Source organism: Leucopleurus acutus, assembly GCF_964270905.1.
Source record: "Leucopleurus acutus genome assembly, chromosome: 16".
Lineage (NCBI taxonomy): Eukaryota > Metazoa > Chordata > Mammalia > Artiodactyla > Delphinidae > Leucopleurus > Leucopleurus acutus.
Genome location: NC_139158.1, coordinates 60,601,201 through 60,673,289, shown reverse-complemented (window position 1 = coordinate 60,673,289; position 72,089 = coordinate 60,601,201). Strand labels below are relative to the sequence as shown.

Here is a 72,089-nt window from a genome sequence, read left to right as displayed (position 1 = left end):
CAGCAGTTTTATTCACTATTGCTTTTGCACCATGAGTGCAAATGTCAGCAAGGCAAAACAAGGCAAATAATGTCTTTGTGTCATTATGAACATAGTTTTGTCCCTCTGAGGACCACCTTAAGGGGTTTGGGGAGCCCTCAGAAGTCTACTGATCACACTTTGAGGACAGCTAGGCTAGGGTATGCTGTAGTAACAACAATCTTGAAATCTCAATGGTCTTAAAGAAAAAGGTTCTTTCTTGCTCATGTGATATGTCCAACACATGTCAGTGGGGTGCTCTGCTCCTCATTGGACCCAGGCTGGTTGTTAATATTGCCAACTACCGTTCCAGAAGGAAAAGGAGCTCTGCAGAGCCTCACACTGGCACTTAAATGCGCCAGTGCTCAAGTGGCTGCAGGCACTTCTCACAATTCATTGTGAACTAGTCACTTGGTTCCACCAACCACAAGAGACAAAGAAGTAAAAACCTACCTAATTACTACCACAAGGCTCATACACCAAAATGTTTGTCATTATAGAAAATATGAATATTAAAATGATGTTTTAAACCTTAGATTTTAAAAAGTATGAACTTTATTACAGATTTTTGTTTGAAAAAAATTGAGGTTATAAAAAAGATATAGATAGGATGTGGGAAAGCTCCTTTTATTGTTAGGATTAAATCCAACTTCATATAATGGAGAAATCAAAAAGATTTAAGCAATTAGAAGTTTATTTCTCTCTTATGCAAAATAATTCTGTAGAAATCCATCAAGGGAATGATTTGACAGGCCAACCATGTCATCAACAACCCAGGTTGCTACTTTGCTCTCTCACCATCCCTGATGAATAGCCCCCATACTCAAAATCACCTCATGACACAAAATGGGTGCTGGGTCTCCAGCCATCACACTTTTGTTATAAAGAATAGAAGGAATGGAAGAGAATGGGTCCTTATCACCACCCCTTTAAGAGACCTTCCCAAAATTCCCACACAACACTTCTGATTACATACCACTCTCTAGAACTTAGTTACGTGGTCACACCAGCTTCAAGGGAAGCTAGAAAGTGTTGTCTTTATTCCTAGAGGCAATGTGTCGAGCTAAAATTTGGGGTTCTGCTACTAAGGAAAGAGAGAATCTGTCTTTGCCATGGTCCTTCTAGATAGAATGATGAATGGATTAAGGAAATAGAAAACATATTTTAATACACTTTAAATATATACAATTATATTTGTCAATTATTCTTCAATGAAGTTCAAAAAAAAAAGAATTGAAAGCAGGATCTTGAAGAGATATTTGCACACCAATATTCATAGCAGCACCATTCACAAACAACCCACGAGTCCATCAACCAACGAACTGATAGACAAAAGGTGGTATGTACATACCATATGGAATATTATTAATTCTTGAAAAGGAAGGAAATTCTGACACATGCTACAACATGGTTGAACTTTGAGGACATTATGCTAAGTGAAAAAAGTCAGTTGCAGAAAAGACAAATACTGTATGATTCCACTTAACTGAGATATATATCTAGGGTAGTCAAATTCATAGAAACAATAGTAGAATAGTGTTTGCCAAGGGCTGGGGGAAGGGGAATTTGGAAAATTGTGATTTAATGGGTATATAGTTTCAGCTTGCAAGTTGAAAAGTTCCTGAGATTAGTTGCACAACAATGTGTATATACTTAAAACAACTCAACTGTGCACTTAGAAATGGTTAAGATGGTAAATTTTATGTTATGTGTTCTTAACTGTTCTTTTAATTCATAATTAATTTGAAATAAAAGAAATTCATCATGAAAAGTAAATGAATGGATGGGTGGATGGACAGATGGATGACGGACAGTATGGTAGCAAGTAGCGTAAACTGTCAAGAGTAGAATCTAGGTGGTGGAGAAAGGGTGTTCACCATAAAATTCTTTCAAATTTACTCTATGTTTGAAATTTTTCATAAGAAAATGTTGGAGGAACTGAATCTCATATTAAATGAAGGCTTTGAATAAGCTAACCACTTGTGAGGTTATTTCTCAGTCACAAGTATATTTTCCCTTCACGTCAAAAGGAGTTTGAATGTCTCCTAAGGCACTTCCGGTTCTTTACTTGTGCCTCCCCGGCAGCTGCCTTTGATCACTGCCCCTTACAAAAGATGTCATGGCTTCCAAAAACAACTCTGTGAAGGAGGGGAGGGTGCTTGGGGAGTCCCTCTCATGTATCTAACAGTTAGAAAGAACCATTCTCTCACCTGGCATTCAAACTCTCCCAGGTCCCATTATTGGTGCCATTTTTACTTAGACAAAGGATCTCTCTAAGAAGCATCCAACTTGTGAACTATGAACAAAATGTGCCCATCTTGATATTTTTAGCAAAAGCTTTGGGCCTTATTTTAGCACCCATAACTCTTTGGGCATGCCGGTAAATAATTACTAAATTTAGCATGAATGTGAAAAGCTGAGTTCCCTAGAGCAATGCAAACCAGAAGAGAATGTTCCAGCCGTTATTCAAGCTCTTCTTCCACAGCATCATTTATCAGTCAAGCAACATGATGAAAGAAGTGAGAGATGTGACATTGCTCTATGCCCGTGCCCTTAATCATCATCCAGTATGTCCTGAGGCTATGAAACACAACACAGAAATTCACTCATTTTCATAGAACCAGGTGGTAGAATTGCAGGCTGATGGCATAAATCTGATGAAGAATGCATTGAGCTGCTTCTGCAAATCAACAAATGGGGGGACTTAAAGAATATGAGATTCAACTTGTTGGATTCCAATCAGTACGAGATACATAACTCATAGGGCCCAATACGAAATACAATGTAGCTCCCTTGTTCTAAAATTATTAAGTATTTCAAGACAGCTATTGTAGAATATTAAACCAAGCAGAGAGTTCTTTTGAGTATGGGGACCTGTGTGACTTCACAAGACACCCATGAAGCCAGCCCTGACTCCCATGGTTAACGAGGTAATTATTTTTACTGATGTGACAAATCAGAAGATCTGAACTTGAAGCCATTGTAGTGGTGAAAATTGCTCATTTCTTCATGGGGGTGCTGACATTCGGACTGAGTTGGCATGCCAATTAAGTAAATGGAAACATTTAGAGGGACTTCCCTGGTTGTCCAGTGGCTAAGACTCTGCACTCCCAAAGCAGTGGGCCTGAGTTCGATCCCTGGTCAGGGAACTAGATCCCACATGCTGCAACTAAGAGTTTGCATGCCACAACTAAAAGATCCCATGTGCCACAACTAAGACCCGGTGCAGCCAAATAAATAAATCAATATTTATTTTAGAAAAAAAAGAAACGTTTAGGGACTGCTTTTATTTCCTATGGCTGAGGAGCCCTGACCTTGCTGAAATGGGAACCTAGCACTGTCATAGAGGAGGCTCATAATGTTGGTTGGATTAATCACAGAATGTAATAGCCATGAAGCTGCACTTCCAGAATTTATTCAAGTATTTTGATAAGTAAGAATGCTTCTTTAAACTTTTGCATCTTCCTTTCCTAAGAATGCAAACTGTAGAAAGTGCTTGCTATCAACTTGCAGGCATAATTACACAAGGGAGTGATTAAGCTACAGATCAGTCAAGGCTCTTCAGGTAATCTATTGGTTCACACAACTAAAAGGCCAGGGACAGTCTTCAAGGGCAGCTGGTCAGGGCTCACATGATGTCATTAAAACCCATCTTCGGGCTTCCCTGGTGGCGCAGTGGTTGAGAGTCCGCCTGCCGATGCAGGGGACACAGGTTCGTGCCCCAGTCCGGGAGGATCCCACATGCCGTGGAGCGGCTGGGCCCGTGAGCCATGGCCGCTAAGCCTGCGCGTCTGGAGCCTGTGCTCCGCAATGGGAGAGGCCACAACAGTGAGAGGCCCGCGTACTGCAAAAAAAAAAATTAAAAAAATAAAAATAAATAAACCCATCTTCCTTTCACCTCCAAAGGTAATATGCTACCTCCTGCTGTATTGGATTCACTGTCAGGCTATACATGATGCTTCAAGCTACAAGAACACATCAACTTTAATATCAAACCCAGTGGGAAAGAGAGCTCCCTTCCCCAGTGGAAGTCCAAGACCTGAACCTCATTAGCCCTATCTGGCCTGACTTGGGTCATGTGCTCATCGTTGAACCAGTCAGTGACTGGGAAATGGAATGCTCTGATGGCCTCAGTCTTGGTCATAAACCCCACCCCCAAACCCAGAAATAGAATCAGCTTCTTCATGGACTGAGAATGGGGTCGGGGTGGATTCCCCAAATGGAAATTTAGGAATTGTTATCAAGGGTGTAGAGTGGATGCTGGACAGCAAAAGCAGCACATGTCCGGCACAAGCAGAGAGCAAGCTACCCCCACCGAGCACATACTGTGTCCCCAGAAACCTGGAAATGAGATATGAAGTGAAGAACCATCCTGAAATCTCTGGTTGTGTTTGTGTTCAACTGACTCTCTAAAGCACCTTTTTTATCTCTCATGAAAAAACTGAAATCAAGGCTGATAGCCAGTATTAGGGACACGAGTCTGGAGTCACACTGAGATGCATCATGATGGAATACACCCCACTGCCCTCAGAAGTGACTCAGGACTGTGAGAGCTAAGTGTTCTGATTTGTTTTTCATTTAGAATTGTTTTTACAGTAAACATTTCGAAAGAGAAAATTGTCTAGTCAATGTTATACCTGTGTTCTCATTCAGTTGTTCAAAACGACTCTGCCCATAACTATGCACATCTACATAAAACTTTAGTTATTTAAACACTTATTTTTAATCTATAATTTTAATGTTCCCCTTCTAAAAAAAAAAAAAACAAATCCACCCAGCCCTAAGATATTGACTAGTAATAACCAAATCACCATCTTAAGCAACAAGAGCTTGTATCTGCTGATCTTCCCTCTTGCATTATCTCCTCTATTTATCCTCCTACACAAATCCTAATTTGCGTAAAGCAGAATAAATTCCATGTGTGCAAGGGCCAATTCATAGCTAATAACAATGATGAACATTCACAGGAGGTGGAGGTAACTGAACCCTGCCCGGGTTGGGGGTGGGAGGGAGGAGGTGGGGCACTAGTTGCAGCTTCATTCTCAGGAGACGATTCGTAGGTTCAATCCAAGCAGGGAAAAAAGCTGCACAAAAAAGATTCTGCAATGTGTAACACAGGGACAAGCCACTGAGAAGATGAGGGACAATTCAGGGTCACAAGTGTTCTGTTCATTGCCTCAGCACAATGGGAGGCATGACCAAAAACCAGCCTGCCATCACAAGCTCACAGACTGGGGACAATCTTCTAAGACAGTATCTTAGCCATATACTCCATTTTGCCTCTTCATTGGATCGTTTTCCTTGGGTGGGGGCTTCATTTCCATGGCGATGTGAGTGTCTCTGCAGAAACCTAGCTTTACAATAGAGAGTCATTCACCCATTTGATAATGTAATATATATTTACTGATCACCAACTATGTGCCAGGAAGTGCTCCCCACACCACAGGTAGCAGTAAACAAGCATGACAAATTGTTTACCTTCATGCAACTCACCTTATGGTTGGGGAAATCAGACAACAAACATAAAAAGAAGTAAATGAATGTGTAATACCAGATAGTAACTGCTGCTATAAAGAAAATAAAACAGAGTGATGCGACGTGAAGAGCTACCTTAGACATGGTGGTCAGGTAAGACCGACCCTGAGAACAACCGTCAGAGCAGCGGACCAGCCAGTGCAAAGGCTGAGCAGGAAATGAGCTTGTTTGGCGGGAGGAAGGAAGGCTTGTGGGACTACAAATAGGGACGCGAGAAAAATGGAGACAAAGGAGGATGCAGGCCAGCTCAAGTAGGCAGGGAGCAGGCCATAGCAATGGGCGCATAACGAAAGCCTCCCATCACCACACTAACAGCCCAAATGTCCAATTGTAAAAACTCACCAAGGACGATTTACAACCTGGGGTTTCATTCCCGGAGAGCCCGCCCTTACAAGTCGTTAACAGGTTCCTTTTATTGGGCCTTTACCGCCATCTGCTGGCAGTATTCGGCATGCCCGGGCCGTGGTCAACACAGCGGCTTAAGGCGGGCATATACCTGACACTCCGGGTGGGACGCCACTGTTCAGGGCCCGCCTAATTCCTACTGGTGCCCTAAACTGGATTCAGATCAAGGGTCACAATGCACTTTACAAGATACACAGAGTTGGGCCTGAGAACAGGAAACTTCCATTTATCCGATTAACTGACCTCACTGAGCACCAGAATAGGCTTTTCAAACAGCTCCTATTAAAATTAAAAAATAGTGCCCTGGGCTTCCCTGGTGGCGCAGTGGTTGCGAGTCCGCCTGCCAATGCAGGGGACGCGGGTTCGTGCCCCGGTCCTGGAGGATCCCCACACGCCGCGGAGCGGCTGGGCCCGTGAGCCATGGCCGCTGAGCCTGCGCGTCCGGAGCCTGTGCTCTGCAACGGGAGAGGCCACAACAGTGAGAGGTCCGCGTACCGCAAAAAAAAAAATAGTGCCTGGTCATATAATAGCACCTGGTTCGTGGCTGCCCGCAATACCTACTATGCTAAATTCTCCCCCTTCCGGGCGTTCTGCACCTTAGCAAAACGCTCTGGAGACACCCCAACTGCCTGTTCTTGCCCTCAAAGGTGAAACCTAGTCCTCATTTTCCCCTCCTCCTCCGGATCCCCATACACCTATTCTCTCACTCCTGTCGCCTTCCAATACTCCAGTAAAGGATGGTGGACCACCTCCTCCCACCAGTACCACCACCCCAAGTGTGCTGATTTGGAATCCTAGTCTGCCTAAGGCAGAAGCTTTGCCTAAATTCCAGGATACAAGGGCCACTCATCGCTTATAATAACGATGAACTTTCACAGGAGGGGGAGGGAATTGTACCCAGTGATTAGGGCTAGTGATTAGGAAGCAGAATAACTTAAAACTGACACATGTGAGAAATATCCTCAAATGATATCATCTGGACCCTCCCTGCAAAGTGGTGTCACCCGGGATCCACACTCCTGCTGGAGCCCTGGGTGACTCCCCTGGCCCCTTCCCATGCTCCTGACAAGAGTGAAAGAAGGAGGGAGTCCCCTACAATGTCCAAGGCCACGAAAATGCCTTTTTTGCTATGCTTAGCTGTGTTGGGTCTCATTTGGCTCCTGGCATGGGTATGGGACAGTCCCAAACCAAACTGCTGTCAGTGGGTCATCTCTCATCCTCATTTGACAGCAGGTTGAATTGGGCCAGCCACTCTCTGGAACCAGTTCTACCAGGTAGATGGGCTCCTCCCACCCACACTAGGAACTCCACAAGCCTGCATGCAAGAGTGACCTCCCAGACAAATGGGAAGGTTATTAACATGCGGATTAAGTGTGCCTGGGTCTGTGACTCCCTGTCTAACAAAGACTCTATGTCTCAAGGTCGTTCAGAGGCCAATTCCCATTATTACTACACCTGGGCTCAACCAGGCCCTAATGGCCTCCATTCAGGACCTGTCCAACCTTGCACATGAGATGACATCCCCTCTCCATAGGATTTCACCTAAGGTGACATCACCCCTCCAGAAGACTCCACAGGACACAGCATTGCCTAGGACCCCACCCTGAGCTGGGACCCTAATTTGGACTTTGGCACAAAAACGACCCTGCCTCTCGAGCGCCCCGTGCAAGCCCTCTCTTTCCTCACAGGATCTTCTACCTGTTGGGCTTTCCCACCAGATGACACCCTGGGACCACTGCAGCAGTTAGATTGGCCGGGCTCTTTTCACAACCCGTCGAGCATGTCCCACGTCTCTAGCAATGGGGAATGGCCCATGCCACACGCCAGCACAAATACACTCAGTTAAGACAGGTAGAGTCCCGGCACAACTGTCCGGCAGCCCTGCTGCCCCAGATAAATAGTGACACTTTGGTGCATTGGACCATTGTGTATTTAATCTTTGGCTTCTGCGCTTAGTCTCTGAAGATGTGTCTGCCTGCCCACCCAGGGTAGCTCGCTGTCCTGCCTTTCTGTTCAGTGCCTCTTTGGTGCAAAATTCTGAAAGACAGAATTCCCTAATGGGATCCCCCATGGACGCAACAGCCCCTAGGCAGAGAGAGGAAAATGGAAAAAGCAGACCCACTCAGACTAATGACCCCCCGCTAGAGTGCTTTACACAAACCTGTTTTACAGATCTACCCCACAAGACCTAAAGGCTTTAAAATGTTTGGAGGCAGATCTAGATCCTCTAAATTATCTAGATAGGTGTGACCACCACCTCCCTTCCTTTTAAAGAGCAAACCAACTGCTGCTCCCTTCTGTCCCTGGTGGATGATTTCCAAAAATTAAGAATTTCCACTACTTTTGTTCCTCTACCTCCCATTCTTCGCAGGATACCAAGGACCACTTGACTGCCGATCGCACACCCCTGCCACTGCCTCCCTGAAAACTCTGGCCTCTTCTTCCATTTTTTTTTTTTTTTTTTTTTTTTTTTGCAGTACACGGGCCTCTCACTATTGTGGCCTCTCCCGCTGCGGAGCACAGGCTCCAGACGCACAGGCTCAGCGGCCATGGCTCACGGGCCCAGCCGCTCCGCGGCATGTGGGATCTTCCCGGACCAGGGCACGAACCCGTGTCCCCTGCATCAGCAGGCGGACTCTCAACCACTGCGCCACCAGGGAAGCCCCCTCTTCTTCCATTTTTAAGGTCTCTGTGATGACACAAGCCCAGAGGACTATTCCCAGGCCTAGAAAGCAGCTGAATTTTGAAATCCCTTGGGACCAGTGACCCCTTTTTGCCTTTCATTTTCTCCCTTTTGAAGGGAGACTCTATAACTTTTATGCCCACCCCACCATTGCATTTTGGTGGCAGATAACTTGTTTCTTGAGTTTCACATGTTCACAGGTGGGAAGGAATTGTGCCTAAGGATGAAGTCTTCTCATAGTCTCCCTCTACCTGGTTTAGATGATATTTGGGACTTTTGAGCTGATAAGATTTAGATGAGTTGTTTTTACTTTGAGTTGATGCTATAATGGATGAGATTTTGGGATGAAGTGAATGTATTTTGCCTGTGGGGTGGACATGAATCTTTGGGGCAGACTATATATAGGCAGACTAATAGCCCCTAAAGATGTCCACATCCTATCCCCAGAATCTGGGAGTGTGTTATGTTACATGGCAAAGAGGAATTATGATTGCAGATAAAACTAAGGTTGGCAATCAGCAGACCGTAAAAAAGAGAGGGTACCCTGAATTATCCTGGTCGGGCCAGTGTCATCACAGAGTCCTTAAAAGTAGAAGAAGAGGCCAGAGTGATGTGATGGGAGAAAGACTCAACCTGCAGTTACTGGTTTTGAAGGTGGAGGAGGGCCCCACAAGCCAAGGAACACAAGTGGACTCTAGAAGCTGGAAGAGGCAAGAAAATAGATTCTCCTCTAGTGCCTCCAGAAAAGAAGACAGCCCTGCTGACACCTTGATTTTAGCCTTCTGAGATCTGTCAGACTTCTGACCTACAGGTGGTTCAGGTAATACATTTGTGTTGTTTTATTTCAGTTTGTGATAATTTGTCATGGCAGCAATAGAAAACTAATACCAGGAGCTCAGTCCCTGCCTCTATAAGCAGAAAAGCACCATCATTCGGGTTACTGTGCAGCAAACATCCACTTCCCTTACCCTCCCATGGGCAGGTAAGGGGAGGTGCACGGGACGGGGGAGCTCCTTCTCCGCCTAATTGATTTGGGACCTGGACATTTAACTTCCTTTGCCCAGTGAAATGCTAGCACGTATGCAAGCAGAGGTCTTAAGTGTGGGCCTGACTCGTTTGCTCCTGTGATCCTCCTTGAGAAAAGCACACCCGAGAGAGCCCCAGAGCCCAAGGGCACCCCTGAACCTAACCCAGAGTCTGAAGCCAAGCCCAGCTGACCCGCAACCTACAGCAGAGCCACCCAACCAGGCTAGCTGAGTTCAGCCAAAGTGCGGTCGACCTGAGGACCCCGAGTGAGGAATAAACTCTTACCGCTGCAATCCACTGAGTTCTGCAGTTGCTTCTCACGCAGCAGTGTTATTGGGGCTAAAGCTGACTAATACAGAGAATTCCTGGCAAGACACGCAATCAGTCCTTCTTTTATCGACGAAGGCAGTCCTGGTGTGTACCCACGTGCATACGCATCGATACCTGCGCATGTGAGGATAAACCCACGTGCAACTCTGAAAAGTGGGAGCACATCCATGTACAGCTGTGCACGTGTGGGGTTACTCTCCATCACATCTGGAGGCGCGATGGCTGTGTGTGATGTGAGGGAATCTGTGTGCTCGTAGGTCATTTCTTGGTTTTCCTCCTCAGAACTCAGTCATCCCTTCACTATAAGGAATCCAGCTTCCGGCCAAAAACCTATGTCTGATTTTTTAAGTATTTTTGATTGAAGGATAGTTGATTTACAGTGTTGTGTTCATTTCAGGTGTAAAGTGATTCATATATACACGTATACACTTGTTCAGATCCTTTTCCATTATAGGTTGTTAGAAGATATTGAATATAGCTCCCTGTGCTACAGGGTAGGCCTTTGTTGTTTACCTATTTTATATATAGTAGTGTGCATCTGTTCATTTCTTAGGCACAACCGTAGGCCATTACAAAGGCTCTCCCCGGCAGGCCTGGCAGGGTTAGCCTCCCCGCACCAGCGTGGTACACCGCCAGTGCACGCGGTCTCTCAGTGGGTCACAGCCAAAGACTCAAGCCCCTGCCCCAACCTGCATTCCTATCCCAGCTTTCTTCAGAGACCTTTAGTGGGAAGGGGATTGCCTTCGGCCGACGCCCTCCTCGGGTGCCTCACCCTTATGGGGGAGGGGGAAACCTGGAAGACACGTCTCCACTCTGCCTCAGGAGTCAGGACCCTCTTGCTCCTAGCCCTTCCCCCACTCCCTTCCCCACCCCAATCCCCCCCTCCCCGTGGCCCCCAGATCCATAAAAGTGAAGGAGCCTTTAGTTCGGGGCTCCCCCAGCAGTGAGAGCATCCCCAGCTTCGATCCACCTGATGGGATGGTGCCATTCGTTCCAAGGGGAAAATCCAAGGAAGGGATGTCAGTGCTTCTCCAGTTTGGCCTCTTCCTTACATGTGGAAGTGAACGATTGAAGCCTGACTGTTCCTTTAATTTGGACTTGTCTTAATTGGCTCCTATGACACCTGGCGGCTCAGCTCTGTCCACCACTTACAGACATTAGCCTGGTGACTTTCAAAAAAGTCACTTTACCTCTTCATGCTTTGGGTTCTTCATCTGTAAAACTGAAATGCTAACATACCTACCTCCTAGGGTTGTTCCTGTGAGGATGTGATGAGTTGACAGACGTAAAGCATAAGTAAGTTCTAGCTAATAAGCATTTGCTATTATGATGTTCAACACTGTCCATTTCTGCTTGGAGATCCATATGGTTCTGGGGGTGCCTATTGGCTTAGCCTGGGTCATGTGCTCTGCCCCCCCAACCCCTTCCCCTGCTCTAGGGGTCCAGCATATGATCTAGACTAAATTAGTAGGCACTCTCCACCTCCTAGGCTGGTTCCCGGCGGGCATGTGAGATGAGCCTGTCCAGTCATAGCAATCTTAAGACTTGGGCTGAAAGTTTTGGGACAGAGACACTGCCTGTTTCCAGCAGGACAAGAACAAGGAATCCTACACCCCAGGAGGTGCTGGCAGCCATACTGGGACCACAGGGAGTGCCGACCTCAGCAAGAGGAAACACCCTGGAGAACAAAGGAGAGAAAGAGAAACTAGGCCCTCGGTGCCGTCGCTTGACTTCCGGGTAAAGCCTCGCCTCACCTAGAGTATTTATGTACCTGAGCCCTTTATCGTTTTGGCCAATTTGACTTGGATGTTCTGTTACCTGTAACCGAAAGTCTCCCAACACAGAGTGGATCTGTGAGCGGCCAGAGGCTCCTGGGAGTGGGAACAGTCTGGGTCCCCAGGGAGGCCAATTCTGAGACAGAGCACAGGGTACAGGACATTGACTACTGAGTGTCCTTGGGACCGGCTGAAGGAGGGAGGAGAGAGAGGTGCACAGGGCTGGGCAGAGGGAGGAGTCAAGCTGCAGTGCAGGTGCAGGGGCAGTTTCAGCCAACCCTCCAAGCAGCCCTGGAGCCAGAACAGCCTTTGGTGTTGGCACATTAAGCATCATGGAAGGTGGGAAGAGGCCCGGCTCTCTGCAGCCAAGGCAAAGCCCAAAGGCACTGGCAGCTTGAGGCCACCTGCCAGTGGCCCTCCCGGTAACCGGAGCAAAAGCCCTTGCTTGAGAGGGGTCCAGGCAGCGCCCCTCTTAAGTCCATCGTGAAAGAGTATGTGGCAGGGAACAGCGCCTGACTAGGCACCTGAGGATGAGTTGGTGTTCACGTCCATACACCGTTGGGGTAGAAGCGGTGGACAGACAGACGGCTGGACTGGAAAAGAGATGGCCAGCAGCAGTGAAGGTCCAGCCAGTTCCCAGGTGTATCAAACTCAAGGAATCCCCCCTCCACCCCGGAACTGGCCTCAACAGGTCTGGGCACAAATCAGGTGAGAAACTGGAGTCGCACTGCACCAGGGAGGGGGTGGCCCGGAGCCACAGAACCATGGAGACTCAGGCAGGGGGCGGCGCTCCAGCACTTCTCAAGAAGTTTGGAGCCCCAGATGCAGGCAGCACAGTTGCCCACCCCGAATCTTAAGACAAAGTCCACTTCTGCCTAGGCTTCTCAGGAAGCCCCAGGCACTGGCAAAAGGCAAACCCAGCTTTATTGGTAAAAAGGACTTGACTAGGAATTCCTACCTGGCTCAAGTAGAAGCACCAACCAAAAGCATGGAGGGAGGGGGACGCAGGAAGCGGACAGGAAACAGGAAGCACGCAAGGGAGGAAAGGACGGAGGGAGGGAGCAGGAGGAAGGAAGGAACTGCAGACCAGGTCTGGATGGGGACGTGGGCTTGGAAGGAGAGAACTCAAGGCTCTGGGTGTGGGGAAGAGACCAGGGAGGGAGGGGTGGCCCATCGCCCCGCCATCTAGAAGGGCAGCAGCTCTTCCACAGGGATGTTGAGGATGATGTCCATGTTAGGGGTGCACCTGATAGGAAACAGCAAAGAGGGGTGTGAGACACCAAGCAGGGGCACCAGAGCTGCAGGTAGGGGAGCACGGCCTCAGAGGAACACAACCTGTGACCTTACAGCAAACACACACACACACACACACACACACACACAGACACACACACGTCAAAATGGAAAAGGAACTGGTTTGGCAGGACTCATGTTGCCCCACAGAGCTCTGAGGCCAAGAGGAAACAAGAGCTCAGCTCTGAAGTGCTGGGGCCCCTCAGGACGAGCGCTCTCTCTGGAGTCAGGATGACTGGTTTGGAAGCCTAACTCTGTGTCACCTTGAGCACACTGCTTCTCCCCTCTGAGCCTCTGGACATCACTGGGCACCTATGTAACAAGCACTCACTATGTGACAGACCCCAGGCGAGCCTCGTTTCCTCATCTGTCAAGGGGGGAGGGTCCACCTTCAGTCACTGATGGGAAGATTAAATGAGACCAGGCCAGCATGTAATAAGTGCTCAGTAAATGACAGGCATTATTCTTTCCGTAACAGTAGCAAGAGCAGTGGGTTCCCATCTGCACTATCTTCCCATCTCAGTGACCAGCACGAACATTTCCAAGGCTCCAGGATTACATTCTCCCTCCCAGTTCTCTCACCCACTCTCATGGTACATACTGACGCACGCTGAAGGATTTAGACATGAAATGTCAGGATGTCTGCAATTTACAACATTTCAGAAGAAAGAACAAGGAAGAAATGAAGATGAAGCCAATATGGCAAAAATATAACTATTTCTAAATCTAGATGGGTAACTGGGTATTCATCATAATACTCTCTGGACTTTTCTGTATATTTGAAATTGTTCAAAATAATAGTTAAAAAAAAATGCATCTCTGTACTGGCAATGCCCAAATTTCCATCTCCAGTCAGTATCTGTCTTCTGATATCTACACTCGTACCCCCAACTGCCTACCTGACAGCTCCACACTGAGGTCTCTGTAAATTAAACTCAGTGTCCCAGTCAACTGCAGACTGACCTGCGTAAGTCTCCTTCACCCCCCGGCCCCAGCCTTCCCTCTCTCTGGATCTGGTACCACTACCCACCCTGTGACAAAAGCCAGAAACCCAGGGGTCATTCTTGACACCTCCCTGTCCTTGACTTCCCACATCCAAATATCACCAAGGCCTACGGGTTTACCTTCTTCAATTCTTCTCCACTCCATCCATCTCTCCTCTCTCTTCTGCCACCCACCCTGGCCAAGCCACTCCCGACCCCCCCCCCCACACACACACACGATTGCCAACCAGACTCCCAGCACCTCCTCTGGCCCCTCTCCAATATCTTCTCCACCCTCTTTTCAAAGTAACTCTTCTTGGAATGCAAATCTGATGTCACCACTCAGCTTACAATTTCTCTGCTTTCAGGGTCAAGTACCAAACTCTTCCCTCGGTCTACCGGGCCCTGCGTGGCGGTTCCTAGGGGCTGAGCTGTCCTGCTTCCTCCCCGTTACTCTCCCCACCACTCTGCATTCCAGCCTCATTCAGCCCTTGGTACACATCAAGTTCCCTCCTACCACACATGCTCCACAGCCTCACTGCTCGGCTTGTGACCCAGGGACTGGCAGCGTCAGCCTCACCCAGGAGCTTCTTAGAAATGCTGACTCCTCAGCCCCACTCCAGACCTACCGGTTCAGCATCTGCTTTGTAACGAGGTCTCTAGGGGATTCCTGTGCACATTCTGGTTGGAGAAGCTCTGCCTAGGGATGCGCCCCTCCCACGTTTTAGGAGGAGAAAGCTTCTTCCCATTCCCGGTGTCTCCCTGCCCGTGGAGGGGCAGCAGCAGGCATACTGCTCCTGGCCTCGCTTTACTCACTCTGCCCCTGGAAAGGGGTACAACGACCTGACCAGTGAGTCTGGAGAATAGGATGGGGCATGGGTGCCCTGTTCCCTCTCAGCCACGAGCAGCCTGCAAGGACGACACTCTCCTCTGCTCCAACACAGCTGACCAAGGAGCTCGACTTGCCTAATTCTGGGTTCACTATTCAGAAGCCAAGCTATCTGGAGATAGAAGCTGTTGCTACATTCTCTAAAATCAGCTTCATCAGAATAAAAGTGAGCGTCTGGCCCGTGTCCGCCTTGCTCCTTTCAGTCTTATTTCAATGGGTTCAGAGCTCAGATAAGGACGACGGTGCCGACTCACCACACCCCCAAGACGCCAGCACCACCACCTGGAAATGTTCTTCCTTCAGTTTCCCCCTTCAGCCCCTTTTGCCCAGTGAACTTCTATGCATCATCCTTCAGACCCTGGTTTAAACTGTCACATTCTCAGGGAAACCTCTCTTGACCCTCCAGACTCCTCTCTGTCCGGGCTACGCTCTGCCAGCGCCACGTCTATGCCTCTGCTTCAGCAGCTCTGGGGTCAGTTGCTGCGGGACCTTTGTCGGTGGCTCGTTATCGATGAATGTCTGGTCCCCTCCTTGGCTCCATGGTGGTAGAGCCCAGGGTTACTTGCACTCACAGTGCCTGGCACTCCACAGGCACATCATAAATTTGACAGTACTTTTTAAGGAAAATAAGAGGAGAATGAAGAATAGGAGGTAGAGGAGGAGGAGAGAAAGGGAGAGGAAGAGAAGGAGATAGACATAGAAGCTAAGAAGAAGAAAAATAATTTGCAGATGGTAAGATCTGCCCCACATAGAGAGGCGTGGCCTGGTGGGATCCTCACCCTCAGACCCAGAGGGCCTGACCCAAGGGAGGGCAGGCAGAGAACTGGTTTTGGAAGGAGGGAAGTCCCTCCTTTGGGGCCCAGAATTCTGCCCCACGGAGAGAACACCTTTCTTTCCCCGCAGTGTGCCTTCCAGGCCATTCGTCTCTGGAGCCGCCCACCCCACTCAACACTGTCTTCCTGAACACCCCAGGAGCTTAGGGGCGGACCCACTTGGTTGAAACGTGGAATGTGGAATTGGAAGGGTCCAGAGAGATTACCTAACTCAGCCTGCTGTGCAGAGATGGGACACTAAGGCCCAAAGATGGGAAAGGTCACATCTGCTACACAGTCAGGGGCAAAGCCAAGGCAAAAACCCAGCCTCCTGCCTCCTCCACCAGGCTGCCTTCCCCGAGAACAGAGAGCTTCTTCGAGTCCAGAGCGTGGCTAGTTTAAGAGGTAGCTACACAAGGGTCACATACTTGGATCTCCGAAGCAGAACGTCCGCAAACACAGTCTCTCGGGGTTCCCAGATCTGAAACTGGAGCTGCTCCACCTCAGCCCTTAATACGGGTATTTCCTCCTCAAAATGGTCTATGAGCTGAGGAGAGCAGGGGGAAGTGAGAAAGGAAACATTCCCCAACCAAAGGGAGGAAAGGGCAAAGTGAACAGGATTATTGCTCATTCATCTACAGCAATGGCCTGGGCTTTGTCACTTTTGTCACTGGGACTTCTGGACTCCAGACGGGGGTCCTCGCTGTGCAGGGCAGGGCTGGCTCACAAGTTACCGACGATGTTTGATGGTTCCGGTTAAGGGTGAGGGGATCGTGGAGAAGGGAGACAGGTTGCAAATGGGTGGCAGCGCTTGACAGTGAGAATTAACGGGGGCTGGTGGAGGTGATGAAGGCCATTCACTCGGATAACTGATGAAGGTGCAAGATCACGAAAATTACCGCGAGAGGGTGGTGATGGTGGATTTCATTAACACTGGTCATGAGTGATGGTCAATGACAAGAATTAAAGAGGTGGAGACCGGGGCTGGGTAGTGAAATTAAAGTGATGGTCATGTGGTGATGCTTGGCGATGGTGCTGCTGGGTCATGGCTGGCGGTGTTGGTTAATGAGGCAAACCCTAGGCCAGCACGAATCCCCTTCTCAGATGAATGACAAGTGGCATTAATGGCACTGCCAAGCAGGAAGGCTAACACCAGAGTCAGAGACCTCATGAGCGCCACATCAGGACAAGCCTGACTCCCACAGGTCCTGGGGACCACCCACCCTCCTGCTCTAGCACAGGGGTGACGACCACATTTGCTGCCCACTCACTTCTCGGAACTTGTCCATGTATTTCAGTATGAGCTGGCTATTCCAAGTCTTCTGCAGGAGCGTTTCCTGATGAGCACGCTGGATTTTCTGCAGAGGAAGGAGAGGTCTGGCCCCCAAGTCTGGCCCCAGGGGCGACCATGCACTGGGTAGCATGGTGGGTGTGTGGGGGGCCTGGAGGCAGAGGACAGGGAAAAAAGCAGGGCTGGGGGCAGGACCTGGATACCTGCCACAGTGGCTGGCTACTCACCACCACCAGAGACCTCAGTAGGTTTTTTTTCTTATTCTGAATCTGGTTGGACATAGATGCCAGGACCATTCTGCACATCTCACTGAGGTCATCCAGCTCATCCTGGGGGTCAGCAGGAGGGTGTTGGCCACCAGCCCTGCCTCCCACATGGTCTGGCGAGGCAAGGCCATGGGCTCACCTACCTGCTGGCTGTCCTTCACCTGCTGCAGCTGGCGCACAAGGTTGGCAACCTGGACCGACTTGATGGGATACTCACGGTCCATGTAAGTGCTCATGAAGCTCACTTTCTTGTGGACCTTCTCGATCTTGGCATCCAGCTGTTCCACCTGCTGCTCCAGGTCTGAAGAGATCAGGAGGGACAGAAGGCAGGATCCTCCCTCAAGAACCCCCCTGGGGAGACCCAAGAGGCAAAGCTCTCCTTGACCAATGAATTGGGGTCTGGGCTGAAGCAAGTTCACACAAGGCTGGGAGGTGGTGGACAGTTAAGCCCCTAGAGAGCTCTTTACCTTCACAGGAGAAGAGGCAGTACCGGGTAGGAAAGAAACTATCCCAGTGCAAGATCCCTCGGCAAGCCCCGGCTCTGCCAATGCCACTGCATGACCCTCACCAAGACCCTCCCTCTCTGGACCTCAGTCCCCTCATACACACGCTCCCAAGGCAATGAGCCCAGTGAAATGTGGCAACACTGGCTCCCAAGACATGACCAGGGCAGGATTAAGACAGTCTATCCTGCCACCCTCCATGGAGGGGATCCCCAGCGTCTGAGGCTGCCTGACACACTGCCCCTCCCCTCAGAAGGCTTCTAGTCTGCTCAGGGGAAAGAAACCACAGGCTCAGCAGGTCTGTGGCCAGTGACCTATTCCAGCCACTGACTCCCAGAGGGACGCTGGCAAGAGAGAGGGAGGCTGGGATTGGATGCTGGCTCCTAGCTGTATAACCTTCATTTCCCTTACCCTCAGTTGCCTCATCTGTAAAATGGGAGAAAAGAAAAACTTCCCTGCCTTACAGGTAGTCGGAACGACGGAGAGTGAGCCCGTAAAAACAAAGCACGTAGGGCCTGCAGGCGCTAAGTGCTTGATGAGTAAGCTGTCAGCTGTGCATCTCAGCAGAAGGGAGGTGATGGGCCTGATGGTTTCCGAAAGGGAGGTGCAAGGGGAATGCCCAGCAGCTGACCTCCACAGAGGGCCAGGCGAGGGTCAGGGAGTCAGCCCCAGGGATTCTTACTGTGTATCCTGGATTCCTCCTTCTCCTCCCATTCCTGAAGCTCACACTTCATCTGGTGCAGTTTCTTCTTGTTTGCGTACTCCAAGATGTCAGCGATGGTCTGTGGGAGTGGGGGGCGGGGAGGGGGGTCAGCTCACCCCAAGCCTCCACTGGTGCGGCCAAAGCACGGACTGTCAGAGGACTCAGCACTTCCTCAGAGGAGTCTCCAAACCCAGCCCCACATATACTGTGTGCCAGGCACAACTCCTCTTCGGGGTGGGTGCAGTTGTGCCCCAGTTTTACAGGGCTCAGAGGTTAACCCAAACTCTTCCAGCTAATAAGTGCTGATGGGGATGAGTCCCCAGCCCCCGCCACCCCCAGTCTGATTCCAAAGCCCAGGTAGGTGGGCGGGGGGTGGGGGGTGGGGCCGGAGTGTGTAAGAGATGTATCCTCCACATGGAGGAAGCAGCTTGCGCAATGGGCCGGGAGAGGCCGGGAGAAAGCAGGAGAGGGCGCCCAAGCGCTCAGGAGGGCGGCGTCGCGGGCTGGACCGCAACGCAGGGCAGAGGCAGGGCTGCGGGGCCACGGTGGGGGCTCACCGTGAAGACGTCCTCCTGCTGCAGCATCACCCGCACTTTCAGGGCCGAGCTGTCGTCCGTGTCCTGGATGGTCTTGATCAGTTCCCCACAGAGCTTGGTGAGGAAGTCCTCGTGGTTGCAGAGCTCCTGGTGCGCGGTTCGCCGGTTCCTGAGCATCGTCTGCAAGCGGAGGAACAGGGAAAGGGGGCAGTGTTTCGTGATGCGCGGAGCTGGCCGGAACCTCCGGGAGCCTAGGGACCACTTCCCTCCCGCCGCAATCCGCCCCCTTGTGGCCTCGACTGGTAAATGCCACCCGAGCTGGGCGGCGGTTCCCCATTGTCTGCGGGTCAGAGCACCTTGAATTATTTCATCCTTTCTGAAACACCCATTTTCCCATAATTTTACACTCTGAAGTGGGGATATATCTTACAGTTGGTGGCGTGTTACAGTCTAATTGACAAATATTTTATTAGTGGGTAATTAAGATAAAGGTACGCCTTATTATCAATGGCTTCTTAGAATCGATGAACTATATAGTACTAGCAATAATAGAAAATGCCCAAGTAGGAAAGAAGATGGCCGAGGATATGGGCCTTGTCTGGAGAAGAAGCAGGAGAGGCAGAGTGGATGATAATCGCTACCATTTCTCGTCAGGCAGCTGAGCTGAGTGAGGACTGTTTCATACAACAGCCCCTGGGAAAAGAATGAGCCTCTAAGGGATTAAGGGACTTGCCTAAGGGCCCCCAAGCAGGTACACATAACCTACAATAATAATAACAACAAGAACAATCGCTGAGGGTGCCTCACTCAGCAGGCGGCTCAGGGTATCAGCTTACCCTCCAACAACCCTATGTTCCCCAGCTCTATTTTACTGATAGGTGGATGGATGTTCAGGCAGGTTACATGACTGCCCCAAAGTTGCACAGACAGGAAGTAGTGGCACCGGAACTCGAAAGGCAGACTTCCGACTCCCAATGTCTATCTTTCCACTACATTAAGATGAGGAGCTGAGTGGGCCTAAGGCCGCAAGGTGGGCTGAACCTCACAGTGATCAAGACTTGGATGTTAGGCCTCGACACACCTTGGTTCAAATGCCAGCTCTGCCACTTCCCACCTAAGGGAACCTGGGCACGTTAGTTAGCCTCCCAGAACCCTGCTCTACTCATTCCGCATGTTAGGAAACTAATGCCGGCTTCAGAGAGCTGCTGCTATAAAAAACAGATGAGGTAATATTCACAGTCAAGCCGCTTAGTGGCGCGTCTCGCACACTCAGTGACGAGTCACCATTCTCACCGGTTCTCACCCTCCGCCTCTGCGAGGCTATGTGCTCTCTTCTTTATTCCTTCTGTTCTTCATTTCTCTGTCCTTTGTTAGAAACTACCTCTTCCTAGCCCTCAGCTGCCATATTCCTCACACAATGATGAGTAATAGTGCAAATGCACAGAGTACTTATTATGAACCCTAAAGTATGCTAAGCACTTCCCATGCCCTACCTCACTTGGGACTATTATTTTTGTTTTTGTTTTTGTTTTTTTTTTGCGGTACGCGGGCCTCTCACTGTTGTGGCCTCTCCCATTGTGGAGCACAGGCTCCGGACGCGCAGGCCCAGCGGCCATGGCTCACGGACCCAGCCGCTCCGCGGCATGTGGGATCTTCCCGGACCGGGGCACGAACCCGTGTCCCTTGCATCGGCAGGCGGACTCTCAACCACTGCGCCACCAGGGAAGCCCACTTGGGACTATTATTATCCCCACTTTAGAGAAGCAGAACTTGAGGGTCAGAGAGATGCAGTACCTTACCCAAGGTCACCCATCGCAGAGCTGTTGTCCTTGAAGTCTGGGCTCCTAGCCACTCCACCATCTTGCCTTCACATCTCCAGACCAAAACATCTCCAAATATGGCCCACAGGGACCAGAAGCATCTTGTGAAAAATGCCAGTCTCTTGAGTCTCGGGCCCACTGAGCCCCACTCCCAGGTGATTCTGATAAAGTGTAGAATTAATGACCTCTGCTCTAGAAATGGATCTTCCCTGACCACCAGCTCTAGGGTAGAAACCCTACTTGTGCCGTCCTGACCCTTACCCAATTTGTAATTACATAATTACAGTTTGTAATTATGTCTCCCTTTTTCCCAATTTATTTTTCTCCTAGGACTCATCACTACCAAACATAACATGTTTTTCTTATTATCTTGTTTCATGTCTGTCTACTCAACTAGAATTTTACAGCCAGGAGGGCAGGGGCTTTGGCTGTTTCGTCACAGCTGTATGTATCTCCAGCACACAGGACAGTGCCTGGAGCTCCATAAGTATGGGTTGAATAAACTGATGAGTACTATTCTTTGGGGGTTTAAATTCATTTATTATGTGTCTCCCCACTAAAGTATAAGCTCCATCATAGCACAGATTCTAAGGGCCGTGTTCACGGCTGTGTCCCCAACACCCGGCTTGGTGCCTGGCATATCGTAGGCATTCTCTCAGGAGTTGTTGATCGAGTAAGTGACTGTCCTAAGGCTGAGGGGCAGAGTCAGGATCCTACTTCATATCCAAGAACAAACCAACTGAGTCATTTCTACTCCCTTGCTCTGTTTCCCCCTTGTCCCCACAGCCCGTTCTGCACACAGCAGCAGCAGCCCAAGGACTCCCGTGAAAATCTAAGTCAGATCATTTCCCCACTCTACTCAGAATCCTCCAGGATCTTCCTGCCTTACTCTATGCAAACACAAAGCCTAATCATGGACTACAGGGCTGTATACAAGCTATCTCCTTCCCCCCAACAGCCCACCATCTTTCTTCCTCATCACCTGGCCCATCACTGACCTCACACCAACCTCAGGGCCTTTGCACTTCCAGTTTCTCGGCCTGGAACATTCCCCCTCAGATGTCACCACCTTAGCAGCCTTCCCTGACCACCCTCCTAAAACAGTCATGGCCGCTCCATCCTCTGTGCCTCTTTAGCCCCTAACCTTATTTTACACTTCTTCATAGCTCTTAACCCTCACTACACATATTACATTTTTATCTGTCTTACTTATTATCTGTCTCCCCGAGTAGAATGTGAGCTCCCTAAGGTCAGAGTCCACATCACTGGTGAATCCCCACACCTAGAACAGGGTCTGGCACATAGTAGGTGCTCAAATATTTGTTGACTAAACAAATGAATGATTACAAGAGACAGTATTAGGAACTGGTTAGGAGCACAACTTTTAGAGCCAATTGTCCAAGTTCATGTTTCAAACAAAAACACATAAACCCTTCTAAAGTCAGGATAAAAATAACATCAGAGGGCTTCCCTGGTGGCACAGTGGTTGAGAGTCCGCCTGCCAATGCAGGGGACACGGGTTTGTGACCCGGTCCGGGAAGATCCCACATGCCATGGAGCAGCTGGGCCCGTGAGCCATGGCCGCTGAGTCTGCACGCCTGTGCTCCACAATGGGAGAGGCCACAACAGTGAGAGGCCCACATACCGCAAAAAAATAAAAATAAAAAAAATAACATCAGAAATATGAGTTCCTACTTTACGAATGCAGGGCTGCCTCTAAACCATTTTTGCAAAATTGAAGGTTAAAGGAAAAAAAAGGTTTCAAGGCAAATACATTTTTCCCTATTTCTTTATATAACAGTCATTGTTTATTGACTCATATTAAAAACTTTCCTGAAGAAGTTAAGAATTCTTCTATAGTATTTTGTAGTACTTATAGTATTTGGTATTTTACTTTCTCCTATGCACACAAAAGCCCCCTCTTCTTCTAGTCATTTCAAATACTTTGAAACAATGTTCAGAAGCCATAAAAAAACAATGGATGGTAAGAAAATCAATTATCAAAAGTTCTATTAGTTGATGTGAAAATTTTTAATAGTAAGCTCCTAAGCCTTGCTTTAAGATGCACTGTATTCCGTAAAAGGCTAATTTACTGGAAATTTTAAAATGAACAAGCCACTAAATTGTGTTCCTGATGCAGTAAAATAAAAAGTGATTCTGCTCAGAGGGAGCACAGTCCTGCCAACACGTCGATCTTGGACTTCTGGCCTCCAGAACTGTGAGACAATAAATTTCTATTGTTTTAAGTCAAAAAAAAAACAAATTAGTGATTTGTTTCCCTGGGATCCTCCAAAGGTGAACAGCGAGTTGGTTTTATTTGTTCTTTCATAGATGTTCATATATTTCATGTTTTAATGCATTGCAGTCATTAATGTTAAAAAAAAAAGTGATTCTGATCATTTTCCTGAGTCTTAAACACAAAGGCAAGGGACTTCCCTAGTGGTCCAGTGGTTAAGACTCTGTGCTCCCAAAAAAAAAAAAAGACTCTGTGCTCCCAATGCAGGGGGCGCAGGTTCGATCCCTGGTCAGGGAACTAAGATCCCACATGCCTTGCAGCGCGGCCAAAAAATACAAAAACAAAGGCAAACTACTGTTTGCCTAACTGGCTTTGACCCCTGGTACTGCATTTTCTAGCTGCGTGGTCTGTGTCATCTCCCTGCACCTCGGTTTCCCCATCTGTAGAAGAGGGATGATGATAAGCGTGCCCACGGGGTTGCTGTGGGGATGAGGGGTCAAGTCAGGCACCCATGAAGTGCTCAGTGCGTGTTTGCTATCACCATCCCCCGCCCCCTGCCCTGGGCCCTGGTGCCTGCAGAAAGATGCTCGTCATACTCTCACTAGTCGGATTTTGGTCTGTGTCTTCCCCGAGTCCAACTTTCCTCTGCGCAGTTCTAGTGGATTCCTCGGCTGACTTGTCATCCACAAGGTGGGCTTGGATTGCAACCCTAGGGTATAGGAAAGGACAGAGAGAGTGTGAGGGTAGAGGCAGGTCTGGGGTCAGGTCCCAGGGAATGCACCAGCCATGAGAAACCCCAATGCCATCCACTCATGTCCTTATAATGTACGAAAGTGAGACTGAGGAATGAAGCTCACATCCATCAGTTAGCTCCCAGGCCCCACTCTGAGCCTTGTTATAACGGACAGAGAAGCCCAGGAGACTTCCACATACCACAGTGACGGTGGGGTTGAACAGAGGGGAGGAGAGGGGTAGCAGCAGGAGATGGCCAGACATCCCCAATCTCTCCCACCAAGCTGGCCGGTGGCAAGCTCAGAAGGGGTAGGGGTTAATAGCAACAACGAATGAAGCAGACAGCCTGGGTTTGAATCTGGATTCTGCCTTCTACTAGCTATATGACCTTGGGCAGGTCACATGACCTCTCTGTCCCTCAGCTTTCCCATCTGTAAAACAGAAATAATCATCATGCCTACCTCACAGAGTTGTAGTGAAATTAAAAAAGAAGTTACTATAAAGTATTTGGAATAGTGCCTAACCCATATTCAGTGCTAAATATAAATTACTAGCTGTCACTGTTATTACCAATGACCTGAGAATTGGGATCAGGACCACAGCATCAGATAAAGGCACAGGAGCCGTGCAAAATGCTAACCAGCTGTCTGCGGAATACCTGTAAAAGCTGTGGTCCTGCCAGATGAGAAGTACACGAAAATAATTCAGATCGGAAGAAGGCATTAGGAGGGCATGTTCTGAGAATCCCTGCTTCCTCTCCACGCGTCCTGCGCAGTTATGAGGCAAATCACACAGATGATCCCAAACGCTACTGCTGCCTTGTCAGCCCCCGCCAACATCTCTGTTGGAGGTGCAACCCAGTTCATTTTTGAAAAATATTATTTCTTTTATGGATCAATATCCTTAATTTAGTATTAAGTGTTGAAGTGACAAAGTAAAATTAGAGTAATTTTGTGTTAAAGTTATGAATTATCTGTATGTATCTGGTATTTAATTGTATTGAGAGATGGAGTGATTAATAGATTAATTTTGTGGTTCTAATTTAAAATGTGTAAGTGAGATTTTGATTTAGATTTGTTTTAAGTTGAAAGGTTTAATACACTCTTATTAAATGTGTATAAATTACAATTTTTAAATGAACATAAGATTATCCATATTTAGAAGTTTATTTATTAGATATACAAGAATTACATTAAATACCCAATGGTTTTGTTCATCAGAACAAGTGAACTCTTTGAAAATGAAAGTGAATATATTAAATTTTAAAGGTGGCTTAAACGATTTAGGAGAATTTAATTAACCAACTTCCAAAACCCCCTTCACAAGGGTTTTTAAAAATTATAACATTGTAAGCTGAACTTAAATACTTAGCAAGATTTATTGCTTTAATAAGGAGTATTTCTTTTCATTAATGGTGGTAGCCCTGATTTATTATTTTTGTAATTAAACTTTTTATTTTTAAATAAATTCAGATTACATTTACTTAAGAAATAATGCAGAGAAATCCTATGTTCCCTTAACCCAATTTTTCCCGACCGTAACATCTTGCAAAACTAAGTACAATATCACAACCAGAACACTTAAAGACAGAACATTTCCACAACCACAAGGATCTCTTATGCTGCCTTTTATTGCCACACCCATTTCCCTCCCCTTCCATGCTCCCCCTACCTATGTCAATCACTAATCTGTTCTCCATTTCTACAAATTCTGTCATTCCCAGATGGTTATACAAATGGAGTCATACAGTATGTCACTTCTGAGACAGGCTTTTTTCACTCAGCATAATTCTCTGGAGATTCATCCAAGTTAGTGAATGTATCAAAAGTTCCTTCCTTCTTGCTGAACAGTACTACATGCTATGGAATGGATGTACCATCGTTTGGTTTTTGTTGTTGTTGTTTTGGGGGGGTTTATTTGCGGTACGCGGGCCTCTCACTGCAGCGGCCTCTCCCGTTGCGGAGCACAGGCTCCGGACGCGCAGGCTCAGCGGCCATGACTCACGGGCCCAGCTGCTCCGCGGCATGCGGGATCCTCCCAGACCGGGGCACGAACCCGTGTCCCCTGCATCGGCAGGCGGACTCCCAACCACTGCGCCACCAGGGAAGCCCACCATAGTTTGTTTAACTACTCACTCATTAAAGGACATCTGGATTGTTTCCAGTTTGGGGGTATTATGAATAAGGCTACTCTGGAACTTTCATGCACTTTTTTTTTTTTTCACTTTTTAAAGCTGAAGTACAGTTGATTTACAAGTTGTCTTAGTTTCTGGTGTACAGCAAAGTGATTCAGTTTTATATATATATATATACTTTTCATATTCTTTTCCATTATAGTTTATTACAAGATATTGAATATAATTCCCTATGGTATACAGTAGGACCTTGTTGTTTATCTATTTTATATATACTAGTTTGTATCTGCTAATCCCAAACTTCTAATTTATCTCTACACCCACCTTTCCCCTTTGGTAACCATAAGTTTGTTTTCTATGTCTGTGAGTCTGTTTCTGTTTTGTAAATAAGTTCATTTGTATCATATTTTAGGTTCCACATATAAATGATATCATACGATATTTGTCTTTCTGATTCACTTCACTTAGTATGGTAATCTCTAGGTCCATTCATGTTGCTGCAAATGGCATTATTTCATTCTTTTTTATGGCTGTGTAGTATTCCTGTGTGTGTGTGTGTGTGTGTGTATACACACCACATCGTCTTTTTTTTTTTTTAACATCTTTATTGGAGTATAATTGCTTTACAACGGTGTCTTAGTTTCTGCTGTATAACAAAGTGAATCAGCTATACATATACATATATCCCCATATCTCCTCCCTCTTGCGTCTCCCTCCCACCCTCCCTATCCCACCCTTCTAGGTGGTAACAAAGTACCAAGCTGCTCTCCCTGTGCTATGTGGCTGCTTCCCACTAGCTATGTATTTTACATTTGGTAGTGTACATATGTCCACGCCACTCTCTTTTTGTCCCAGCTTACCCTTCCCCCTCCCAGTGTCAAGTCCATTTTCTACATCTGCATCTTTATTCCTGTCCTGCCCCTAGGTTTTTCAGAACCTTTATTTTTTCTTAGATTCCATATATATGTGTTACCATACGGTCTTTGTTTTTCTCTTTCTGACTTACTTCACTTTGTATGACAGACTCTAGGTCCATCCACCTCACTACAAATAACTCAATTTCGTTTCTTTTTATGGCTGAGTAATATTCCATTGTATATATGTGCCACATCTTCTTTATCCACTCATCTGTCAATGGACACTTAGGTTGCTGCCATGTCCTGGCTATTGTAAATAGAGCTGCAATGAACATATTGGTACATGACTCTTTGAATTATGGTTTTCTCAGGGTATATGCCCAGTAGTGGGATTGCTGGACTGTATGGTAGTTCTATTTTTAGTTTTTTAAGGAACCTCCATACTGTTCTCCATAGTGGCTGTATCAATTTACATTTCCCCCAACAGTGCAAGAGGGTTCTCTTTTCTCCACACCTTCTCCAGCATTTATTGTTTGTAGATTTTTTGATGATGGCCATTCTGACTGGTGTGAGGTGATACCTCATTGTAGTTTTGATCTGCATTTCTCTAATGATTAGTGATGTTGAGCATCCTTTCATGTGTTTGCTAGCAATCTGTATATCTTCTTTGGAGAAATGACTGTTTAGGTCTTCTGCCCATTTTTGTATTGGGTTGTTTGTTTTTTTGATATTGAGCTGCATAAGCTGCTTGTAAATTTTGGAGATTAATCCTTTGTCAGTTGCTTCATTTGCAAATACTTTCTCCCATTCGGAGGGATGTCTTTTCATCTTGTTTATGGTTTCCTTTGCTGTGCAAAAGCCTTTAAGTTTCATTAGGTCCCATTTGTTTATTTTTGTTTTTATTTCCATTTCAGGAGGTGGGTCAAAAAGGATCTTGCTGTGATGTATGTCATAGAGTGTTCTGCCTATGTTTTCCTCTAAGAGTTTTATAGTGTCTGGCCTTATATTTAGGTCCTTAATCCATTTTGAGTTTATTTTGTGTATGGTGTTAGGGAGTGTTCTAATTTCATTCTTTTACATGTAGCTGTCCAGTTTTCCCAGCACCACTTATTGAAGAGGCTGTCTTTTCTCCGCTGTATATTCTTGCCTCCTTTACCAAAGATAAGGTGACCATATGTGCGTGGGTTTATCTCTGGGCTTTCTATCCTGTTCCATTGATCTATATTTCTGTTTTTGTGCCAGTACCATACTGTCTTGATTACTGTAGCTTTGTAGTATAGTCTGAAGTCAAGGAGCCTGATTCCTCCAACTCCATTTTTCTTTCTTAAGATTGCTTTACTATTCAGGGTCTTTTGTGTTTCCATACAAATTGTGGAATTTTTTGTTCTAGTTCTGTGAAAAATGCCAGTGGTAGTTTGATAAGGATTGCATTGAATCTGTAGGTTGCTTTGGGTAGTATAGTCATTTTCACAATGTTGATTCTTCCAATCCAAGAACATGGTATATCCCTCCATCTGTTTGTATCATCTTTAATTTCTTTCATCAGTGTCTTATAGTTTTCTGCATACAGGTCTTTTGTCTCCTTAGGTAGGTTTATTCCTACCTAAGGTATTTTATCCTTTTGGATATGCTCTTGCACTGGTTTTTGTGTGACCATAAGTTTCACGTCTCTGGAACAAATGCCCAAGAGTGCAATTGTTGGATCATTATGGGAAATGTGTGTTTAGTTTCATAGGAAACTGCCATATTCTTTTCCAGAATGGCAGCTCCATTTCACATACCCACAAGCAATGTATGCATGACCCAGTTTCTCCTGTTGCCAACATTTGGTGTTACTACTATTTTCCATTTTACCCATTCTTATAGGTGTGCAGTGACACCTCATTGTGGTTTAATTTGCATAGCCCTAATGGATAATGATGTTGAACATCTTTTCACGTGCTTATTTACCATGTGTATTTCCTCTTTGGGTGAAATGCCTCTTCATGTCTTTTGCCCATTTTCTAACTGAATTGTTTTTCTAGTGAGTTTTGATGGTTCCCAATATATTCTACAAAGCAGTCCTTTGTCAGATATGTGGTTTGCAAACATTTTCTCCAAGTCTGTAGCTTGTCTTTTCATACTCTTAACAGAGTCTTTCAAAGAACAAAAGTCTTAAATTTTGATGAAGTCCAACCTGTCCATTTATTTCATTTTTCTTTTATGGATCCAGCTGTTTGTGTAAAGTCAAAGAACTCTTCACTTGGCCATCAGTCCCAAAGATTTTTCTCTCCTATGTTTTTTTCTAAAAGTTTTACTGTTTTACATTTTACATTTATTTTTTACTTCATTTCTCCAGTGGTTGACTGTGGGTCCTGGAGCCAAACTGCCAAATATCACAGCCTGGATGTGCCCATCCTACCTGTGACCTTGGGAGTTACACCTGTCTGTGCCTCAGGTTCCTCATCTGTAAGAGGAGGTGATAACAACAGCACTCACCTCATGGGGTTGTTGGGAAGATTAAATGAAGTGATAGGTGTAAAGTGTTGAGAACAGTATCTAGCACATAGTAAGTGCTTGGTATACGGTAACTGCTCTTGTTCTGTTTGTGGGTGTGTCTGTTACATACCTCACCACTTCCCCAGTGAAAGAAAAGGGCAAGAGTTTCCCTGTAGATGCTGTTTAAATAGGGTCTAGGACCAAAGACAAAAATTCTGTCACTAGCACCAGGTCTTGGGCTTCCCTGGTGGCGCAGTGGTTGAGAGTCCGCCTGCCGATGTAGGGGACACGGGTTCGTGCCCCGGTTCGGGAAGATCCCACATGCCGCGGAGCGGCTGGGCCCGTGAGCCATGGCCGCTGAGCCTGCGCGTCCGGAGCCTGTGCTCTGCAACGGGAGAGGCCACAAGAGTGAGAGGCCCGTGTACGGCAAAAAAAAAAAAACTACCACCAGGTCTTGTGCTCATCACTTTATATCAATGACTCTCAACAGGGGTGTTTTAGATATATTGGCGGGGGGGGGATCTGTGGATTCTCACTGGGGGCCCAACTGGCATCTATAGGTGGGGGCCAGGGACACGAGATATCCCCCAGAACAGGACAACCCCATAGAACATAGAATTCTCCTGTCCTGCATAACTCTCCTAAGTCCTACTAGATATGACATAGGTAAAACCCCTATTTATGACAATCTGATCCCAGAACCTGACTCTGTTTTACATATAGCCACAAAGAATATTTTTCAGGGTTTTACTATAATGCTGAATTTTCCAAGAAAGCAGCTACAATCAAGGGAAGATTGTGCTTTTTTTGTTTAGAACTTTACCAAGAGATGGGCACCACTTTGGAAATCACAGTTGCAATGAAAAATCCCTCTTGGTATTTTGAGTCCCTGATTTCCCACCGTGTGTCACTCTGCATTTGCAACTGTTATGTTCACCATGACTCCACATCTATGAGTAAGTTTCTGAAGACTTTCTAATGTCTTCTAATGGACTCCATCCTGAGCATTTACATACTGAAATATACTTTATTTAACTATAAATAACTTTCCATTTCCTTTACAGTTATGGTATTAAATTAATATTTAAAAATTATATATGTAGGTAGGTTATATTATCTATGAAGTTTATTTCAGGATACTAAAGGAATATTACAAAATATTTGTAATATTCGTCATTAAAAGGAGTGTTGGGTCTGAATAACAATGCTTTACACAGATCTTCTCATTTAATTCTCACAACAATCCTATCAGGTAAGGATTAGTGTCCTCATTTTACAAATGAGAAAACAAAAACTCATTCATCTCTCTCACTTTCCCAAGAGAGCAGATGGGAGAGCCAAGGTCTGAACCCGTGTCTGCCTGAGCCAAGGCCTCAGAACACCCCTGGAAGGCATGACAGTGATGTGGCAGAGATTATCCCAAGTTCACCAAACCCTGTTTTCTTTTCCTCCTGGACACATAGCTGGACTATATTTCCCATCTTCCCTTGTGGTTAAGGGTAGGCATGTGACTGAGTTATGGACACTGGAATATGAGTAGAAGTGATGTGTGTCACTTCAAGTCTATGCCCTGAAAAAGAAATACGCACAGGATCATCCATGCTCTTGCTCTCTCTCTTCTCTCTCTGCTGGATGCAAAAGTACCCAGCAGAGGACTTCAAGGCCTTAAAAAATGTCATTGTCACAAGGTGAAGGAGCCTAGATCCCTGAATGATCCCATGAAAAAGATTACTCCCTCCCCGCTAGATCCACAAATGTACTTCAACATAAATGAGAAATATGTTTCTGTATCAATACTTGAAATCTGGGGATTGTTTGTTATAGCAGTTAGCCTACCCTGATATAAATGTTGTCACCAAGGGCCAAGAGCATCCACTCCATCCTGTCCCCAACTCCACCAGCACCCAAGTGCCTCTGCCCACCTGGCTGGATGGCAGTCCAGGTCTTCATTTTGCTTTTCTGAGTGTTGACAGCTCGTGGGATCGGAGGCAGAGTAGATGGCTTGGCTTTCTGCTTGGACCGCTGCCATGGAACATAATCCTACCAGACATAACACAAATCAGTCACACAACTCATGGGCTCAAATCCCAGCTTACCCCCTTACAGATATCTGTAACCTTGATCAAGTGGATTTACCTCTCTGAGCCTCAATTTTCTCATCTGTAAACTGGATCTAATTATAAAAGCTACCTCCACAGGTTGGTACAAAAATTCCAAAAGATGATATTTGTAAAGCATGTGGTAAGTGTTCCATAAGTGTTAGCTATCACTTTTTCAGCAGCCAGCCAGAATTTACTAAGCACATCGGCTGGGAGGTGCTAAGAACTGTGAGAAACAGAAGGCATGGAAAAGACCCAACAGGAAAGCAATCAGAGATAAATAAGAGAGCAGCATAATACACCCTTACATCCTGATAGGTGGTGAGAAAACTGAGCTTCAGAGCCACGCCCCGGGTCCCACAGCAAATGCATGACAGAGCCGGGCCTGGAATTCAGGTTTCTGGATTCTATTGCCCAGGACAGTCACCGCCGTGGGCGTTGAGAGCAAGCTGACTGCAAGCCCAGGGTCAGCAAGCGCCACCCACATACCTTCCCTAGCCCTCTTGGACTCACCAGAACCTGGAACTGGGGGACTGTGGAGCAAATCCCAGCGTGGTTGAGTCTGGAAAGTGTTGGGGCGGGAAAGAACTCCCATCATTCCCAACCCACGGGATGCAAGCAGCAAACGTGAAACTGGCATGGGGTCTCGAAGCCGAAACCTCACCCACTAGGGACACAAGCCAAGCAGGGGCTGGAGAGCTCGAGGGAGAGGCGGGGCTAGGGAGATGGGGCGGGGGGCGGAGGGCGGGGTCAAAAGGCCTTGGGACAACACCCGGCGAGGACCCAGCCAGAGATAGGTTGGGCGCACGCATGCGCGGTCCACAGCCCCTCCATACGCCTTTTACGTACCTCGGAAAGACGCGCGCCATTAGAGGGAATGGAAGAAGAGTCCGGAGGCCTTGGGGCCCCGAATTTTTGGGATGCCTATTTGTTCGGCTTCTCCAACTTCCTTGTCTCAGCGTGGGTCGCGCGGTAACCAAGGCCACTCAAACTTCCCAGCGAGACCTGCCGCTTTCTTGCCTGTCTTGGTCTCCAAGGAAACGGACGCAGACTACCGAGCGCCTAGAGGAACGAGTATCGCAAGGGAAAAAGTAGCTCTCTCCACATTCTTCTCATCGTGGTTTCAAATTCCCCTCAGCTGGCCCAGCCTATCATGCTAAAGAATCAAGTCATATTTCTCCTCTCAGCAAACCTCCATCACTTCCTTCTCCATCCTTACTCTTGGCTAATGACGTTGCTTCCTATTTTACGAGGAAAATCACGGGGCTCGGTAAACTCATAATTTCACATCACTTCATTTACCCACCTACATGCCTCCCTCCTGAGACTATGTGTAAACTGCCTACTGACACCGATTCCTACAATTGTGCACTGAATCCTGTCCTCACTCATTTTCTCTATGATATTCCCTGGGCAATTCTCCCCGTTTTCTCCATCACCCCTTCCTCTGTATTATTCTCATCGCTTTACCAACATATTTTAATTTCTCCTATTAAAAAAAGTGACCACTTAGCATCCAGCTACCCTCCTGTTTCTGCTTCACTTTACAGCAAAACTTCTAGAGAGGTTTGCCTACTGTTTCCCATTCCTTTCCGCCTGTTCAGTCAGGCTTTCACTCTCCACCTCTCCTCTGAAACTGCCCTTGTCAACACTACCAGTGACCTCCGTTTTGCTAATCCCCACGGTCACCTCTCAGCCCTCATCTTACTCAGCCTGTCTGCAGCATTTGACACAACAGATCACTCCCTCCTTGACACACTTTCTAAACTGGTGTCCAGCAAACCACTCTCTTGTGTTGCTTCCTACCTACTTCTCTTCTCCTTTCCTGGTTTCTCCTCTTCTCCCTTTACTCCCAGGTCGCCCCAGGACTCAGACCGAGCCCTCTCTTTTTCTCTGTCCATTCTCACTACATTTGTGCTCCCTTCCGGTCTTGTGACTTCAGATGCCAACTCTAGATGCCTCCCAGACTCAATTCTCTAGCCTCTCCATTGAATTCCAGACACATACATCCAACTGCCTATTCAACATCTCCACCTGGGCGCCTAAGGGGCAACTCTAACACTGAATATTTCCCCAGAAGCATTCTTCCCCAACTCAAAGTGGCAACTCTTTTTCTGGAGTCATTCTTTTTCATTCTCCACCCCCACTCTCCCGCACCACACGGCATGAGGGATCTTATTTCCCCCCACCAGGGATCAAACATGCTGCCTGCAGCGCGGAGCCCTAACCACTGGACCTGAACCTCCAGGGAATTCCCCTGCAGTCATTCTTAACTCATCTTTTGACTCATCCTCATCCCACAACCAAATCTGTCAGCAATACCTTCAAAGTAATCTGGAATAAGACCGCTTACTACTACCACCACCTGTACAAACATATACCCCACTTTCACTCTGGGACTACAGTACCAGCTCCCACCCTTACGCCACTCCAGTTCTCCCTCCACACCCCAGATTTGCTAGATAGAGCACAGATTTTAAAGTGCGTTCCAGTTTAAAAAATAAATTGGAAATTAATTAATTAATTTAAAAAATAAAAAATAAATTGGAGGGAGCAAATAATTTAAAAGCACTCACACTCTAATAGGGGAATGTTACTATAGACCACAAGGCCAGAGCTCCCAACCTTCTCCCCCTCTTAAAAATCATAGGAGAATGTTATAAATAGCACTGCACGCTGTGGTCGACAGAAGGGACTGCTATGGCAAAAGCAATCAGCATGGATACTCTGGGCATTCAAGACCCTCCCAGCTGCCCCTAGGGCTGAGGGAAGCACTATGTCAGGCACCCCATTTGCAGAGCCACAGCACTGCAGCAGGGAGGTTCTGCCAGGAAACCGATAAGAAGTAGGAGGTAGCAGTATGTGGTAGACCTGAGGGTTGTCTACCCAACAGCCATTCCTCCCCTTCATCCCAGCTAATGGACCCTCATCTTGTTCAGGTGCTCACTTGCTTTAGAGGAGGCAGGTCCCAGCCCCAGCCCCAGTTCCAGCTCCAGTTCCAGCTCTGGTAGTCATGATTGGTCTGAGCTAGGCTTGGTGGGCCCATTTCCCTTACCGGTTTGGTAATAGGCATGGGATAAAAGTCTGACCAAGGAGACAGGGTGGGAAGTCTACTCAGCAACTTTGGGGAAAGACTGTCATCACACTTTTATAAAAAGACATTGCAGAAAAACATTCCCTTGTCTATTACTAGACATCATCATATCTGTGTGACATTGCTGGAATTGCAGGACTGTGAGGACAGTTAGCTGAAGAGGACATCCTGGAAATGGAAGAAGAAAGTTGAAGAAACTTGTTCCTTAATAGCCATGCTGAGTCATTAAATTAACCAATCCTGTCACGTATCTAGAAAGTACTGGAGGTTAAATAACAAATCACCTTATTGAGTGTGCCATTGTGAGTTGAGTTTTCTGGTACTTTCAGGCCAGAAATATTCTAATGAAAGCTACATGTGAAAGAACAACATTGAATTCACGCCCAGGTCTCATCTCTCTGTTGTCTTCTTGTTGCACATGGATGCTATTCTTCAGTTGTCTCTGTTCCCTCTTCGAATCCTATCCGGTCCTAAGTGTGAGCATAACTTCCTGGGGTGACTTGGAGTTGCCAGGCCAAGCCTGGCTTTGCAGACAAACATGGCTTCATGGGGGCTGTGGCAGATAACCTTGTGGTAAGTTGAGTTTTTCATCATCTGAACAAACTACAGACCCTGGGGCTAGTGCTGTGTGTCATTGCTCTGCGTCTAAGCCGTCAACAGTGCACTGGGTTGAATGGTGTTTCCCCCAAATTCGTGTCCTTCTCAGAGTTTCAGAATATGACCTTATTTGTTTTTATTTTTGTTTTTTTTGCGGTACGCGGGCCTCTCACTGTTGTGGCGTCTCCCGTTGCGGAGCACAGGCTCCGGACGCACAGGTTCAGTGGCCGTGGCTCACGGGCCCAGCCGCTCCGCGTCATGTGGGATCTTCCCGGACCGGGGCACGAACCCGTGTCCCCTGCATCGGCAGGCGGACTCTCAACCACTGCGCCACCAGGGAAGCCCGAATATGACCTTATTTGGAACTAGGGTTGTTACAAATGTAATTAGTTAAGAGGAGGTCATACTGGCAAAGGCTGGGCCCTTAATGCAATATGACTAATGTCCTTATAAGAAGATAAGAGAGACCCAGACACAGTGAGAATGCCATGTAACGAGAGAGGCAGAGATCAGAGTGGTGCATCTACAAGCCACGAGCCCTGTCATATTCCTGGGCCATCTTCAGCTTGGCCACATTTGTGTGAGCCCTTGTCAATCTGGATGAAGAAATATCATCAATACTAGTCTGCAAGACTCTGGGTTCCCTGAGCACAGTGAAGATGTCCAACAGGGTGTCCTCCTGGACCCACTTGGTGGTGAGAGGATATAGGAGGACAAACTTAGTCAAGCAGTCCTAAAGAGCCAGAATCAATGTGCGTAGCCTGATAGGATTTGCTTGCATGCTGATGGGATAGAGTTGGCATCTTCAGTTGAGCATCTTGGAAACTATCAGTTTGGACCCCAAGTCATACTCTGCAAGGTGCTCCTTTGCTGGCAGTGTCTGCTGAGAGTCCAGTACAACCTGATGATATCACAGAAGGTGCTCTTGTACCTGTATTCCAGCTCGCTCCCCATGCACGTGCACCAGCCACACCCAATGCCAAGACAGGTCTCAGAAAAATGTCAAAGAGTTTGTCCATGTGGACATAATACTGGGCTTCTGATCATGTCCCCTTCATGGACTCTACCAGCTTCACATTCCCATGGAATAGGCTGATGTTGATCCAGGTCCAGACCCTGAGAGTCAAGTGGCTTTTTCTTCTCTTGGCCTTGGCCTCCTTCTCTTGGGTCGGCTGGCTACACTGCTCTTTCATGAAGAGGTTGCAGTTTATAGACTTGCTTTCCAACATCTGTTGCAAATACTGAAGTAACAGCTCACACATGTGGCCCCACAGCACCCAGCCTTTGCAAGTCCACGATCTTCTCCCTCTGGGACATGATTATTATGCCAGAGAATAAGAATTTGGAGGAAGGCTCACAGCCCAGAGAGTGTAGACATCCATGCTAACATTGCACTACCGAGTGAGAAGGAAACAAAAGAGAAGCAGCAAAACTCACAAAGGAACAATTTCATTGGGGAGGGAGTAGAACATGGTGAGTCAAACATGAGTCAGGGTTCCAATCCCAGCTCACCCTTAAGCAAGTTGCTTCATTTCTCTGAACCTCAATATATTTGTCAGTAAAATAGGCATAATAATGCCTACTTCACTGTTTCGTTTTAAAGACTAGCACCATTGTGGTAAAGACTGCTAATGGCCTCCAATATCCACTCTACCTTCTTCTGTAGTATTAGAATTTTTACTGGGCACATGGGCTGACCATTTCACGATCTCATTTCCATGGATGGACCTAGAGATTATCATACTAAGTGAAGTAAGTCAGTCAGAGAAAGACAAGTATCATATGATATCACTTATATGTGGAATCTGAAAAAAAAAAAGATACAAATGAACTTATTTACAAAACAGAAATAGACCCACAGACGTAGAATTCATGGTTACCAAAGGTGGGGGAGATAAATTAGGAGGATGAGATTAACATATACACACTACTATATATAAAATAGATAACAAGGACCTACTGTATAGCACAGGGAACTATACTCAGTATTTTGTAATAACCTATAAGGGAAAAGAATCTGAAAATGAATATATGTGTATGTATAACTGAATCATTTTGTTATACACCTGAAACTAACACAAAATTGTAAATCAACTATACGCCAATAAAATGTTTTAAAAATTTAACCAAAGAAGTGAAAGATTTGTACAATGAAAACTACAAAACACTGATGAAAGTAACTGAAGAAGACACACACATGGCGTGTGTGTGTGTGTGTTGGGGGGAGGGCAAAGTTTTCCCAAAGTTAGGAAGACTATTTAAAAATAATTATATGGATAACTTCCCTATGTGGAGGAAATCCCAGGGGAAATACTTTTATGACTGTAACAGTTGAAACCAAGTTTTTTACCCGAAAAAATATTGTAATAATGTATGATGGAAAATCTTTATAAACAGACTCCTAATAGCAGTAGTACTTCAATGTGCCTAATTAAATAAGTTTCAACAGCCTTTCTTGTCAGTATCTGGCTATCAGAACTTGGAGGACTTTCTCGTGTTAGGCAGACTCTATAAAGCGATGAGGTTAATAGGTGAATCCTGTCCATCAGGCAGTGGGTGTGGCTCGGTTGTCCTGAACAGAGTCTTTGATTTGTATGTGCTAATTATTTAACTGACGACCTCACCATAAGGCCCTCTTGGTTCTGGGTCCCTAAACATTCACTGACAGTTTATAGTTTTGTCTCAGTTGTCAATATAAAAATAGCCCAATTATCACCTATCTTAACAAACGTTTTTAACCTGAAATTTATCTGAGTATTGAGTCTCAATACTGATTAGTACCACCTCCCTGATGGAAACAGCTACTGGCCTATTCTTATAAATACACCCAGCCCTTTATTGTCCTCCCAGATCTCTCCCAGAAAACAGAATAATGTCTACATGCAGTTATTTTTGCTGGAGATTAAAATTTTTCAACAGAAGTACATTAATATGTCTATATGTCCAGAAAAATAACTTCTGGTTGAATATCATTGTGTAATTTCTTTATAATTGCTTAGGCTCTAATTAGCAATGATTTAATAAAGTACATTTGAAATGTATCTGTTATAATGAAACCTTTTAGTTTTAAGGAAAAAATTTTAATGAAATATCAAGTGCATAATGTAACAGTTTTCTCTGGACCATGTTACCCTGTTAAAATTGTTGTATTGTTAATTAATTAAACAGGTGTAATCAGCATCTGGGGGAAAAAAAAGGAGCCTAGCTTGTGTGCTAATACAACCATGAATGTAAGTTGTTAGTAAACAGTAACTTTGATGTAGGCATGGTTATCTCCATTTCGCAGACATGAGGCAGAAGCACGTAAGTGGCTAACCATTTAAGCTTTAGAGTTGGGCTGATGGGGGTTCAGATTTTGACAATCACTAAGATACTACAAGCTTTGTGACACTGGGCAACTCACTTCCATGATCGAGCCTAATTTCCTCATCTGTGAATAGGAACAATAATTCTAACCCACAGACTGTTTTTCTCTCTTGCTCTTCAGAACCTGTTCTTTCAAAGTCCACCTCAAATCATGCCTCCTCCCCAGTCTCCCAACTAGCTTTTTAAAAATAGCGCAAATTCCAAAACTCTGTCCATAAGAACCCAGACTGAGATGCCAAACTGACCAATTCTGATAACCCTCTGTGGTGATGATCTGCCAGAAATGAGTAAAGGCTGCCATCTTCAGATGGCTTCGGTGCCCATCTGCACAGCTTTGCTCGCAGGATACCTGCTTGGCCCCGCACCTCCTGGTTCAGTGATCTCTGCAATAGACCAAGGTGACTGCTGGAGCACTGCTGAGGACAATGGCTGACAATTTTTGAATAAATTCAGTGAGAAATAAATACAAGCGTTCAGTCTTGTATCCAATTCACAGTGTTCATAGTGATCATCAACAAGAAATAAAAGTAAAAAGAGAGTATAGAAAACCTGGATCTGCAAAAGTTGACTTGAGAAAAACGGCATTGATGGAAAGAATGGCCATACCCATACCAACAAAATCTTATGATAGAAGAAGATATGGTTAGTAAAATTGAGATGGAGCCAGACCCCAGTCCACAGACCAAACCTTTTCAAAATACAAACAGGTATTTTAATAGTCAGAAACAAAACAAAAATGCCTAATATATGTTGGTTACATAAGGGGTCCTGTCTAGTGCAGTAAGACAAGAAAAAGGGTAAGATCTAAACAGAAAAAGAAAAAAACCTTCGTTATTTGCAGACAATATGATTGTCAACATAGAAAAGCAAATTGATTCCAAAAGCCATTGGAAATCTTAAAAGATTTCAGCATTGTTGCTAGATATGAGTTCAATACAAAAAATTCAATTATGTTTCCTTTAAGTACTGAAAACAAATGTGTGATTTCTAAAGATACCATTTACAACAGCAACCAAGGCACCTTGGAATAAATGCCCTTCAAAATCTTTAGGAAGAAAACTATAAAATGTTATTGAAATTCATAAAATAAGACTTACATAAATGAGAAATCCAGGAGGGTCACTAATGGGGAGAGTCAGCATTACAATATGGCAATTCTGTATAAATGCAATGCAAACCCAATTAAAATCCCCAGAAGTGGTTTCCTGGAATTTAGTAAGCTGGTTCTAAAATTTATACAGCGGATCCAAATATAGCTGAGACAACCTCGAAGAAGAAGGACAAGGAAGAGAGATTAGTTAAAATACATGGGTTCGGTTTGGCTATGTAAATACCCTCACCATGGAAAGATCTGAGCAGGCAAGCAGAAAGAATAAAAGAGTGGAATGTGTGAACCTAAGACTTTGATGCTTCTGGTTAATGATCCCAGTACGATCCTGGGGATGTGTGGCAGAGAAGGGATGGATGAGAGCACGTCGGGAGTTATAAAGTGAGGGAATCGGAAGGTCAAATAGCACAAGAGTTGGAGATGCTGTCTTCCTGAAACTAGTACTGGAATCCGAGTAAAGGGAAAGATCTTAAGAACTCACAGGGACTCCCAGATGCTAAGCAGAGCTGCAAGAGAAATAGGAAAAAATCCAACACCGGTAGAAAGGAAGAATAACCTTCCCTGGAAACCCATTGTGGACTAAGCTCTTTGACACAGGTTATCTCCTTGGACCTCCACATTCGTCCTCTGAGAGTAGATATTGTAAGGCCAACTGGCCCGAGGCAGGGGAACGCAATCAGACTCACAGGTTGCATCAGCCCAGAGCTCCCACCCACCCAGTCCCAGGAACTGACCTGGTGACTTTCCACCCGGCCCAGCCTTCCCGCCTTTTGAGGGGCGGGACTAACGGTCCCAAGACTGATGCGACCGGCACCAGATATTGCCACGATACCCGAAGAGACCACCAAATAAGGACTACTCTGCGCCCTCCCGGATTCACCACACCCCTTTCCCTTCTTCCCCTATAAATTCTGCCCAAACCCTCGCCCGGGCGCGACTTCTCTGGCCCCCTTTCTCTTGGACCAGTGAACCTCGCCCGGGAGCGTGCCCAAATAAAGCTTGTTTAAGCTCTCCTCCGTCTTTGGTGCCGTTCCTTACATTTGGTGCCGAAACCCGGGAGGGGTACCAAACCCCGCGGGTTACCGTGCGGGCCGCTCCTCCCCTCCCCCAGGAGACAACCAGGGAACCTCTACTCATCCACCCGATCCGGCGGAAAACGGGGTAAGTCCCCTCCCTTGTTCCCTCCGACCCCCAGAGTCCCTGCCCACCGGACTCCCTGTCCCTAATCACGGCCGAGTCAGGGACTCCTCCGTTCTCTCTCCGGGCCTCGGGCAACTGTGGAGACGTCCCAATCGCCTGACCGCCCTGCGACCTGCCGTGAATTGGAGACTGAGACCAGGGACGCCTCTCTCCCTCTCCATTCACTCAGGGACAGACTGGGGATCATGGGAACCTCACAATCGAAACCAGATCCTAAGACGCCCCTGGGGTGTCTCCTAGCCAATTTTACAGCCCTCGGTTTCTCCCAAGATCTCCGTCGCCGACGGCTTATTTTCTATTCCACTGTGGCCTGGCCACAATATCCTCTAGACAATCAATCCAAATGGCCTCCTGAAGGGACTTTCGATTTTAACATCCTCCGTGATCTAGATAATTACTGCCGCAGGACGGGCAAATGGTCTGAGGTCCCCTATGTCCAGGTTTTTTGGGTTTTGCGCTCTCGCCCCTCCCTTTGCGTCAATTGTTCTACCTCTCAAATCCTCCTTCCCAAACAAACATCTCCTCCATCCAAAACCTCAATCCCCTTGGACGATGATTCCTCCCTACTAACCGACCGTCCTGAATCTCTCGCCTCTCCCCCCTCCAGAGCTCCTCTCCAACCCCCACCCTACCCTAGACCGGCCCCTCTCCCTCCTGAGCCCACTCCATCGCCCCCCACCGCTCCCCCGCTCCCCCCCGGCAACCTCCCCCTTGGTCCCCCCTTCCCCCGCTTCCTCTCCCTCCGTCTCTCTCTCATCACCCCTCTCCTCGCCAGTCAGCTCACACACCCGCTCCCACCACCACGACTCCCAGGACCCAGACCTTCTAGTTCATGTTCCCTTTTCCCTCCAAGACCTCTCTCAAATAGAAAAGCTACTAGGCTCCTTTTCTGCCGACTCTTCCCGCTCCATCAAAGAATTTCGCTACCTCTCTCAAGCTTACGATCTAACCTGGCACGATATCTTTGTGGTTCTGTCCTCTACCTTAACCCCTGACGAAAGGGAAAGAATTCAAACTGCTGCCCGAAACCATGCAGATCAGGTTCACCTTACTGACAACTCCATGCCTGTCGGAGCGACTGCCGTACCTGACACCGATCCAGGCTGGACTTATCAGGACGGCCAGGATGGCCGTCGTAAACGCGACCTCATGATCCAATGCCTCCTGGCTGGCATGCAGGCTGCCGGTCATAAGGTGGATAATTTTGAAAAACTAAAAGAGATAACCCAAGAACCTAACGAAAATCCAACTATCTTTCTCAATCACCTTACAGAGGCCTTAACTCTCTACACCTGGCTGGATCCCGACACCCCAGCAGGGGCAGCGGTCCTAGCCACACATTTTATTACCCAATCAGCCCCGGACATCCAAAAGAAATTAAAACGGGCAGAAGACGGCCCTCAAACCCCTATTCAAGCTCTGGTAAAGATGGCCTTTAAAGTCTACAAGGGCCGTGAGGATTTGGCAGAATCCAGCCGACAGGCTCGGATGCACCAGAAGGTGGCCCTCCAGACCCAAGCCCTCGTAGACGCCCTGCGGCCGGCCATCTCCCATGGACAACGTCCACGGAACCCGCCGAAGGCAACCCCACCAGGGGCCTGCTTCAAGTGTGGAAAAGGGGGGCACTGGGCTCGCCAATGTCCCAATCCCCGACCTCCTTCTAAGCCCTGTCCCAGCTGCGGGCTAACGGGCCACTGGAAGAGTGACTGCCCTACGACTGGCCCTCCCTCAGCGTCTCCACGCGGGGGCAGGCCGTCCCAACGGCATTACCACTCGAACTACTGGGATTGGCTGACGACTGACGGCGCCTGGACTCGAAGACCCCCATCACCCTCGCCGAGCCCAGGGTAACATTACAGGTAGCGGGTAAGTCCATCTCATTTCTGGTGGACACGGGGGCTACCTATTCGGTCCTGCCTACCTATTCCGGGCCAGTTTCTCCTTCCCAGATCTCGGTCATGGGTACTGATGGCAAACCATCCTTCCCACTCCAGACCGGTCCACTCCCATGTCATATCGAAGGACTCCCTTTTACTCATTCCTTCTTAGTCATACCATCCTGCCCAGTTCCCTTGCTAGGCCGAGATGTCCTTTTCCACTTAGGGGCCTCCCTCCAACTGGTTAGACTTGACCCTAAGGTCCCCTCCTCCCAACTCCTGCTTCCTCTTCTCGGCCTGTCTCTAGAACCCTCCCCCTCCTATCCCCCTCTTCCAATCACACCGAACCCAATCAATCCCCAAGTCTGGGATACTTCTAAGCCCATAATAGCAACACACCATTCCCCCGTCCTCATCCGCCTAAAGGACCCCTCCAAATTTCCATCAAGGCCCCAATTTCCCATCTCTGAGACTCACCTTAGGGGCCTACAACCTATTATCACCAGACTCCTAAACCAGGGACTCCTTATCCCCACTGACTCTCCCTGCAACACCCCCATCCTGCCTGTCTGCAAGGCCTCTGTGGATTGTCGCCTGGTCCAGGACCTCCGACTAATCAATGAAGCCATAATTCCTCTCCACCCAGTAGTACCAAACCCATACACCTTGCTCTCCCATATCCCCCCATCCACAACCCACTTTACGGTTCTGGATCTCAAAGATGCCTTTTTCACTATCCCCCTACATCCCGACTCCTATCTCCTCTTCGCCTTTACCTGGACGGATCCGGATACTCATACTTCCAGTCAGCTCACCTGGACAGTTCTTCCCCAGGGCTTCCGCGACAGTCCTCACCTCTTTGGTCAGGCGCTGGCACGGGACCTCACTTCCTGCTCCCTTACCCCCAGCACACTCCTTCAATATGTAGATGACCTCCTCCTATGTAGCCCATCTCTCAGCCTCTCAAGACAACACACTGCAGATCTCCTTAATTACCTTGGCTCTCGCGGTTATTGGTTATCGGGTCTCCCCAGCCAAGGCTCAGTTATCTGTAACTTCTTGTAACCTACCTGGGGTTCCACCTTACCCCTACCACAAAAGGTCTAACAGCCGAACGCACCCGGATTATCCGTGAACTCCAGCCTCCGGAAACAGTGGAACAAATTCTCTCCTTTTTGGGCCTTATAGGATTTTTCCGACACTGGATCCCTAACTTTGCTCTCCTCGCTAAACCTTTATATCTAGCCGCTAAAGAAACCCCTCAAGGACCCCTCACCTCTCCTTCCGCCGTTCGACAGGCCTTTCTCACCCTCCGTAATGCTCTGATATCTTCTCCTCCCCTTTCTCTGCCCAACCCAAACCGACCTTTTCACCTTTTTGTGGATGAACGGGCCGGAATAGCCACTGGACTCCTTGCCCAGCCTGTAGGGCCTTCCTACCGCCCCGTGGCTTACCTCTCCAAACAGCTAGACCCAACCATTCGGGGATGGCAACCATGCCTTCGGGCCCTAGCAGCGGCAGCCGAACTGACCAAACAAACACTCAAACTGACCCTGGCCCACCCACTAAGCGTGTTTTCCTCCCACCGGCTGGTCGACCTCCTAGGCCACCAGTCTCTCTCTCTCGGGTCCCTCTCGCATCTAGGAATTCCACCTGCTGTTCATCGAAAACACTGCTATCTCCCTTGACCTTCCCCTCCCCCCCTCGCCTAAACCCAGCCTCCCTCTTGCCCATTTCCGACACCGGGACCTCCCCTTCCCACTCCTGCCCCCAAGTCGTAGAGGCCCTCAGCCCGCCGAGGGAGGGACTCTTTGATACTCCACTGTTAAACCCGGACCGCACCCTCTTCGTAGATGGCAGCTCAATACTCTGTCCTGACGGACGCCGATGGGCAGCCTACGCGGTGGTAACTATCTCAACTATTATCGAGGCTAACAGCCTCCCAGAAGGAACGACCTCCCAAAAGGCTGAACTGATCGCACTTACACGAGCCCTTAACCTTTCCAAAGACCAAAGGGTTAACATCTACACAGACTCTAAATATGCCTTTCTCATTGCACACAGCCACTCAGCACTATGGAGGGAACATGGATTTCTGACCACTAAGGGATCCCCAGTGGTCAACGCTTCCCTCATTGCAAAACTGGAGGCCCTCCAGCTTCCTAAAGAAGTAGTAGTTATCCATTGCAGGGGTCATCAACTCCCATCCAACCCAATAGCACAAGGGGGATCCTCCAGCTCCACTTCTATTTTTCACCAGTCCTACCCAACCCACATATACCCCGCACGAGGAAGCTGCCTTACTCTCAAAAGGGGGACACAAAGACAACAAAGGATGGATTTTTATAGACAACAAAATTGCCCTACCTCTGGCCCAAGCAGCTGGCCTCCTATCAGACATCCATAAATCCTTACACATTGGTCCAGAAGCAATGTTCCGTTTTTTGGACCCCCTCTTTCATCTGCCAGGACTTAGAGAGGCTATCTCAAAGACTCACATGGCCTGCCAAACCTGCGCATCCGTCTCCCCACAAGGAGGCCTACGGCCCCGAATTCCTACACACCAGATGCGTGGACATTAGCCTGGTGAAGACTGGCAGATCGACTTTACCCATATGCCCCGCTGCAAACGCTTCCGATATCTGCTCACTCTCATTGACACCTTTTCAGATTGGATCGAGGTCTAGCCAACAACTCGAGAAACGGCAGACACGGTCGCCACCATCCTGCTTCAATACATCATCCCCCGATTTGGTCTGCCGGTCTCCATCCAGTCGGATAATGGACCCGCCTTTGTCTCTCAGGTGGTTCAACAGGTATCCGAGGCTCTCCAGATCACCTGGAAACTCCATATCCCCTACCACCCCCAATCATCCGGTAAGGTTGAATGCTCCAATGGGATCTTAAAAGACCACCTCACCAAACTGTCCCTTGAGGTCCATGTCTCATGGCCCGACCTGCTTCCTCTAGTCCTTACCCGAATCCGAGCCTCACCTCGGACTCCTACTGGTCTCAGTCCATTTGAACTACTTTACGGCCGCCCTTTCCTCCTTCACGACCTACCAACCCAGAGTCCACCCCTAGCCTCCTACCTTCCCTGCCTCTCCCTGCTTCGCCGTCTTCTCGGCGAATATGCTGACCGTCATCTACCGACACTGGCTGTCTCTGAAACTTCCTCTCTCCCTCTACAACCTGGAGATAGTGTCCTCCTCAGGGACTTACACTCCCAATCCCTTAAGCCACGGTGGACAGGCCCTCATACAGTGGTCCTCACCACCCTCACGGCGGCCATACTTCTAGGACACTCCTCCTGGTACCATGTCTCCCATCTTAAAGTGGCCCCAACCTCAGAAAACTAGTCAACCCAACTGCTGGGTCCCACAAGGTTACGGCTTATCCACTGCCCTGCCTCTCCTCCTGCTACTTTCCTGCCACCCAGGACTCAACAGACGTCCCTATGGCGCTTCTACATCAACGGGACATGGCAAGCTGATGGTCGAGCCCATGCCCAGGTCCTGGGGACAGGAGACTGCCAACCAGGTGGATGCCGGGCCATGGTGACCGTTAACTTTTCCTTCCCACATTTAATTTGGCAAGGTAATTGGCTAGGCCAGGAATCTCCCGTTGTCTGTTTCAACTACAACCAAACTAAAGACTACTGTCACTGGTGGACAGACACATACGGGGGGTGCCCCTACCGCTCATGTAACATCCACGTGGCAAAATTAGGCACTACAGACTTACTCTGACAATCTTACCTAGTCACCAAGGATGGCAGGGGTAGCCTATCCCTTAACATCAAGGATCCCTGGGATACAAGATGGGGACAAGGGGTACAAGGAAAAATTTACCGATGGGCAACTGATACTTATCCTGTAGGGTCTTTTAAGATTTTTCGCTCCTACATTAGCTTGATTCCCAAAGTTATCCAACAGTTGAGCAAACAAGCCACTGCCATCCAGGAAACAGAACAAGCCCTAAGACATCAACTACCCCACCCCGAACACAAAGAGGATCCTTTTTCTTGGTTGACCCTCATCCGTCAAGCAGTACAGATACTCAACCACACAGGAATAGGTAACATCTCCGACTGCTTTCTATGTGCCTCGCTTGGCTGGCCACACTTGGCTGCTGTCCCACTCGACCAGCCCTTCAATTCTACTTCCTACACCTCCCAAAACCCACCTTTTTCCCCGTTAAAAGTCCCCATATTCCTTGATTCAAAAAATCTCACCATCTGTTACGGCAGCCGCCCAAATCTAGCTGATACTGGGCTTCTTTGCAGTTCATCCCTCACGGTAAACACATCAATTGAAGCACCACCAGGCATGTTTTTGTGGTGCAATGGTTCCCTCACAAAAAAGATCAATTCTTCTTCCCCCTTCTCATGTATCCCCGTTACTCTCATCCCACAACTCACACTGTATAGCCAAGCCGAATTTTCCTCGCTAATCACGCCGCCCTTTACCCGATGGAAAAGAGCTATCTTTCTTCCTCTGGTCGCAGGCATCTCTCTCGCCTCCTCCCTGGTCACTGCAGGCCTGGGGGGGGGGGGGGGGCGGGGAGCTCTGACACATAGTGTTTCGACATCCCGCGACTTAGAACATAAACTCCAGCTAGCCATTGAAGCCTCCGCCGCCTCCATCTCCTCTCTCCAGCGCCAAATCACCTCCATAGCCCGAGTCGCTCTCCAGAATCGACGAGCCCTGGATCTCCTGACGGCCGACAAAAGAGGTACCTGCCTCTTCCTACAGGAGGAATGGTGCTATTACATCAATGAAACAGGACTCATCGAAGACAACGTAAACGCCCTCCATCGCTTAAGAGAAGAACTCCAACGCAAACACCCAACAGTCCACCTCCCCAATTCCCGATTGGTGGCGATCCACCCTCTATACCTGGCTAACACCAATCTTAGGCCCCTTAATTCTCATCTGTATCTTGTTCATGCTTGCTCCCTGTTTTCTTAGGTTCCTTCGCAGGCGCATGGAGGAAGTTTCTCGGGTGGCCACAAACCAAATGCTCCTCGGCCCTTACACCTTGCTTCCTACAGAACCCCCCACTGGTCTCCCTTAAGCCTCGGACCTCTGGTCGCCCAACTCCCCTTTTGACGCCCCCATTCAGCAGGAAGTAGCCAGAGATCAGAACGCCACCCCATTACACCAAAGATGTCGGGATGTAAGGCCAATTGGCCAGAGGCAGGGGAACGCAATCAGACTCACAGGTTGCATCAGCCCAGAGCTCCCACCCACCCAGTCCCAGGAACTGACCTGGTGACTTTCCACCCGGCCCAGCCTTCCCGCCTTTTGAGGGGCGGGACTAACGGTCCCAAGACTGATGCGACCAGCACCAGATATTGCCACGATACCGAAGAGACCACCAAATAAGGACTACTCTGCGCCCTCCCGGATTCACCACACCCCTTTCCCTTCTTCCCCTATAAATTCTGCCCAAACCCTCGCCCGGGCGCGACTTCTCTGGCCCCCTTTCTCTCGGACCAGTGAACCTCGTCCGGGAGCGTACCCAAAAAAAGCTTGTTTAAGCTCTCCTCCGTCTTTGGTGCCGTTCCTTACAGATATTAATATCCCTTTGTTATAGATGAGCAAATTGATCTGTGAAAACTGAGGTCATTGGCCCCACGTGACAAAGCTGAGGTTTGACAAAAGGTGGTATTAACCCCACCCCCTCAACTACCCAAATTTTATCAATGCTTCTGAAGCACCCAAATTTTATCAATGCTTCTGAAGCACCACCCCCTCAACTACCCAAATTTTATCAATGCTTCTGAAGCACCAGTTGAGACACATGAGGTAGGAATAAGGATTGCGTCCAGTGCTAACTTTAGTTAGGGAATCTGTGTGAAGGCGTTTCTTGGAGAGTCTGATCCAAAGAGTCCTTTATCCAAAATGTCAGAGCAAAGAAGTAGAAGTATAAGCCACCTATGCGTGGAGGCTGCCTGTTAACTCTGCCACTTGGCCAAGTGATTTAACTCCCATCTCCAAGCCCCTGCCTCCTGTAAAATGGGTATAATTACAACATTGTTTTGGAAGATTCCATGTGATAAAGCTTGCAGTGTGCTTAGAACACTATCGAACACTTAAGCGCTCAATATGTCATCATGAATATGATGGAGGTCTTCTTAAAAAATAATTCAGTATGACTTACTTAGAAATGTATCAAAAAATAAGGAGTGATGGATACAGGCGTAGTGTGATAAGGTATAGTAAAATTTTAATGAAAGATAAAATAGTTAAAATGTTCACTGCAAAATTCTTTCCACTTTTTGTATGTTTGAAAATGTCCATAATCCAACGTTGGAAAAATAATGCATTGTGATCTGCTCTGGGAGGAGGAAGGGCTAAGTTTTGTCTTTGTTTTTTTAATAGAAAAGGTACAAAAATGAAAACAAAATGGGCGAAATCTTCCTCAACTCTCTCCCGCCTTCGGGCTATGGACCGTTAGTAAAACTGCTTGAATGAAATCATCGAGGACCGCTTGCGAAATACCAAATCCTCGAGAGCGAGGCCCAAGGCTGCCAAAACCTCGCGAGGGACAGGGACGCGATCCAAGCTCCGCATCCCACTTCGGTGCCGAGGAGGTAGGGTTGGAGCGAGCACTAACGGAAACGCGGCCTGGCCGTTACCAGGGGGTTCCCGGCCCGCGGCCGCTGACCGCCGAGCGCCGCAAGTAAATACCTTAGCGGGGCGGGGGAGAGAAGCGTCGAATTTCAAAAAAAAAAAAAAAAAAAAGCCCAAACCCCCACAGCCCCGGGCGGGCGGGCGCGCGCCATGGGCGCCCTTTGGCTGCGGGAGTGAGTGGAGGATGCTGGGAAGGAGGTAAAATGGCCACCGGCGGCGGCGGCGCGGAGGAGGAGAGGAAGCGGGGGCGGACGCAGCTCCTGTCCCTTGCGCGCCCGGCGGCCCGGGCCGAGGAGGCCGAGGGCGGCCGCGAGAAGATGGGCTGGGCCCAGGTGGTGAAAAACCTGGCCGAGAAGAAGGGCGAGTTCCGCGAGTCGCGGCCTCCGCGGCGGGAGGAGGAGGGCGGTAACGGCGCGCGCGGCGGGCTCAGCGTCCCCGCGGGCCTGGCGGCGCCGGGCCTCGGTGACTTTCCCCCGGCCGGCCGCGGGGACCCGAAGGGCCGCCGGAGAGACCCGGCCGGCGAGGCGACGGACGCCCGCAAGAAGAAGGGCGCAGCCGAGGCGGGCAGGAGGAAGAAGGCCGAAGTGGCGGCCATGGCGGCCCCGGCCAAGCCCGACGCGGCCGAAGACGCGGCCGAGCGGCCCCCACAGGACGAGCAGGCGACGCCGGCTGGCCCCGCGGCGGGCCCGGGCAAGGGCCGCTTCCTCGTGCGCATCTGTTTCCAGGGAGACGAGGGCGCCTGCCCAACCCGGGACTTCGTGGTGGGCGCGCTCATCCTGCGCTCCATCGGCATGGACCCGAGCGACATCTACGCGGTCATTCAGATCCCTGGCAGCCGGGAGTTCGACGTGAGCTTCCGCTCGGCGGAGAAGCTGGCCCTATTCTTACGCGTCTACGAGGAGAAGCGCGAGCAGGAGGACTGCTGGGAGAACTTTGTGGTGCTGGGGCGGAGCAAGTCCAGCTTGAAGACGCTCTTCATCCTCTTCCGGAACGAGACGGTGGACGTGGAGGACATCGTGACCTGGCTTAAGCGCCACTGCGATGTGTTGGCCGTGCCGGTGAAAGTGACCGACAGGTTTGGGATCTGGACCGGGGAGTACAAGTGCGAGATCGAGCTGCGCCAGGGGGAGGGCGGGGTCAGGCACCTGCCGGGGGCCTTCTTCCTGGGGGCCGAGAGGGGCTACAGCTGGTACAAGGGGCAGCCCAAGACGTGCTTTAAATGTGGTTCCCGGACCCACATGAGTGGCAGCTGCACACAGGACAGGTGCTTCAGGTGCGGGGAGGAGGGGCACCTGAGCCCTTACTGCCGGAAGGGCATCGTGTGTAACCTCTGTGGCAAACGAGGACACGCCTTTGCCCAGTGTCCCAAAGCGGTTCACAATTCTGTGGCAGCTCAACTAACCGGCGTGGCCGGGCACTGAACACCCGCCTGCCTGCCAGGGTGAACACAGAGCCAGCTTACCCCTCTTAAGTGCCAAAACTTTTTTTTAAACCATTTTTTATCGTTTTTGAAGGAGATCTTCTTAAAACTACAAGAGACATCTCACTTTGCCTTCCTAAACTGAGTTTACTCCATTTCAGCCTTTCTTGAATTTGGTGACTCTGTCATCAGTAACGACTACCGACCGAGAACTGTAGTGTGCAGATATGTCTCCCCTCCCTTGTTTAAAATTTATTTTCATTTTTGTATTTGGAGATTTTTTTTCTGGTACTTTTTACTCCCCACCCCGTGTCTTCTCCCCGGATTTTCATTCTTCCGGCTGCCTTGCTCATCTTTGTGCCCCAGTGCTAGGTAGGGGCGCAGCACATGGTCGGCACTCCATCAATGTTTGTTGAATTGAGAACATTGTTGACCCTGGCTTCTGTCAGGGTGTCTTATCTTTTGCAGCTCATCCCGTCCCCTTTTAATTTGCTGCTTCTAATCTATGTGGTCTGAGAATTTGTGAAACCAGTGTTGTTAGAAGTGTATGTAACCTGAGTCAATAGGCTCTGAATGGTGGCCAAGGGCCTCTCTTATGGCATTAAAATGCATGGACTTTGTGACAGCGCTTTCAGTGGCTCAGAAACCATTCTTCACAGAATCATGGAATCTAGAATTTTCCTGCTGGAAAAGACCTAAAAATTGGTCTAGACCAATCCGCTGGTTTTCCAACAGATGAAACAAGACCAGAGAGGTTAAATGACTGGATCAAAATCACATAGCTGTCTGGTGCCAGAGCTAGCCTAGAGTAGAGTTCCCTGACCCCAAGCCCGGTGCTCATTCCACTACCTCTCACACCTCACAACATTTTCCTCAACACTTGAGGGCCCAGAAAGTCTGCTCTTTCCAGAATAATAAGCCCAGGGGAATGCTAAGAAATCATCTGGGGAAGGAAGCAGAAGATTTTGGCAGGAGCTTCAGAATACTTGGGAGATAAGGAAGGGACAAAGGAACATAATCCAGGGTGTACTCATTGCCCCCTGGGGTACCATATCTGGATTAAAGTGGCCCTGCTCCTTTGTGGCCTTCCCCTTCCCCGTTCATTGCCATCAGTGAGAAATAGAGGTGCTCCTGAGTAAAGAAAGGTTTACATTTGCATCTTAGCCTCAATAGCTAGCATCCCCAGAGAAGCAGCCGACTGGAGCTCATCTGCAACCTCCGGACTCTCAGGAGAAAAACAGAATTCCAATGAGCTGTTAACTCTAAAATGTACTTGGGAAATAGGCCAAGCTAGAGGGCATTGGGTCTACTAAGTGTTATCAATTTAAAGTAGAAAAGACAGTTCACTGCTTTTCTTTTAGTTTTTGTCTTTCCTTTATGTTTTGCTATTTTCTTGTGGCTTAGAATGTAAAATCGATTGTTTAAAGTTTTGTTCTGAATAAATATTTATCTTTTGTATTGCTAACACTGCTGCACTATTTCCTTTCAAAATGTTAGATGCATAGGTTCACAGACCCTAGTTCAACCGAGGCTTCCCACACACCATTTGTTTACTCTGCATATACATTTCCAGCCCGCAGGCAACACTTAACACCTACTATGTTTTCCCAGGCCCTTGGGAATTGTTACCTAAACCTTTGCATCATAATCACTTAGCATACTGTTAAAACTAAAGTGTTAAGTCCTAACTCAGTTCCCAGCAATCGAAATCACTGGAGTGAGTGAACTATTTTTAGTAAGCACCCCAAGCAACTCTGATGGGCAGCCAGGTTTGAGACCACAGTGCTGAATGGTACTAACATGACTGAGAGGGACTGCCCTCAGGAGATTACAAACCAGTGGGAAAAACTGAGGTAGGATGTCAGTTTCATCATCTTAACAGTTATTGGAAGTGCACTGAATTGGATACAAAGTGTTCATGGGCTTTAGAAAAAATGCCATCTCTTCCAACTATAAGGGAGGAAGAGAGAAAGGGTCCAGGAAATTTCCCATGGAGCTGACTCACTCCTCCAAGCTAGCCCTGGAGACTCCAGACACAACCCTCTGAGGGATTTTCTAGCCCTGAGATGATAAGATGAGCTGATCCTAAGAATTAATGTTCCCAGTATATTGATTCTCTGACTCAGTGATTTGAGGGTATTTCCAGAGCTGATCTGGTACAGTTGAGGCCTGGTTGGCTCTTCAGAATCCTGCCTTTCAGAGCCAGCTCAGCCTTTCTCCTTCCTGTCTCCCAAGGCAAACACAGTCTTCCCTCCTCCTTCCTTCCCTCCCTCCCTCTGTCCTCTCTCTCCCCCTCCTCTCCCCCTCCTCTGCCACGGGTTTCCCTCCCGCACTGTGCTGGAGGCCTGACGTGGGGGGGAAAAGCCTGTATTCATCATAGTCCCCTCCCCCTTCCTCCTAGCAGGCACTGTGCCAAGGAGCCTCCTTGGAAGGAATCTTCCCTCTCTCTGCCCCTCCCCCCCAACTCTACTGGAGAGAGCAGAGGAAGAAACTGTTTCCCTGCCCTTCCCCTCCCCGCCCCCCTATCCGCTTCAGGGCCTCCAGCCTGGCAGTCTGGGGACTGAGCCACGGGCTGGAGCAGAACAAACCTCCCCCAGCTTCCTCTCCTGATCTAGCAGCCCCCAAATTACAATCCCTCACTGTTCATGGGCTCCTGGGAAGTGTGTGGAGATCCCCAGCCTGAGGCTGGCTGACTAGCTGACATTCATTCGTTCAGCTTACAACAATACTGAAGGCCATTAAGAGCCAGACCCGACAAAAGGCACTCTGCATACGCCCGTGAATAAGACTGTGCACTTGCAGAGGGAGCTACAGATAAGTAATAAGGAAGCAATTTTTAAAATAATATTAAGTATTTTTTAATGTTCTAGAAAAGAGTATAGAATTGTCTCAAATGCAGTTCTACTAGAAGAGATGATGTCTCGACTGAAACCTGCAAAATGAAGGAGTCAAGTGAAGAAGGAGAAGATATTCAAGCAACAGAAGCAGCCTGTGCAAAGACCTGGAGACTAGAGCACAGGGTGTGTTCAGGCTGGCTGGAGAGTCACAGGAAGATGTGGTTGGGAAAAGGCCAAGAGGAAGTGACAGGGTTTGTCAGTGTATTAAGAGGCTTCATTTTGTCCTAACACCCTCCACTCTGGCCGCCTTCATTCCATTCATTTAACACTCTAACATTCGTATGTTAAGCACCAACTCTTTCAAGGCAACGAATTGCAGCAAAATAGTCAAGCACTTTGGGGCTGGAATTCTAGAGTCACACAAATATATAATCTGTAATAATGCATTGAAAGAAACATACAGAGTGACATGTTTAATAAGGAAAACTGATCTGTTCTTGGGGGGGTCAGGGATAACTTCCCAGACAAAATGTTTGAACTGAGATCAAAAGATTATATAAGAAGTTAATTGAAAGGTGGGGGTGGGGGTTAAGTGGTGGTAAGGGTATGAGCCTAGGTTTGCGTAAGGATAACAAGTATAACAACCCTATAGTGGGAGGAGGCACAGTGGATTCTAGAAACCAAATGAAAGCCAGTGTTTAGAAACAAACCACTCTAGGTATTGAGGAAAGTGATGGGCTCTAGGCTGGATATTAGGAATGATTCCTAGAACACCATGGAACTGACCTACCAGGGGAGCTACTACCTCTTTCACAGTCAGAAAGGAGCCAGGAGGCCATCACTGGAAAGGCCGAGTTTGAGAACACGCTGTGGAAGCTGCCACTCAAGGACAGGATGCCACTGCCAATGCTACTGCTAGAACAGTGGAATGTCAAGCCCTTGAAGCCAGAGATCATACACTAGAGTCTCCACAACCTTACTTAAAAGCAAAATCAGCCAATATTGTTTGACTTCTGCCTACTACCACCTTCCAAACCTCATGTAAGTGTACCTAATTGCTGGAGCCCTAGCTGCAAGGGAGTCAGGAAATGCTTTTGCTTTCCAGCATGAGTAGCACAGAAAGCACACTAACAGTGGGAATGGGAGCTGTCTGCCGACCATCCACATCTGGCACAGCCAGTGTGGCTACAATGCAGAGAGGGGGAGGGAGATGATGGTACGAAATAAGACTGGAGATCTCTTGGGGAGGTCTGGTCAGCCATGTTTAGAATTTGAGTCTAAGAATGATGAGGCGCCATTGAAAAATTTTTGAGCAAGGAAGTGACATGATCACGGTTATATTTTTAAAAGACCGTTCAGGATACTTTGTAGAGAATGGGTCAGAGAGAAGCCCAGGTGTAGAGAAGTCCAGTTTACCAAGGTGAAAGATTGAGGGTACCTTGGACCTGGATGATGCAGATAGAGAAAAGCAGGCAGGGTAAAGAGATTTTTAGGAGTTTAAGTCAACAAGACTTAGACATAGGCTGGAGGAAAAGTAAGTACCAAGGATGACACCCAAGTTTCCAGCTTCTGCAATTGGATAGATAGTGGGGCCACTCCCTGAGGTGTAGAATAGAGGAGAAAATCCAAGTTTGGGATGAAGGTCTTCAGTTTGATTTTGGCTGTGTTGAGTTTCAGATCCCCGTAGAGGATGTCTAAAAGAAGGTGTGGGATGGGTGGTTCGAGATCCACAGGTCTTAAATTCTAAGGAGAGCTCTGGGCTTGAGATATAAACACAGGTGTCCTCTAGCAATGGTTTTCAAACTCTTTAACCACATTCCACAGAAGGTATACATTTTACATTGCAGCCATCCAACAGATACATATACATGTGTATACTTATATATAAATAAACAAGTTTATATATAGAAACAAGTTTCTATAGAAACAAGTTTATATATAGAAAGAAATAATATTATCTCTGTGGGTGGTGTGCTCTGATCTTTTCTATTCTATTGCTTCATTCTTTTATAAATGCTTATATGACCCATGAAATTGATTTTATAATCTCCTAATGGGTCATGAGAAAAAGCATAGGGGAGAAAGATTATAGCAGCTCGGACCATACCTTATGCAACTCTGACATGTGAGAGTTTTCCCTGATGGAAAAAGATATCTTGACAAATTAATAAAGGACAGCCAGAAAGGGAGAAGGAAAAGAAGAGTGTAGAGACACATAAACCAAGGGAGGATAGTTATAAGTGGCAGGGATTAAATGTGTTGAGTGCTGCAAGAGGTCAAGTAAAATTGGCCTTGAGAAATGTCAAGATTCATAAGTCAGGATTGAAGAGTGCCCATTGGATTGAATAATGTGGAGGTCATTGGTGAAGGCCTTTTAGAGTGTTGGGAGAAAGAGGTGGACTAAGGAACAAGTAATCTTCCTAAAATGCCAATGTAGCACTCTGACCCTTTTACTCCCTCTGGGGCTCTCTACTGCTCTAGGGAGTCAGCCTAGCATACAACTCCTTTTGCAAGAGGCTTCTGGGTCCCTTTGGGACTTTATTCTCAGCCAGAGTGCCCATTTCCCTACTTCACGTCAACTTCAGGTGTGGCTGACAAAGAGCAACCAGGAGTTCAGTATGATGGAGTGTGGAATGGTATAAGAGGAAGCTAAGGAGTCAGATCATACCAAGTTGAAGGTGGAATTCCACGAGAGCGAGCGTTACCAGACGTGGGCAGAGCCAGTGCATCCATACAGCACCACTTGCTGGCTTGTCAGCGTGACTAAGAATATTTGGGGGAGGACATGTTTCATGAAAATAAACAGATATATTATGGAGGAGAATGCAAACTGCAGAGTTTTAAAATAAAACATGGACCAACATCTTTGGAAAGCAGTTTGTTTGGCACTATCAAAATTTTAAATTTACATAATCTTTAACACAGCAGTCATAGGAAATGAATCTATAGCTAAACTTGGACAGGTGCACAAAGATGTTATATGTCACATGTTATGTATGTTCACTGATGCATTACTTAAGGTACCAAGGACTGGAAACAACCTGATTGTCTATCAGTTATGTATCAATAGTAGTTAGGCTATGGTACATTCAAATGGTGTCACACTATGCAACTGTTAAAAAGAACGGCTATTTAAAACCATCTAAGACACATTTTAAAGTGAACAAAGCAAGGTATGGTATGCTACTGTTTACATTTTAATTTTACTTTTTTCAGCTTTGTTGAGGTGTAATTGACAAATAAAATTGTAAGATATTTAAAGTGTACCATGTGACAATTGATATATATATTACATTTTTAAATGATGGAATAAATATATACATATGCTTGTTTATGTATAGAATCATCTAGAAGGATATTAGTGAAATTGATAACTTGCTTCTGAGAAGAACTGGATATTTGGGATTGGGGCTGGAAGGAGAATGTATTTTCCATGGTATATCCCTGGGGGGTTTCTTTGGTTTTGTTTCTAACTATTTCATGTACTATCTCTGGCAAAACAAAACAAAAAACAAAACAAAAAAATTAAAGAAAAAAATGCAAAACACAACACAAGACTTCAAAGAAATTCCTGTAGACTCTGTAGAAACGGGAGTCCATTTCCTCTACCTTTAAAAATAAGACATTTTGATTGGGAAAGTTTAAAACTCTAGAGCGGCCAAGCCAACTCACTGGTCTCCCTGCTTCCAAGCTTGGTCTCCTTCCACCCAGGAAAATCGTCCCCAAAACAAAATTTGATCACATTAAGCCCCAGCTTAAAAGACCTTCAAAGACTTTGTGTCCTCCCTGGGGCCCACCAGGCCCTGCCTGGTCGCCCAGCCTCCTCTGGGCCTCACCCCCTCACCCTGGCTGGGCTTCTGCTACTCATTCCAGGAATTCACCCTCCCAGGCCCGTGGTTAACCCTTACGTTCCCTGGCGCTCAACTCTAATACCACTTCCTAACGGCAGCCTTCCCTAACCTTCTAGACAAAACCCTCTTACACTCCCCTCCTTTTCGTGGTCACTGCAGGTACAATGATATGTTTATTTATGCCACGGTTTAATTAATATCTGCCTCTGTCTCTCGATTTTGAACTCCCAGAGGGCAGAGACCAGGACTTTTTTAGCTCTTGGTGATAGTTCCAACATTTCGCACTGTGCCTGGCACATAGTAAAAGTCCAATAAATATTTATTGCACGAATGATCTAGAAATTACTTGGCTGTGGTTACAGATCAGGATATGTACCTCCTTATCCTTTTTTTATTCCTTTTTTTAAATTGAAGTATAGCTGATTTACAATGTTGTGTTAGTTTCAGTTATACAGCAAAGTGATTCAGTTTTACATATATATATATATTCAGATTCTTTTCCATTATAGGTTATTATAAGATATTGAATGTAGTTCCCTGTATGGTAGGTCCTTGTTGTTTATCTTTTTTTTTTTTTTTTTTTTTTGCGGCACGCGGGCCTCTCACTGTTGTGGCCTCTCCTGTTGCGGAGCACAGGCTCGGCTCACGGGCCCAGCTGCTCCGCGGCATGTGGGAGCCTCCCGGACCGGGGCACGAACCCGTGTCCCCTGCATCGGCAGGCGGACTCTCAACCGCTGCGCCACCAGGGAAGCCCTGTTTATCTATTTTATATACAGTAGTGTGTATCCTCCTTGTCCTTTGTAAATGACACTCAAAGTATCCCTTAGCACACTGACTCTCTACTGAATAAGGGCTTATTCATTCATCTTCAAAAAGCAAATTCAAATTTTGGGATTAACAGATACACACTACTATATATAAAATAGATAGACAACAAGGACCTACTGTATAGTACTGGGAACTATATTCAATAACTTGTAATAACCTACAATGGAAAAGAATCTGAAAAAGTTATATACATAACTGAATCACCTTGCTATACACCTGAATCACGGTAAATCAACAATACTTCAATTAAAAAATAATAATAATTTAAAAAAAAAAAAATCGAATTCACTCCTTCAGTCTTCTCACTTTTGTTAAGGGTTTCCTTCAGCCTGGAGGTCAGGCCCATCCTCCCCTATTCCTCTGAGGGCATATCACTGAGACTTAGCCTGCATGTCCCCCACACTGTGAGGCACAGTGGATTGTGAATGCCTAGCTTCAACAAAACACTCCCTTATCCCTGGCAAGAGTAGCTCTGGCCCTGAGCCCTGCCCCTCCTCAGGGGGTGGGGTGGGAATCTGTAGGCACAAGAGGAACTGCCCACCCAGAGTCTGTGCCCTCCCTTTCCAGACCATTCTCTGAAACCCCAGAATTCCCTTCCAAAATACCTCTAAGCTCAATTAGAACCTTCGTGGCCTCAACCCTGGGTTCATCTCAGCTGAGGGCAGGTTGCACTGCCTGATGCACCCCTTACAGACCTGAGGCTTAGGTCTGTATTGCAAGAGACAGCTGGATGTGGCGGTTGGGGTGTCCACTCATACGTGCTGGGTCCCTCACTGATGGGATAGGAGGTAGCTGGACTGGGGTTGGATGCAGGATCCAGGGGGCAGCCCTCGCTGGGCCAACACACCCTGGCACAGACCTCCAAGGGTCCTGGAATTCTAATTAGAACCTGGCTTTTCCGGGTTGTTGTGAAAGTAGATCCATCAAGGAGGAGAAGATAACATATTTCATTTAACACCTTAGACTGATGACGGACGTATCACTTCTAACTACAGAGACGTGTGGTATATGGGCCTCCAGCTGAACTCTTGTCCTGGGCACTGCAAATGCCCCTGTTTGGTTGTACCATTTCTTAGCTCAGACAAGAAATGTAAGCTCTCTGGGACTGTTTCCTTACCAGAAAAATGTGTTTAATGGTAACTGCCTTATCAGGGCTGATGAGAAAATGAAATAAAAATTCATGTAAAGGGCTTGGCAGAGTGCCAGACCCTCAGTAAACTGTAGCTCTCATCGTTAGTTTTTCCTTTTTGTCCTCTGGCTATCATCTCCCATGATTTTCTATATGGCATCCGAACTGGTCTCTTTTGTAAGCTTTCCACACTGCTCCTCCCTTCTCACCCACATAAGGATAACCCCCTATTCTCTCCACCTAGTCAAATCCTACTCTGTCTTAACAATTAAGGTAATAGCTGCTGGTGACTGCAGTTTACTATGTTTCAGGCATCGTATTAAGAGGTTGACATGCATTATCTCAACTCAGTTCTGACACCAACACAACGAGGTGGGTACTGTTTATCATTCCCCAAATGCAAGGACACTGGTATCTGGAGAGTTGAAGCACTGTCATCTGGGGCCATTGGGAATGTGAACCCGGTCTTACTACAGAGATAGGTCTCCCAAATGCCTAGTCCCGATCCTGTTTGCCGCCTCCTCCGTCCTTCCAGTGCGCCGGCAAGACCCCTCTCCTTCAAGCCCCCATACTGAAGGCTGTCATACCCCGTCAGGTCTGTCTGCGGACTTTCGGCCTCAAAGGGCGGGCACTTGTCTCACGCCACGTTGCCCACAGCAGGGATCCTCCCTCCTTCTCTCCTCTTTCTTCCTCCCTTCCTCCCTCCCACTAAGTATCTCGTTCCTACTCTGTGCTAGGCTTTGTGTTAGTTCACATGCAAAATGTTACCAATGGAGAGGTCAAGGGAGGATGGAATTATACGTCATTTTTCTCTCGTCTTTAACGCCTTTCTGTTTGATTTTTTTCCAGTGAGCACGCAGGCCAGGTTTCTCGAACCCAGTTCAGATGCTGCTTTGCTAGGTTGGTTTTGTCGGAGGAAAGCCCTGTCCCCTTAACTCCCAGCCCCCACGCCTCCTCCACCAGCCCTCAAATCCAGGCCGCCCATCCCCCCTCCGGAAGGGGGGAGTTGGGAACGAACGCCGAAATCTGAGTGGCTCTTTCAAGCCTCCGTTGCCGTGGAAACCGGCAGCACAGGCCTTGGCGGTCCTTTACACCATCCTCCAGCGACGCAGCCAATGGGCTATGAGCTCCATCCCAGGAGTCCCCGCCCCACAGCTGCCCGGCAGCCCACCAATGGGCAGGTCCCTAAGCTTAGAGTCCTGCCTTCCGCTCAGTGACACCGCCAGTGAGCTTCGGTCCTGCTCTCCCTCCAGCTTCAATGAAGCAACAAGACTCGATTTTTCAAAAAAAGGAATTCTCCAAATTAGAAGGAACTAGCAGTAAAGCCTCTGTCAGTTGCAGCCTGAATAATCTTTGGCTGGTATTTTATTTAAGAGAGCAAAACTGTTCCAATTAGACAACAATATATGTCGTTCTCTACTAAAAAAATTTTAGGCAATGAAAATTTAGGCAATGGGGTTGATATCTGCTCTACGTGGATTTCTTTCAATATAGGTATTTTCATTTAATTTTAAATGATCAAGAAGCTAGTCATCTTTCCTTGTTTGTATTTCAAATGCATACAAATGAAAGACGCTGAGTCATTGACCTAAGCAATTGGTAGCTGACTTTTATTGGACAAAACATATTAAAACTGTAGGATAAATGAATATTTTTCTTAATCCATTGAAGAAGTTCCATTTTTAAGGCAGACTATGTAATTGCTTTAACACTCTAAAGCCTAAATAAACTAAGTGTGTTTTTAAAACCCTGCCATCTTTTTAAAAATGAACTTTATTTTTTAGAACAGTTTTAGATTTACAGAAAAATTGCAAAGATAATACAGAGTTCCTATATCCCCCACCCATCCTGTTTCCTCTATTATCAACATCTTACCTTAATATGGTGCATTCGTTACCATTAATAGTTTATTCTGATTTCCTTAGTGTTTACCTAATGTCCTTTTTCTATCCCGGGATTCCATCCAGGATGCCACATTGCATTTATCTCATGGCTCCTAGATTCTTCTTGGCTGTGGCAGTTTCTCAGACATCAACAGGACTGATCACTGTTGGTGTTGACCTTGATCACCTGGCTGAGGTAGTACCTGTCAGGTTTCTCCTCTGTAAAGTTGCTCTTCTTTTACCCCTTTTCGTGTTCTCCTCTTTGGAAGGAAGTAACTATGCTTAGCCCACACTTAAGGAGTGGGGAGTAATGTTGTACCCCCTTGAGGGTGGAGTATCTGTGTAAGTTATTTGGAGTTTTTCTGCACTGAAGATGTGTTTCTTTTCCTCTATTTATTTAGTCATTTATTTACATCAATGGACTCATAGATACTTATTTCATACTTTCAGTTATAATCCAGTACTGCTTAATTTTGTTGCTCAACTTGGTCCAGATTTGGCCTTTGGTAGGCAGGTCTTTTAGTTGGCTCCTGTGTCCCTTTGACATATTCCCTTCTTTGTGTGTCTTTTGTTGTTCTTGAGCACTTCCTTACCTTCTGGCACTATATGTTGCCCCAGACTCATCTTGTATATCCCCTGCCCCAGTCCTAGAATTAGCTGTTTCTCAAAAGTCCGGATTCCTCCTATTTCAACTAACAGAACAAAGAAATATATGTGCATATGCTAACCTGTGTACATAAACATATCTAAGAATATTTCTGTATGTAACCATGTGCATCTATATTAAGCTAAAGGTAAGGTCCTATTTATATTTCCAGCTCTAATCCATTACCACATGAATCACTCTAGCCTCCTCCCTTGCTCATCTGTAAATTCCCACTCCAACAATGAGAAACCTGGCTCCCACCATTCACCAGTAAAAATGTATAGCAGCATCAGCATTGTTAACCCATACCCCTGTGGGAAACGTTATCAACTTTATGTACACTTTCTTTCGCTTTTAGTTTTACAGACCCCGCTCGTTTCTAAAGTTGCTTAAGTCAAGCTCCTTTCCCCCACCGCCTTTAATGAGGCTGTTTCATACATTTGTAATACAGTTTGTTTTGTCACATTCTGCATTCCATTTTGGGATCCTCCCCAGTCATAAATGATTTTTTAATTTTTCATGCATTAAGATTTGCTCTTTCTAATGTATAGTTCTATGGGTTTTGACAAATGCATAAGGTCTTGTTTCTACCATTATAATATACAGAAGAGTTTCACTGTCCTGAAAAGTCCCCTGTGCTTCACCTATTCAACCCTCTCCCCACCCCAAACCCTGACAACCATTAGATCTTTTTGTTGTCTCTATAGTTTTGCCTTTTTGTACATTTTCTTTTAAAGAGAATACACACAATAGAGTACTTTTGTTGTTGCTCTTGTTACAAGTCATTGACTTTTTTTTTTAATTTATTTTTTTGGGCGGTGCCACGCAGCATGTGGGATCTCTGTTCCCTCACCGGGGATCGAACCAGCACTCCCTGCAGTGCAAGCGCGGAGTCTTAGCCAGTGGACTGGCAGGGAAGTCCCACAACTCATTGACTCTTTACCATGCTCCATGTCCTGAAATATGCTCTCCCATTTTGCAGATGAGAAAACTGAGGCAAATCAGTTGAAGTAACTCCCTAAAAACTCATGACATTGAACAAAGTTTGACTTCAAATCCTGGGTGCTTTGATTGTTTAAAGCCCCAGTATTTCCATGCTTGACTTCTGAGTCACCTATGGGAGTCCTCTATATTTAGCCAATAAGGTGGGAATGACTTATTTCCCAGTTTCCCCAGGCAGTCCCAGTTTATTTCTGTTGTTCCAGCATAATTATTAATAGTGTCCCCTTTCATGAAAAAGAGTATGGTCACCTCCAAAGGAAAAGTCTAATGAATTTCAGAGTCAGGTTGTGGGAATTGTACTCTAGGAAATGTGGAGATGTACCGATGGGGTGCGATGTGAGACACCAGATGGAACCCACTGTCCGGGTAAAATTAGCTCCTCCATCTAGTCACCGTCCCCTTCCTTCCCCCAATCTGATTATTCCCCAATTCCATCAGCCCTGCTGGTGCTGTTAAAATGCCCCTGATGCTGTCCTCTTCTCCCCATGAACATGCCTTCAGTTCTGGCCTCTCCTTGCTGCCTTGTGCTTCTCTGAGTCTCAAGCTACATCTTATGGACTGGCAACCCAGAATTCCGTCAGGATCTTTAAGACTTTGGGATTTCACAGAGAAGTTTAAAAAACTCCTCTCACCCCTGAAAAAAACTATTCATTTGAAAATTTGGAGATGGACAAAAATTGCCAACTTTTTATTTTGCCAAGTAAGGATGAGGAAAACCTCCATCTTCTCTATTAGTACTGCCTCTTAGAAATACAATGCAAGCAAAGTAAAAAAAAAAAAAAAAAAAATTAAATAAGAGAAACAGGTGAAACTAATTTTAACATATTTTATTTAACCCAATATATCCAAAACGTTACAATCTCAAAACTATTAATGCGATATTTTTTTTGCTAAGTATTTGAAAACCAGTGAGACTTTTGCACTGTAGCACATTTCAATTTGCAGTAGCCATACTTAAGTGCTCAAGAGCTCCATGTGCAGTTCTATACCATTATTCAGTAAAAGAGCCCTGTAATGTACACACACACACACACACACACACGATCATAATCTTTGAATTTTTCAAAGAAGACATTTAGATGAATCAAGAAATGAATTACCTTGTTCTTATTGCTCTCCCTCTTTATTATGAATGTCTTTGAGGGCCGTGCTGGTTCAAAGACTGATGTTTTAGAGCTAGACACAGTTGGGGTGGGTGGAGTTGCATGATGGTGTCTGTGGCAGCCACGCCCACACCCGATTTGGCTCCTTCCTCCCTTCACTGAACAGGTATTGAGAGTCTGTGTTGTGCCAAGATCTGCTAAGTGCTGGGGAGAGTGGAAATTAGGTGGGTCCTTTGATCCCATGGAGCTTCTGCTCTGCTGTGGTGTACCAAGTGGGGCTCTGCAGGCAATGAAAGGGTGTATTGTCTGCAGAGAATTTGAGAACAATAAAACTGATTGAACATCTCTCTGCATTTTATTATTATCATGTGCCCGCCATTCTAAACCATGTCAGTGTAAGACACTCCTCTCTGAAAATCAAGTTGTTGGTCTACCTTGAGTCCTAATGATATATTTGTAAGCTTTGAATCAGCATATTTTAATCACTTGTACACTAATAAACATAGTCGCCTACAAGGAAGATAATTCAGAACACTCCCAGCTATACATTCAGCCCCTAACACACACCAAGCCAGACACAGCTACACGCGTTAGTTTTGAGAATAAGTTCGTAACAGTCCAGAATTGTTCAAGCTCGCTTCCTGAGTACTTGTGTCTCCAGCCCCTTTGGTACAACATATGGCTGTGTTTAAACAATAGATTCAAAATAAACAATGATAGCACAGTGATTAGGAAGCTGAAGAACCAGAACTTGAGTTGTTTCAATTCTGTCATTCTATGTGACCACTTGAAGCTGTTGTATTTAAAATTTAACACAGTGAAACGAAGAGTGAACGACCAAGCGTGGTAACTGCAAATTTTATTATTTAGTAAAATAGTATTATATATAATATTATTATTATTTAGTAAAATTGTGTTTTACCGAATTTGAAATATATATATATATTTTATAGATTAGTTTAATTAATTTATTTATTTATTGGCTGCGTTGGGTCTTCTGTTGCTGTGCCCCGTCTTTCTCTAGTTGCCACGAGCTGGGGGTGGCGGGGGCTACTATTCGTTGCAGTGAGCGGGCTTCTCATTGCGGTGGCTTCTCTTGTTGTGGAGCACGGGCTCTAGGCGCGCAGGCTTCAGTAGTTGTGGCACACTGGCTTAAGTAGTTGTGGCTCGCGGGTTCTAGAGCGCGGGCTCAGTAGTTGTGGCGCATGGGCTTAGTTGCTCCGCGGCATATGGGATCTTCCTGGACCAGGGCTCGAACCCATGTTCCCTGCACTGGCAGGCGGATTCTTAACCACTGCGCCACCAGGGAAGCCCCTGAATCATACATTTAATATTAAAATTGATTCTTATATTTAAAGTGATTTCTTATTTGTTTTTAAACTGTAATGTAATTAATGGAATGGAATGGAATTATTATTGCAACAGACCACTGTGTGGGTGTGTTTTTTTCTTTTATTTTTCAAAGAAATATAGTAATATAATTGAAAAGTATGGATCAAATGCTCTTTTCCTTTTTTGTACTGTAATATTTATTTTTACAGACATGATTATGTATACAAAGTTCAATAAAAGAGTATTGTCACCATCTGCATTTCTTTTCTGGCCATTATCATTAGTATTATTCATTGTATTTCATGACTGCTGCTGAAAATAATGTCATTTAAGGGAGCCATCTGTTCTGAGTGTCAAATGAGCTAGGCAGGTCACTGTGCACTGAAGAAAAGGAACATGGGGTTAGGAGAGCTCTAAGGAGGCAGACAGAGGCAGGAGTGCTGGAAAGGGTGAGGGAATGGACTTCACAACACCCTGCGTGGGGAGGCTTGGCTTGTTCCACAAACTGAAATGAGACTTTTGTGACTAGAGAGTGGATCAAGACCGAGAAATTGGGAGAGGAGGTCAGATAGGTGAGCAGGGGTCAGACCAAGCTTGGCCTAGTGGGTCAGGTGAAAGTCTGGTGTTTATCTTGAGAGTAATGGGGAAACCACTGGTGGGTTTTAACAAGGGAAGACGCACGATCAGATTTTTGACTGAAAGACACCATCACTCTGGCTTCAGGGAGGAGAATGGAATGGAAGGAGATATGGTGGGTACAGGGACCAGAAAGGAGGCTGGGCAGGTACCCAGATAAGAGATGATGGTGGCCTGGACCAGTGGGGCAGCAGTGGTCAGCATCTCTCCAAGAACCTTACCATCTATCTACCACAGTCTGGACTGAACAGCTCAGTGGTCAGCCCAGCCTTGAACTCCTGTGGCCTGCAAGGTTTAGACTCTGGGGCACCCATCTGAAAGGACTCAGGATAGCCTGTGTGCACTGATAAATACCACATCCCAGTGGCAGACTGGAGTTTTGGGTTTTGGGTTCCAAAATTTCACTTCCTTCTCTGGGCTCCCGGAGGAATTTGAGCACACTTATGATAGAGCACTGACTTTCATTTAATAAATAATTATTGAGCACCCACTGTGTGCCAGGTACTCTCCTAGGGACAGAGCAGGAAAAAAACCAGACAAAAACCTCTGCCCTCTTTGAGCTGGCATTCCAGTGGAGGGGAGATGGGCAAAAAACAAGTGAACAAATAAAATAATTCCGGAATGTGGTGAGTGCTATGAAGCAAATAGAAAGGGTGATGAGTTAGAAGAATGCAAGCAAAAATTAAGATATCTAACAATACCAAACTTTGGACAGGATATAGACGAAGAGGATCTCTTCTATGTTGCTTGTGGAAAAGTAAATTGGTACAACTTGGAAGTTTCGAATCACCTTATAAAAGTTAGCACTCACATATCCTCAGATGCAGCTACCACACTTCCCATAAAATACCTGGGAGACCTTCTTGCACTTGAGCACCAGGAACACATTTAGGATTGTTAACAGGAACACTGCTCATAAGAGCAAAAACCTGGCGATGATACAAATGTCCAGGGACAGGACACTAGATAGAAAAATTGTGGTACATTCCTGCAGTGGAAAATGAATGAACCCCACACGGGTGCAATAATTTCGATGAATCTTGCCGCTATAATATTGAGCGAGAAAGTAAATACCAGAGTATTACATACAGCATGATACCCTTTTTTTAAAGCTAGAGGCAAGGGAATATATTTTGTTGGGTTTTTTTTTTAATGTTTATTTATTCATTTGGCTGCACTGGGTCTTAGCTGCGGGATCTTTGTTGCTGCATGCAGGATCTAGTTCCCTGACCAGGGATCAAACCCAGGCTTCCTGCATTGGGACCACAGAGTATTAATTACTGGACCACCAGGGAAGTCCCAATGAAAATATTCTAAAACTGATTGTGGTGATGGTTGCACAGCTCCCTTAATATGTCATTGAATTGTATACTTTAAATGAATGAATACTCTGGTATTTCAATAAAGCTGCTAAGCTTTTTATAAGTGTAAAGGAAGACTCAGGATAGACATTACATCAGGTGAGGGAAAGCAGGGGATGTGATGGGAGAGAAGTTCATAGGGAAAGGTGGGTTATTATCCATGTTCCAGTTCCTGTGTTGGGTTGCTGATTTCACTGGTTTGTTTTCGTTTTATTGTTTTTCTTTTTGCAGTATGCGGGCCTCTCACTGTTGTGGCCTCTCCCGTTGCGGAGCACAGGCTCCGGACGCACAGGTTCAGTGGCCATGGCTCACGGGCCCAGCCGCTCCCGCGGCACGTGGGATCTTCCCGACCGGGGCACGAACCCGTGTCCCCTGCATCGGCAGGTGGACTCTCAACCACTGTGCCACCAGGGAAGCCCTGATTTCACTGGTTTTTACTATATTATATATAAATAAATATATACAAACATGAACTGAACCAATCATGGACAATGATAACAATGTCACAGACCAACAATTCTGTGTACCTGAGATGCAGGGGAATGTGGGTGGGCGGCAGCAGAGAGTGGTCAGGGCAGGCGTCTCTGGAGAGTCCATGTGAACTGAGGCTAGGATGAGATGGACCAGCCATGTGGGGATGGGGGTGAAGAGTTTACCAGGCTGAGGAGACAGCATGTACAAAGGCCCTGAGGTGGGTCCAAGCCTTCTGTGTTTGAGGAATATCCAGGAGGCCAGTACTTCAAACTCTAATAATAGTAACGGCAGCAGCTACAGGGCCACAGTAAGACCTTTGAGAGGCCCTAAGCACTGAAAAGACGGCAGTGCCCATCCTATGTAATTTAAAATAAGACAAATATTAGGTAGGAAAAGTGTAAAAGTGTTAGAAAAATTTTTTAAAGCTTTTATTTTTCCCAGGATCACTACTTTGATGCCTTTTTTTCTTATTATGTTGGTGTTTCTAGGTTGGTGGTGCCCTGAGTCTCTGATAACTAATATTTGTTGTGCATTTACTAGATGTCAGGGATGTGTCTACATCCATTATCCCATTTAATCTGTAAAATAACCATATGAGGAAGAAACTGCTTTTTCCTATTTTAAGGACACGCAAAAAGAGGCACCCGGAATATGAATACAGAAATTCTGACTCCACTGAATTTCAAGCTACCGTACAAGCTACCGTTGTTAAGATTCAAACTCGGGGGTCTCCAGATCTCAGCGTCCAATAAGTAAACGGAGAAACCATTTGGTCGGGAGCGGAGCCTTCTCCTTCCGAGTGCCCTGTGCCTTTAAGAGTCGCCCCCTCCCGCCGGCGAAGATCCAATTTCCCTCCCGGGCACCCAGAGCAATCACCCCGCCCCCAGCGTCTGCGGAGCCGCACGCAGGTCCTCCCTCCCCCACCCCACACCCTCCGGCTGGGCTCTCCGCACCCGCCCGCCCAGGGGTGGGTGAGGTCTACAGCCTGAGACACGCACCTTCCAATCCGGATACTGCCCACTATGCCCCAGCAGAATGCTACCATAGAGACCCCCATCCCGACCCCTCCCAGCTCCTGATTCCGTGGAGGGACGCTTCAGCGCCCCCCCCATCGCCCGGGCCCACTGCGCGGTGAAGGTGACCTCCCCCAAGGGGCAGCACACGCCCAGCAATGCCCGAGCGGGCTCACACGTGGTGAGATGGGAGCGCGCAGCCCCTCCCCGCCACGCGCCTCGAGCGTGCGCCTCGGACCCGCCCCTTGGCCTGGCTCCGCCCCCGTGCCCGCGCACGCTTCTCCAGAGCCGGGAGGGGCATCGCGCCCTAGTCTGGCACCAGGCTGGTCTAGGTGTGGCGTGGGACCTGGGAATGGGGCACCCACGCATCTTCGAACCTCGCCTGAGACGTGTGAAAAACGGAGAGTTCGTCCTACTCAGGACCCTCTGCTGGTTAGGCGAGGTGCCCCGGCCCCTTCGTGCGCTGAGGGAAGAGAGCTGGGACCGCGAGCCTAGGATTCGAGCCCTAATCTGCAGATATTTGGTGTTTCCTATCTGGAAAGTGGGCGTCATGTGCCCTTCTTTCTCAGGTCCCTCGTGGTGCCTCAAAAGAGAAGAAAAATATAAAAGGGATTCGGTTCATTGGGCCCATAAACATTTGTTGAGCGCCTATATGGCTGGATACTAGGCAGGGGCTACATCAATGATACGATGAGGTTTTTGTCCCCTTAAGGAGCTTTCCTGAGCCTAGGTCTCCTCACCTTCTGTTCTGGGGCGGCTAAAAAAGACGCCCCCGAAAGAGGAGGGAGCGGAGGTCCTACCTGGCGGCAGGTGTCACTGAGTAAGCTAAAATTTCAAAGGCAACGCGGGGCGGGGACAGGCTTTCTGGAGCCAGAAGGGAAGCACGCTCGGCGTCCACTCCCCCCCCCACTCTCCCGCTAGTCCCCAGCCTAAGAAAAGAAACCGACTTCATCCGACACCCCCAATCCCAGCCACAAGACCGCCCAGCCCCGCAGCGCGAGCCCCGCCCCACTTCGGCAGCCAGCGATTGGGAGATGCAAATACCAGGTTCTCTGCCCAGCAACGGGTGACGGGGCGCCCGAGCGCGAGGCGTGGCCCGGCCGCAGCCCAAGCGGGCACCTCGGTGTTTACACGGGGCGGCCCCGCGCGCGCCGCAGCGGCCCGCAGACGGAGAGGGGGAGGGGTGGCGCGCGCGCCGGCGGGGCCGCGCGGGGAGAAAGACATTGGAAGGCGGCGGGGCGGAGAGAGGCGCGCGCGGGCCGCGGCCGAGCAGGAGGCTGCAAGGAGAGCCCGCGGGGGCCCTGGGAGTGCAGTTCCTCAGCCCCCGCAAAACAATGTGTGGCGTGCTGCGGGGTGCAACTTGCCGGAGGCGGCGGGGGCGCGCCGAACCAGCCTGAGACCGCGCCGCTGACCTTCTCCCCCCGCCGTCCGTTGGGCCCGAGCGCCCAGCTTCTCGCTCCCCAGCTCGCGGGGGCCGGGCCGAGCTGCAGGGCGGGGCCGCCCCTCCGTCGCTGCTGCCTCCTCCCCCACCCCCAGCCGCTGAGGATGCGGACGGCCCCCGGCGGCGTCTAGCGGCCCCGGGCCCAGGCGCGATGGTGCAGCAGAGGGGCGCGAGGGCCAAGCGGGACGGCGGGCCGCCGCCCCCGGGGCCCGGGCCGGCCGAGGAGGGGGCGCGTGAGCCCGGCTGGTGCAAGACCCCGAGCGGCCACATTAAGAGACCGATGAACGCGTTCATGGTGTGGTCGCAGCACGAACGGCGGAAGATCATGGACCAGTGGCCCGACATGCACAACGCCGAGATCTCCAAGCGCCTGGGCCGCCGCTGGCAGCTGCTGCAGGACTCGGAGAAGATCCCGTTCGTGCGGGAGGCGGAGCGGCTGCGCCTCAAGCACATGGCGGATTACCCGGACTACAAGTACCGGCCGCGCAAAAAGAGCAAGGGGGCGCCCGCCAAGGCGCGGCCCCGCCCCCCCGGCGGCGGCGGCAGCCGGCTCAAGCCCGGGTCGCAGCTGCCTAGCCGCGGGGGCCGCCGAGCGGCTGGAGGGCCTTTGGGGGGCGGCGCGGCGGCGCCCGAGGACGACGACGAGGACGACGACGAGGAGCTGCTGGAAGTGCGCCTGGTCGAGACCCCTGGGCGGGAGCTGTGGAGGATGGTCCCGGCGGGGCGGGCCGCCCGGGGACAAGCGGAGCGTTCCCAGGGGCCGTCGGGCGAGGGGGCGGCTGTCACCGCCGCCTCCCCGACTCCGTCGGAGGACGAGGAGCCGGAGGAAGAGGAGGAGGAGGCGGCGGCGACGGAGGAAGGCGAAGAGGAGACGGTGGCGTCGGGGGAGGAGCCGCTGGGCTTTCTGTCCAGACTGCCCCCCGGTCCTGCCGGCCTGGACTGCAGCGCCCTGGACCGCGACCCAGACCTGCCGCCCCCCTCGGGCACGTCGCACTTCGAGTTCCCGGACTACTGCACCCCCGAGGTTACCGAGATGATCGCAGGGGACTGGCGCCCGTCTAGCATCGCCGACCTGGTTTTCACCTACTGAGCCCACCGTCAGCGGGGCGCGCACGCCCCCTAAACCAGCTGTTTACATACAGGAATCAGGTATTGGGGCCCCTCGGAGGCCGAGGCTGGCACCCCATCTCCCGCACAGCCTCCCCCCTCCTAGACGTGCCCAACCCCCTTCAAATCCAGACATGCCCTTCCCCCGCAGACACACCCCAAGGCAGCCCAACCCCCACCCTTTCTCCGACATCCAAGCCCCTCCCCATCTTACCCCCTCCCGCACAGCCACCAGCAGCCAGCCCCCCCTCCGATACACCTCCCGTCCTCTCCAAGAGACCTGTACCCCTCCCCCATTTTGCACACGCCCTTCCTCACGGCCGGAGGACACGCCCCTGCCCTTGCTCCGGACTCCCTCCGCCTTAGCCTGGCCCGCCTCCTGTCTTGTTTGGGGGGGCGCTGCAGCTGGGCGGCCCCGCGCCCTCCTCCCTTGCCCCTCCCTCCCAGGGAGGGGGAGGGGCCCGTTCCTTTTCCCCGGGAACACTGGGGTCCGCCCCCTTCTCGCGCATGCTTAATGCTTCTTGGGAGGAGGGAGCTGGTCCCAGTCGAACCTCACGCCCCTGTCAGATCCAGGAAGAAGGGGGGCGGATATAGAGCGATCCTGAGAAATCTTTTGATCCAGGAGCCACGGCTTCCGTTCAACCCGACGGGGCGTCACTGCCTTAAATGGGAGGAGCACTCGGAAGGGGGAGAAAGAGACTAGCCGGCCCGGAAGGGTTGGTGTGGAGCTTGGAACTCCCAA

At 47.9% G+C, this 72,089-nt stretch overlaps 3 protein-coding genes across 3 annotated transcripts; 2 read left to right on the top strand and 1 right to left on the bottom strand.

The window, feature by feature from the left end:
- Nucleotides 1-12,820: 12,820 nt before the first annotated feature.
- Nucleotides 12,821-31,255, bottom strand: LOC309972690 (uncharacterized protein C20orf96; the record flags this gene model as incomplete). Its single annotated transcript, XM_082856481.1, has 9 exons — nt 12,821-13,018; nt 16,178-16,296; nt 17,021-17,107; nt 17,268-17,369; nt 17,450-17,607; nt 18,492-18,591; nt 19,070-19,228; nt 23,701-23,813; nt 31,228-31,255. The coding sequence occupies 9 exons, from the start codon at nt 31,253-31,255 to the stop codon at nt 12,958-12,960; spliced, it is 927 nt and encodes a 308-aa protein (XP_082712607.1). The 3' UTR covers nt 12,821-12,957.
- Nucleotides 31,256-49,487: 18,232 nt separating this feature from the next.
- On the top strand, nt 49,488-50,705 carry ZCCHC3 (zinc finger CCHC-type containing 3; the record flags this gene model as incomplete). The annotated part of the gene is made up of 1 exon (XM_082857816.1): nt 49,488-50,705. One exon carries the CDS (start codon nt 49,488-49,490, stop codon nt 50,703-50,705), a length of 1,218 nt encoding a protein of 405 aa, XP_082713942.1.
- Nucleotides 50,706-70,391: 19,686 nt separating this feature from the next.
- On the top strand, nt 70,392-71,330 carry SOX12 (SRY-box transcription factor 12; the record flags this gene model as incomplete). Its single annotated transcript, XM_082856674.1, has 1 exon — nt 70,392-71,330. One exon carries the CDS (start codon nt 70,392-70,394, stop codon nt 71,328-71,330), a length of 939 nt encoding a protein of 312 aa, XP_082712800.1.
- Nucleotides 71,331-72,089: the final 759 nt, after the last annotated feature.